The 72089-nt window shown below is 36.7% G+C and overlaps 4 protein-coding genes across 5 annotated transcripts; 3 read left to right on the forward strand and 1 right to left on the reverse strand.

The window, feature by feature from the left end:
* Positions 1-7469: 7469 nt before the first annotated feature.
* LOC142611565 (aspartic proteinase-like protein 1) lies at positions 7470-15264 on the forward strand. Of its 2 annotated transcripts, none has more exons than XM_075783629.1 (10): positions 7470-8096; positions 8197-8341; positions 10050-10291; positions 10447-10677; positions 10795-10933; positions 11010-11080; positions 11170-11269; positions 12045-12105; positions 12239-12310; positions 14789-15264. In XM_075783629.1, exons 1-10 carry the CDS (start codon positions 7771-7773, stop codon positions 15019-15021), a joined length of 1620 nt encoding a protein of 539 aa, XP_075639744.1. In that variant the 5' UTR covers positions 7470-7770; the 3' UTR covers positions 15022-15264. The 2 variants fall into 2 exon arrangements, with proteins under 2 accessions (XP_075639744.1, XP_075639745.1); XM_075783630.1 differs by having other exon boundaries at positions 7473-8096; positions 10450-10677.
* A 17277-nt stretch (positions 15265-32541) lies between these two features.
* On the reverse strand, positions 32542-33854 carry LOC142612405 (uncharacterized). The gene is made up of 2 exons (XM_075784502.1): positions 33457-33854; positions 32542-33109 (listed from the first exon to the last, which is right to left on the reverse strand). Exons 1-2 carry the CDS (start codon positions 33852-33854, stop codon positions 32542-32544), a joined length of 966 nt encoding a protein of 321 aa, XP_075640617.1.
* A 2250-nt stretch (positions 33855-36104) lies between these two features.
* On the forward strand, positions 36105-38033 carry LOC142613761 (heavy metal-associated isoprenylated plant protein 24). Its single transcript, XM_075786247.1, has 3 exons — positions 36105-36387; positions 37035-37249; positions 37565-38033. Exons 2-3 carry the CDS (start codon positions 37093-37095, stop codon positions 37858-37860), a joined length of 453 nt encoding a protein of 150 aa, XP_075642362.1. The 5' UTR covers positions 36105-36387; positions 37035-37092; the 3' UTR covers positions 37861-38033.
* A 9431-nt stretch (positions 38034-47464) lies between these two features.
* Positions 47465-52106, forward strand: LOC142612406 (agamous-like MADS-box protein AGL104). Its single transcript, XM_075784503.1, has 12 exons — positions 47465-47714; positions 48507-48560; positions 48670-48702; positions 48820-48838; positions 49083-49144; positions 49313-49340; positions 49486-49547; positions 49674-49773; positions 49885-49935; positions 50020-50126; positions 51067-51268; positions 51966-52106. Exons 1-12 carry the CDS (start codon positions 47530-47532, stop codon positions 52104-52106), a joined length of 1044 nt encoding a protein of 347 aa, XP_075640618.1. The 5' UTR covers positions 47465-47529.
* The last annotated feature ends 19983 nt before the right edge of the window (positions 52107-72089 follow it).

The following is a 72089-nucleotide window of genomic DNA, read 5'->3' on the forward strand; positions in this document are numbered from 1 at the left end:
TTACTTTCAGTTATCATCATTGTTGTTCCATGGACGAGTGTATGTATTTTTATTCAATTGCCTTTTAAGCAATGTTCCCCAGTGTTGGGTGATTGTTTACATGATGCCCTTATGGACGATTGTCTCAGGACGATCATATGCTCGCCGTTAGAACGCAGGTGTTAAGGCCTACTTCCCTTCTTAGACGAGTATGCCCTGGCGAAGGAAAACTTGGACGAGCATGTCTTAACATTGTTGCTTTATCCTCATTTTTTTTAAGGAAAGCTTGGACGAATATGCCTTGGCATTTTTGCTTTATCCTCATTTTTTAAGGAAAACTTGGACGAGCATGCCTTTTCATTTTTGCTTTATCCTCATTCTTTTTTAAGGAAAGCTTGGACGAGCATGCCTTAGCATTGTTGCTTTATCCTCATTCTTTTTTAAGGAAAGCTTGGACGAGCATGCCTTAAAGCTTAGACGAGTTTGTCTTCGTCCAGAGATTTTATTTGTCAAAGGCTTTTTCCTCGTCCATGGATATTATCAGGGAAAATGGAATTCAAGTACATAAGAAATCCAAACCATATTATTACATGAACATTGTTCACGAACTTGGCACACGCTTATAAGCTAGTGCCTTATTAAGATATCAAGTACATAGCATCGTCTTTCATAAACTAGTCTGCAAGTAGTGCAAAAGTTTAAGAACTAGTGCACTTTTATTCATAACACACCATAATAATAGTAAAAGCACAAGTAAATATAAGCAAACACGCAAATCACAATTGTAATTTTGCCACTGACTTCCTTCGTCCCTGCTCATCACTGGTAGTACTTTCGCAGATGTTCCACGTTCCAAGGATGTTCTAACTTCCGTCCATCCAGGGCTTCCAGGTAGTAGGACCCCTGCCTTTTGCAATTGACTACTTTGTAGGGTCCTTCCCAATTGGGTCCCAGTTTTCCATGAGCTGGGTTCCTGGTCGCCAAGGAGACCCTTTTGAGGACAAGGTCCCCAACACTGAACCGTCTGGGCCTTACCATGGCGTCATGCTGTCTGGCCATGAGATTTTTGTATCTTGCTGTCCTTTGCTCCGCATCCATTCTTATCTCATCAATAAGATCAAGGTCAAGGCGAAGTTGTTCCCCGTTGTCTTTCTCCTGGTACTTCATCACTCGGTGGCTTGCCATATGGACCTCTGCCGGTATAACAGCTTCACTCCCATAGGCTAGCTTAAAAGGGGTCTCTCCTGTCGGAGTTCGTGCAGTCGTCCTATAGGCCCACAGAACACCAGGTAGCTCGTCTGGCCATATCCCTTTTGCCCCCTCAAGCCGAGTCTTGATGATTTTCAGCAGGGATCGGTTTGCTACTTCCGCTTGCCCATTTGCCTGTGGATGGGAGGGTGAAGAATAGTGATTCTTGATTCCAAAATGATTGCAGAAATCCCTGAAGGGTGCGTTGTCAAATTGACGTCCGTTGTCAGATACTAATACCCTGGGTACTCCGAACCTGCATAGGATATTCTTCCATACAAAATTCTTCACGTTCTGCTGAGTGATTGCTGCAAGAGGCTCAGCTTCTACCCACTTGGTAAAGTAATCTATCCCTACCACCAAAAACTTCATTTGCCGGACTCTTATTGGAAAAGGACCCAGGATATCCAGTCCCCACTGTGCGAAGGGCCATGGGGCTGTCATTGGGGTCTGATACTCTGACGGTTGTCTGGGCACATTGCTATAACGCTGGCATTGGTCACATACCTTGACATAGGCTTTTGCGTCTGCCTGCATTGTTGGCCAGTAGTAGCCTGCACGGGCGATCTTATGGACGAGGGACCTTGCCCCTGAATGATTTCCACAGGATCCTTCATGAACCTCCCTTAGAACATAGTTTGACTCGTCAGGAGCCAGGCATCTTAAGTAGGGTTGAGAAAAGCCTCGCTTGTACAACACCTCATTTATGATGACATATTTGGCCGACCTGACCCTTAACTTTCTCGCTTCATCCTTGTCTTCTGGAAGCCTCCCATCTTTGAGATAGATTATTATCGGACTCATCCAATTTTCTCCTCCTCCTATCTGCTGTATGTCGGGGATGTCTATGCTTGGCATGTACTGGATGTCGTCGAACTCGTCTATGACTCCTGCCGAGGCGGCTTTTGCCAATGCGTCCGCGTCAGCGTTCTCCTCCCTAGGAAGTTGAATAAAACTTATGGCTGAAAATTTCCGGGCAAGGCGTTTCACTTTGTTAAGGTACTTCTTCATTCGATTTTCTTTAACATCGCACATCCCATTTACTTGGTTAATAACCAGTTGAGAGTCTCCTCTGATTGTTAACGACTCCGCCCCTAGGGACTTGGCCAATTCCAACCCCTTGAGTAGAGCCTCGTACTCAGCCTCGTTGTTGGTAGTTGGATATTGCAGACGGGCCGCATACTCCAGCTTGTCTCCCTCAGGGGACTTCAGTACAATTCCAATCCCTCCTGCATACAGTGTGGACGATCCGTCAACATTAACCACCCACATTTCATTTATCTCGTCCTTGTTCAGGTCGTCCTGACTGGGGGTGAATTCCGCAATGAAATCTACCAACGCCTGCGCTTTTATCGCGCTCCTTGGGAGGTACCTGACATCAAACTCGCTGAGCTCAACGGCCCACTGTACTAGCCGTCCAGCAGCTTCCAACTTGCTCATTGCCTTTTTTATGGGATGGTCCGTCAGGACGTTGATGACGTGTGCCTGAAAATAATGTCTTAGCTTCCTGGAAGCCGTGATTAGTGCGAAGGCTAGTTTCTCCATCATTGGGTATCGCCCTTCTGCCCCTCTCATCGCGTGGCTTATGTAATAGACTGGCTTCTGGACTTTCCCCTCTTCTCTGACTAACGCTGAGCTTACTGCGTGTGGGGACACTGCCAAGTACAAATACAACTCTTCCCCAGGCACAGACGGACTCAACAGTGGTGCCGTCATTAGATACGTCTTCAAGTCTTGGAAGGCCTTCTGACACTCGTCCGTCCATTCAAAAGCCTTCCTAAGGACTTTAAAGAAAGGTAAACATTTGTCCGTAGCTTTCGATACAAACCTGTTGAGGGCGGCGACTCGTCCAGTAAGAGACTGAACTTCCTTGATATTTTTTGGTGGCTCCATGTTCAGTATCGCCTGGATTTTATCTGGATTCGCCTCAATTCCTCTGTGTGACACCATAAACCCCAAGAATTTACCTGTTGAAACCCCGAAAGCACACTTGCTCGGATTTAATTTCATGCGGTAACGTCGCAATGTATCAAAAGTCTCTTGAAGGTCGTCAAGATGTTTATCCTCGTCCTGGCTCTTCACTAGCATGTCGTCCACATAAACCTCCACATTTCGCCCGATTTGAGGACGGAACATATGGTTAACCAGCCTTTGGTAGGTCGCTCCCGCATTCTTCAAACCGAAAGGCATAACATTGTAGCAATACAACCCTTGGCTCGTGACGAATGAGGTTTTCTCCTGATCCGCTTCGTTCATCTGAATCTGGTTATACCCTGAAAAAGCGTCCATGAAGCTAAGTATCCTGTGACCTGCTGTCGAGTCCACTAACTGGTCAATGTGCGGCAATGGGTAGCTATCTTTGGGGCATGCCTTGTTTAGATCAGTGAAGTCCACGCACATCCGCCACTTACCATTGGCTTTCTTGACCATGACTACGTTCGCCAACCAGTCTGGGTAATGAACTTCTCGGATAAACTTCGCGGCGACCAACTTCTGCACCTCTTCCTTAATGGCGTTGTCTCGCTCGGGAGCAAAAACTCTTCTCTTCTGACGCACTGGTTTCGAATAGGGACACACGTTCAGGCTATGGGTAATGACGCTCGGATCGATGCCAGGCATGTCCTCATGGCTCCATGCAAAGACATCGAGGTTTTTCTTCAGAAACCGAATCAAAGCGTGCTTTGCCCCCGTTTCCATGTTCGCCCCCACTCTGGTAGACTTCTCGGGCTGGTTATCGTCCAAAGGGACGTCCTCTAATGCTTCAGTGGGCTCAGCCACAACCCTCCTTCCATCTATACTCATTGCCTGCATATGCTCGTCCATGGCCAGCATAGCTAAGTAGCATTCTCTGGCAGCCAGCTGGTCTCCTTGTACCTGGCCTACTCCGTGCTCTGTCGGGAATTTGATGGACATGTGGTAGGTAGAGGTCACTGCTTTCCAGCTGTTCAATGTTGGCCTTCCAATAATCGCATTGTATGACGATGCACAGTCAACAACAAGGAAATTTACCTCCTTGGTTATCTGCTGCGGATATGTTCCGACGACCACTGGCAACGTGATGGTGCCGACAGGTTGCACCTTCATTCCCCCGAACCCTACCAACGGCGAGTTCACTGGTCGAAGCTGATCTCGTCCTAGTCTCATTTGTTGGAATGCGGGGTAGTAGAGAATGTCTGCGGAGCTGCCATTGTCTATCAGTACCCTCCTGGTCGTGTAATCAGAGATGAGTAGGGTGATGACTATCGCATCATCGTGGGGGTGGTGAACTCGTCCTGCCTCCTCGTCTGTGAAAGTAACAGCCTGTTGGTCTACCTCCCTCGTCCTGAGAGGTCGTCCAGACTGTTGGATGTTCTGCACCACCTTTAGGTATGTCTTCCTTGACTTGGACGACTGTGCCGTCGAGCTACCTCCTACAATTACCCTTATTTCTCCTAGTGGGGGGCGTGATGATTCTTCCACTTTGGCCTTCATTTTCTCATCTCTCTGGTCTCGTCCAAGGAAGTTCCTCAATTTTCCTTGTCTAATGAGATTTTCTATCTGTTGCTTCAAGTCAAAGCACTCGTCTGTATCATGTCCATGGTCCCTGTGAAAACGGCAGTACTTGCTCCTATTACGCTTGTTGGGGTCCCCCTTCAACTTGTCCGGCCACTTCAAGGACGGATCATCCTTGATCTGCATTAGAACCTGCTCTAACGGCATAGTCAAGGGCGTGTATTGCTGATTCCTTGCAGAGGAACTGACCTTCTTACCATCCTTATCTTTTCTCTCGTCTACTCGAACTTTCTTTGGACGAGGTCCCTAGTCCGGATAGCGATGGTGGCCCATTTCCGAGCGCTCTGCCCTTTTTCTTTTCTTGGCTATGATAGCGTCTTCAGCATTCATAAAATTCTGGGCTGAATGGATAAGCTCAGCCATAGTCTGTGGTTCCTGCTCGTAGAGCTTATGAATGAACAAGTCAGAATTGACCCCATTGTGGAAAGCGGCCAGCAATAACTTGTCATCCATCTCGTCCACTGTTAAGGCTTCTCTGTTAAACCGGGTGATAAAAGACCGCAAACTCTCATTGTCCCCTTGCTCTATGGTCAGAAGGCTGGAGGAGGAACGCTTGTGACGCTGTCCTCCAATGAAGTTGTTGACAAATAGTTTACTTAGTTCTTCAAATGATCCCACTGAGTTTGGGGGAATCTTGCTGAACCACACTCGCGCTGGTCCCTTGAGTGTGGTGGGAAAAGCTCTGCACATGATCTCGTCTGGGACCCCCTGTAGGTGCATGGTTGTCTTGAAAGTTGCAATGTGATCGCAAGGGTCGCGATTTCCATCGTACGAGTCTAGAGAAGGCATCTTGAACTTCGGGGGTAGAGGGTGACTGTTGATGGAAGCTGTGAAAGGGGAGTCCGTTCGGTGGACCATATCATCTACTGGGTTTGCTCGCCTCATATTTTCCCTCATTTCCTCCATGGCTTTTCTCATCTGGTCCATTTCTTTTTCCAAGTGCGGCACCCTCCTTAAAGCGGTACCCCTTGTTTGATCTTCGGACTCTACATTTTCCCCTCCTCCTTCCTGACTTGGGGCCCTTCCCCCCGTATGTCCTTGACGTTGCCTCCTGAGGTTGATCTCCTTATTCAACTCCTGGTTCTGACGCGTCAGTTCTGCCATAGCGGCAGCCATGGATTGAATGTGTTGAATAGAAGGCGGTTGCATTACAGGCGCTGATCTGCGATCGCGAAGGGGATTGCTGGAGGCATCCCTACTCTCCTGGTGGCCTGGGCTGGTAGCCCTTGATCTTGTTCGAACCATTTAGCCTTTTGTCTGGGATAGAATAACAAGTCTTTTCCCACAGACGGCGCCAACTGATGATGCGAAGAAAATCAGTAGGCTGGATGCTTCGGACTGGAAAGGACTACTGGATCTTTCTACGGCCTGAAAAAGAAAGAAAAGCGTATCAAAGGCGACCGGGGCTGTCGGCCAAAAGTCCTCCGATGGCAAAGTTAGTTTTTTCCTCTAAGTTATTTGAGTTCCAACTTTTTTGGAGTAAAAACTGAACATACCTTGGGTTTGTCTGAAACGACCTTTATATAGTGTTATCATAGGCGGTTACCAAAATTGGAACTTCTCCTGGCTTCAAGGAGAGATAGAAATCAAACGTAACTTGCATAACCGTCTGGAAGTTATGCTCTTGTTTCACAACGGATACCTGGCGGTTACGCGTGGGATAAGGGATTATCATATCTCATTTGGAGATTTTCCTAAGTGTGACACCCTCGTCCTTGAGTTCCTCAGTTGGGCGTGCTTTGTTTCACACGCGGGGGCTGCCTCGTCTAACGGGTGAATTAGCTCAAGACGAGTATGTCGACACTCTGGACGAGTGCATCACTCTGATGGTGCGTACCTCGTCTTGAGCTCTTCTTCCTTGGACGAGGCACTTGTAGGTAAGTTTCTGAGGGTGTTTATGGTAGTAGGTGGGCTATGGACGACCTTTATGGACGACTTGGAGATGGGCTATATTATTCCCCTATCAATACCAAATAAAAAATTTTCGTTCCCTGAGCTGGAAGACATAGGTTGCATCTTTGATTTTTCTCCAAAAATATAAAGATGCTTTATTTGCCATATATAATAAAAAAAATAATTATAAAAAATATCAACCCAAAAACCAAACCCACGATTATCAATATGAGTATTTTTTTTTAACAAAAATAATCTTATTTAAAAAAAATGATAACGATGAGCTTGAATTTAAATTGAATTTATTAAAAAGATAAAATTTCACTACTATTTAAATTTGAATTAAAATATAATATTTTTATTTAAATAATATGCAGACATATAAAATTATGAAAGCCCTCGAGCCTTCAGTTTTAAATATATATATATATATATATATATAAAACCTTTCACTCACGAGCAAGTTGCGACAAAAACAGTTTATTATATTGTAATTCTAGAAAACCTTTCACAGCCTCTCTCTTCCCCGAAAGTCCAAAAGCCAGAGCGCAATCCCGGAAATCGAAAAAGGCAAAAACACGGAGGCACAGCACAGCACAGCACACAGTTTGCAGACACGTAGTCATCGGATCCCATTGCGTGGCACTTTCTGGTTGCACCACCTTAATCCCAACATCATTACCCTTTTTTTTTTTCATCTTCACTGTCTTAATTAAAATAAAAAATACTTCCAAAATCAAAACAAACACAAAAACCCAAAAACCCACTCCACCCATACCATATATAAATAAACAAAAAAAAAAAACACAAATCATCACACACACACACAAAAACACTTCCATACTACTCTGCATGTGATGCGCACTGCGCCCACTCCCTTCTCGAAATTCCCACTACTCAACCCTCTGCTTTCTCTGCCACGTTCACGGGCACACACTGTGCGCACTACACCCCCATGCGCACCTTAGCATCATCGTTTTTCCTCTCCTCTCTTATTTCAAATTCTTACAAAAAGTCACACTGATCAAACACTTCACTCACTCACTCACTCTCAGTCAACTCTCTCTCTCTCTCTCTCTTACACTCTCAGCGTTTTCGATGGTGAATCGTGTGGTTGTGTTGGTTTTCTTGGCTTGTTACTTCGTTGTTGTGATTAATGGGTCGGGTGGGGCTTTGACGTTGTCGTCTTCGAAGCTGATACACCGGTACTCCGAGGAGGCGAAGGCGTTGTGGGTTTCGAGGAGTGGGAATGTGGATGTGAAGTGGCCAAAGAAGAACAGCTTGGAGTACTTGGAATTGCTCGTGAGAAACGACTTGATGAAGAAGAAGAAGAAGACGCAAAACATGAAGCTAGTAAACCACTACGACTTGCTTTTCCCTTCCCATGGCAGCCAGACCTTGTTCTTCGGCGATGACTTAGCTTGGTAAACTGTCTCTGTTATTTATTTATTTTTTTTGAAAATAATTTAAATGTCATTAAGATTAGTAAGAATATATATATTTTTGAAATGGTGGATGAGACAGGTTGCATTACACATGGATTGATATAGGAACACCGAATGTGTCGTTTATGGTAGCGTTGGACGCTGGAAGCGATTTGCTTTGGGTCCCATGTGATTGCATTAATTGCGCTCCCTTCTCTGCTACTTATTACAATAACACTATGTTGGTACGTTCTTTTATTTTACTGTTTTTTTGTTTTTGTTCTTCACTTTTTGTTCTACTTCTCTGACATTCATTTTATTAAAAATACTTGGTACTTTACTATGATTTCTTTGCTTATCTCTTACTAAGATTTATTATGTTTCTAAAACATATGCTAATAATGCAATTACGTTCTGAACAATGATGAAATTCTGAATCTTTTACTAGTTTTCTGATCCTCACATGATATTTGTTGTTAGAAATTATACTTGATAGTTTTGTTTAATGGATGAGTATTTATTATATATATCAAAAAAAAAGTAGGACAAGAAAATCTGTTGTGTCCCCAAGGTAGCATTATTGGGAGGGGACCACGTACCAGGAAGTTCGAATTCTATATTCCATTGAAGACGGTATCTCATACCCCTCGGTATATACATCATCCCTCTCTTCAAAAATTATCTAACAAGAAGATATGTTATTCTCTCTCTCTCAACATGTGGGTCCCACGCAACATTCAATCTTTTAAGGGTGCTTGCATCTATATATAAAAATGTGTTCATTTTTTGAATGGGTTGAAATGGGTCATGTTCACATGAATCCGATACATGTTTATTAATGATGTGACCTAACTTTTTGTTGGTTTTCATTCCACCGTTAAAATCACTTTTTCATTTACTAATAATTACTCACTACATTTTTGTAAAATAGTTTGTAGAGATAGTTTGTATCTCTAGTATTACTCCTGGTTGAAGTAATGCTACAAACATAAATTTTTTTACAATATTTTTATAAATTAATGTTGTGGCTAACTTCTTTGTTGGTTTTCATCTAGATCTACTATTAATATCACTTTTTCATTTATCAATAATCACTTACCACATTAACTGTTTGTAAATTTTTTTTGTAAAATGGTTTGTATCCTTAGCATTACTCTTAGGTTGAGGGGGTTTGACATATAATTATTAAATGAGTTGGGTTAGATTTAAGCTATGTATTTAAAGTAAGTGAATTCCCTTATCTCATCCCCTTCCCCTGTATATGTGTGTGTTTCTCAAAAAAAAAAAAAAAAAAAACCTATGTATATGAATGCCTTACCTCAATACAACACGAATTGCTACCCCTACTATGGGGTCTGCATGTTGTGAGTGAGAGAGAGGATATGTATGTCCAATACATAAGATAGTTATATATTGCTTTGCTCCCCTTGGAGCCAAAAATTTATATGTATAAAATAATTCTGTGTTGTGTTTAACTGCATCTCATTTAAATTCTCTCTCTCAAATGATATATTTTTCTTCCTTCCATTCTATACTTGTTGCTTATTCATGTCACTTGAACTAAGAGTGCTTTTGCTTCTATAGATTACATGTTCTTGTTCATCAATAAGACCAATGGATTGGTTACTTGTAAAGGATTTTAAATTGGCAAAAATCTTATGCTGTTAGATTATATTGGCAAAATATATTTGTTAAATTATATTTTTTTTTATTGTTTCTTATCCAAAAATATTAACTTTTTTATTGTTATTTCTTTATAAATCTTTCCATCTGCTCTCCCCCCCCCCCTTCTTTCTGGCCTTTTATTCTGCATTTTAATTCCTGAATAAATGTGGAATGTAATTGCTTTGCACTGGTGCACATAGTTGAGCTAAGAATTGTAAAAGGTTTAGCAGTTAATTCCAATGATTGATTGGCAGGTGCTCCCTCGTGTTTGGGGCATCAATTATGCAGGATAGGGACTTGAGTGAATATAACCCATCTTTATCAAACACCAGCAAGAATCTACCTTGCAGCCATCATTTATGCAAACTGGGTACCAATTGCAAAGGTCCTAAGGAGCCCTGTCCATATATTGTTGATTATAGCTCAGCAAATACATCAACTTCTGGATTTTTGGTTGAGGACAAATTGCATTTGGCATCGGTTAGCAATCATGCAACAAAAAATCATGTGCAGGCTTCAGTCATTTTAGGGTGTGTTTGTTTGTCTTCCTTTGTTTCTGCTGCTGTTATTATTATTATTATTACAATTTTCTTTTGGACTGGTATGCGTAGCAGATTTCTTTCTGATACTTGTTATGTTTCCTTCTTTTTTTGTTTTTGTTTTTGGGTATCCAATTTTATCAAAGCAGCTGTGGCAGGATACAAAGTGGTAGCTATTTGAATGGAGCTGCTCCTGATGGTGTTATGGGACTGGGACTTGGGGACATTTCAGTTCCAAGTTTGCTTGCAAAAGCAGGACTGATTCAAAATTCTTTTTCAATTTGCTTTGATGAGAATGATTCTGGGAGAATTCTTTTTGGGGATGAAGTGTTTGCCACCCAACAATCTACTCCATTCTTGCCTTCTGCAGGAAAATAGTATGCCTTCTATTTCTGACCGTTGTTAGCTAAGTGAATTCTCTTGGCAAGGTCTTTAGTCCTAGAGATGGTATTCTCGGCATGCCATTTTCTAAATAGTATGTTTTGCTGTTTCAGTGGTGACTATTATGTTGGACTAGAGCATTATTGTGTTGGGAGTTTCTGTCTCAAGCTAACCCAATTCCAAGCTTTGGTTGACAGTGGCACATCCTTCACATATCTTCCAACTGAAGTCTATGAAAAAATTGTTTTCGAGGTGCTTCCTGTTTTTAATTTTATAAAGCTTAAGTTCTTCCCTATCGTGGCCTGAAGATTGTTTTTTCTTAGTACAGTTTGACAAGCAAGTGAATGCTACCAGGATTCACCTTCAAGACAGTACCTTTGAGTACTGCTATAATGCCAGGTTGGATTCTAGATGAGGTCATTTTATTTTTTGGAAATCCTCTTACCAGTTCTTCAGAACTTATAGTCATCTGTTCATTTGTGTAACAGTTCACAAGAGTTGCATAGCATTCCTAGCATGAGACTCATGTTTACCACGAACCGAAGCTATCTAATCCATAATCCCTTATTAACTGACTCTGAGAATCAGGTAAGTCTATATTCTAGATTGTCTCCATTTTAACATAAACTAATGCTACTACTCTTCTCCAAGAACTGAGTTTGCAAGAAAGTGGACCGTGTGCCTAATATTGCACCGAGGAATGAAAATCCACATTAAAAACAAAATTTATTTTGTCTCTGTGTGGCACAAATGTTAAGTTTATTGTTTGTGTGTGTGTGCGCACCTCTGCGCGCAAGCGTTTGCAGCATAGTTGTCAATATCTAGTACTGCTTGGGTGGATCTACATGTCATTGCCACTATACTCGTCCACGTTTCCTCAGAGCCATCTGGTGATGTGAAATGATATGAAACACATCAGGAAAAGTAAAATAACTGGTTGCGTTCTGTAGTATATGTAATTTGTGTTTTTATGTGTGCCTTTTTTTCATTTTTTTTTTTTTTTTCCTTTGGGGGTTGAGGGGGTTGGTTATATTGAGTGCATAAACCTCTTTATCCCCTGATTGTCAACCATCCATGGATTTAAATCATTTCTTGTTCTTCCCATCTGCAAATAGATATTTGTTTCTTTCCTCTCAAATATATTCTGCATACTAACACTCAATTTAAAAAGTTGTCATGTCTATGGGATTTCCAGAAAGAACATAAAAAAATCATCTTTAATTACCAGGAAACATGACAAGCACACTACTTAACAAAAAAAGATTTTTCTAATAAGATCCTATAGTGATTTGATGCTGGGACTGCTCATATGATAGGATGCCGTTATAATGGATAGATATTAATTTTCTGAAATGCGGTGCAGGCATTTTCTAACTTTTGCTTAACTTTACTACAAACGGATGGTGAATATGGTATTATTGGACGTAAGTGTACCTCTCTGCTTCTTGTATTCCTAAGCAACTTGTCCTTCATCTTTACGTGTTTGTGTGTCACACAAACACATATTTTGTGTACATACGATGTATTCATTTCTCTGGGTTAACATATCTGTTGCAGAGAACTTCATGAAGGGTTATCGCTTGGTTTTTGATAGGGAAAATTTGAAGTTGGGCTGGTCAAAATCCAATTGTAAGTACTGATGGTTTTCTCACTCTGCTTATTTTAGATATTCATTGTTTAATCCTTTTGAAGGAAAACACTGTTTCTCATCTTCTTTAAATCTGGTTTCCACAAGCAGAGTTTGCAACTTTGGGTCAGAAAATGGTTTTCAGTTTAATTACACTGAATGTTAAAGCAAGTAATTGGCAGAATTTCTTTTTGGTGATCCTTTGAATTATTTCTTAGTTTTTTCTTCTCAGTTTCAAACTGCTTGTGAAGAATTGATATTATTTGAAGGATAGGTTTAGGTCTTTGCAAGACTTGTGAAACTTGGCAGAATTTTTCACCACTTTTTGTCATTCAAAGTTTGTCTCAGCTTTGACACAAGTTAGCCCTTACTAGACTTTTCATATCGTTCAATGTGATAGTCTGATCTGAAGTCCATATGAAATCTGATTATCCTAACAGCAAATCCATGTCTAGCCTCAGGTTTATTTTTGGGCTTGGATTTTTCATTCAAGTTAATCAGACTCGAGTAAATTATTTAGAAGAAATAATTTCAAGTAATTAAATAGATAGATGTGTAGGTCAATTTAAAATTTTTGAAGAGAGAAGAATAATATAAATCTATGGTACTTGTTGAGTACAACAATAATGAATGGGTCATACGGCAGTGAACGAACTGAGCTGAGCCAAGTATTGGAAGTTTAGGATTTGTTCATTTAAATTTATTTTGAACACGAGTTGAGCTGGAACACATTACCAAACAAGATTGCATGTTCAAGTTGGTTCATTTTCTTGTCAAACAAGCTTGAGTTTGTTCACGAGCTACTTGATTACAAGTAATAATATGATATCTTTTGAACTTGTTTACAAACCATGTAAGGGCTCCTATCTCAAAGTTAATTTTGATGGGGCCATGTTTAGGGAAGAAAATGAAGCGGGTGTAGGGAAGAAAATGCAGCGAATTAACTTTGAGATAGAAGCACATCGTTATGTAAGAGCTTGGCTTGTTTAATAATTGAGCCTAAATTTAGGCTTGAGCTTGGTGCATTTGTTAAATAAATGAACATAAACTAGTCTTTTTTTTTTAGCTGAGTTTGAGCTGTTCATTTACAGCCATGGCCTCCAGCCTCCACAGCTACTGTGGTCTCCTAGCTGTTCAATTTTACTTCCTTCTTATACCTTTCACAATAATCTCTCCCTTCACCAAAGGAAAGGAAAAAGGAAAAAGAAAAAGATGAAGAAAGACCACATCTTTTCAAAATCCCACAAGTATAATTGAGAACTTTTGAAATCTAAAAAGGTCAAGAAGTGTTTGGTGACTATTTGCAGGCACAAAGTTATCTCTACTAAAAAGCTTGACCCCAGGAGTTGTTTTAATCTGCTGATTGGACTGCATCTGTTCTAAGAGCACTGGTTTGTGCTTAGAGTGCGGAATGAAAGTGGCTACCCCTTGGACAGATTGGGTGTAGCTTGGTTGCATGCTTCTTCTATACCCACACCACATAGATTTCCATATAAATAATTAAATATTTGGGATTAATAGGTGGGCCATCAGTGTGTGCAACAATTTTTTCATTGAGCCCTTCAACCTTAAAAAATCAGGCTGCAATATTATTGGATACTGTGTTTTACTATTTTATGCTGCCTCTGTGTTTGGGGTGGAGGGGTTTTACATTTCTTGTCAGGGTTAATCTGTGTTGGTAGTCCAAACTGTTCTTGCTTGCATAGTTTTTAGGGTGGCTATTGACTGTTGTATTGTGTTTCTTTGAAAAGGTTCTTGAAGGTGTTGGTTATACCACTGCGTTACAAGTGAATATATTGCTAAAAATAAGTAATGTCCTTGATGATTCCACAATTTCATTGGGTTCTTGATTTAAAATTCTTATATATAAATATGAAGAACTTTCATATTATTATTATTATTATTATTGAGAGAAAGAAGTTTCATATTGAAATGTTGTTCATATACCTAGAAAGGAAATATTGGGAAGAGCTAGCGAATGTATAATGTACTTGTATATATGTTAAGGAAGAATACAGAAATTAAAGCCCTCTCAGCTGTGTCCTGCTGTAACATTATATTTAATCATTATCTTATGTAATGCCAAGTGGATTTTGTATGTTTAAATAAAACTTAATTTTTGCAGTTTGCCATCTTGTGAGTTGTTAAAAATTTTATTTTTGGGTTATTATTATTATTATTTTATTTGTTTCTCGGCTTTTGCCAACCAGTCCTCTATATTTAATCATTATCTTATGTATTGCCAAGTGGATGTTTTATGTTTAAATAAAACTTAATTTTTGCAGTTTTCCATTCTTTGAGTTAAGGATTTATTTTTGGGTTTGTTATTATTATTTTTTACTTGCTTTGTCAGCCAGTCTATATTTTTAGCTAAAAATACAATTTTGATCTGTCCTCAATACTTGCTGTCCAATCTGGGACTGAACTTGCTTTTACCATGTAATTCTCAGTCTTAACATTTACTCACCTTGAGTCTACAGGTCAAGATATAAATGGTAACCAAGCGCAGCTCAAACCTCCTTCAAATGATGGATCACCAAACCCATTGCCAACCACTGAGCAACAGAGCATCCCTAATACGCATGCAGTTCCACCTGCTGTTGCCAAAAGGGCTTCCTCCAATTCCTCTGTATCTGTGCCCCAGCAAATTCCCTCTTGGCTTGGTTTGATGATTTCATTAGTACTGCTAGTATTCTGTTTGCCAGTCACCTAATTAAATCCCATCTTGACTTGTAAATCCTATCTACTCCTTACAAGCTTCTAAACTCAATGAAATTTGCGTTTTCTTTAGGTTATTGTATTGATTGGGGGTTGATGTGATATAGTCATAGTCACCTGTTTTAGTTACCTACTTTCGGTTTATAGGTGTCTTTTGTTTTTGATTATTTAATGTTTAAATGTTGCTATTAGTACAAAGTTATTTTGAGATGCCTCAAATTTGATCATCCTATGCTTTTATCACTTATGTTTAAATTATTGTTAAACGTGACAGGTTTGTTGAAATATAAATTTATTTGAACTAGGGGTGCTCATGGGTTGGTCGAGCTTGGGTTAGGGGTGTAACCTGCCCACTCAACCTTATGATCTTTTGGACCTGCTATCGAACTGATGGATCTGGTGACATTTTTTGACTCAAAGTTTCAAACTTTTGGGTGGGAGATTGGGTCTAGGGTTGTAATTTTCTAAAGAGAAATGTTATGTTTACAATACTTATACAATAAATACTAAGTAATGTAAAATACTAAGTAATTATTGGCTATTACTAGTGATTAAACAAATATTCCAATTCTTGGTTCAAATTAGAACTATACACCAATGTTTAGTTCAAAAAATCTAGTACTCCTCTCTGACATCTAAATTCCCAAGAATATGAAGTCCAAAAATATAAGTATGCCTATATTTTGTTTGATTAGAAATTGATTAGATTCATAGAAATATGAAATATGAAATATTTGATTTATTTTAGGAATATTATAAGAATAATTTATTCTTCTTAAACTATCCTTACGTTTATAATACAATCTTAGGAGCATTATGCATAACTTTTATATGACTTCTTATAAATAAATGATAAGAAAAATAAAAGTTGTGCATTAAGTCAACTCTTCTAAAATAATAGTTCTAATATTTTTAAATAACACATATATTACCAAAATAATTATTTCAAATTTTTAAATGATTTATCAGGACATTGTACTTCGTGAATCAAAATTAATAAGTTTTAAAAAGACAACAATTTTTAAGTAGGAGATAAAATTAGTAATTAAAAAAAAAAAAGACATACAATTCTGAATAGGAGATAAAAATCAAATTCACTAATAACTCTTAACAAAATTTAACCATAAAATAAAGAATTTTGAATACAGAACATAAACATTTGATTAGAAAATGTTATATTTCATATTGTACAATTCTTTTCAATGTGCTCAAGTAACATAATGTTAAACACTAGTCATATTTGTACTATCCTAAAAGTTTGAGAAAGCTTGAAAGATTAGAGAAAGAGAGAAAAATAAGATGGAAACAATTTGAGAGAAAAAGCTTAATAGAATTGTGATTGTATTTCTATGTTACTAGGTTGAAAGATTAGAGAAAGAGTGAAAAATAAGATGGAAACAATTTGATGAGAGAAAAAGCTTAATAGAATTGTGATTGTATTTCTATGTTACTAGGTTGGAAAGCACTAGTCATATCTATACTATTCTAAAAGTTTGTAGTTTGAGAAAGCTTGAAAGCTCATAGAAAGAGAGAAAAATAAGATGGAAACAATTTTAGAGAAAAAGCTTAATAGAATTATGATTGTATTTGAGCTTAAGAGAAAAATCTATACACAAAGACTCTATTTATAGATCTCTATAATTGAACATGTGGGGATTCCAACCCTAACAAACTCTATAAATATCTTTGCTGTTACAACTAAAAATATCTAATTTAGCATTTTGGAAACTAAAGGTTGATGAAGAAGATGCAGAACCGTGGAAGATATCTTTCCAAGATGATGTTGTGTCTCTTGATTTAGAATCTCAATGCAACTAAAAAAAACGAGGGCATTTTCATTATAATATTGACATGCTTCACTTGATGTCATTTTCAACAACTTTAAAGCAACACCGTTTGAAAGTTACCATTAAATATTTGAATATCCTCCTCTTTCATCTCTTTTATTTTCAAGAAGGACTAGTAAGGTTACAATTGGTTAATCTTTTTAATGCATTCGAGTCACGGGGCATTACTAGGTTGAAAAGCACGGACCATATTTACACTTACACCCTAAAAAAATTAGTAAAGTTACAAATATTTTCCTTATCATCACTTATATAATTTGATTCCGTCTATAACACATCTGATATGGACTTAACATGCACATGTGAAATTGAGAATTTTTTACCAGTGGGCCAATAGGTAAAGATTTATATGTATTTTTTACTTTTCATAAAAATTGTAAGAATGAGGAAAGGATTTTTTAAAACCTAGGGGGGGGGGGGGGGGGGGGCTCCTCCTCCCTCAGCCAGTATGTATGCAAAAAGCACATATATCCAATCAAATCTATATAATCTAGGATATCATAATAAAAATATCAAACATAAAAATATGGGAAGTGTTACATTTACAAAACATTCGCAACAAATTTTAGGTGGTAAGTTATTATTTGTTTTAAATTGAACTCATCAATTATTGATATTATCTTTTGTCCACTAATAACAATATGTAAATATTTGATTTATTTTTGAATGTTGATATATATATTCACATGTCTTTTGAATTGTCTTAAAACAATTTGCCATCAAACTACTGGTAAGAAAGTAGTGACTTGCAGAATCAGTTTTCCACTTTTCCCCAAGAATCCTGCCAAATCTAAGGAGATTCAACTACCTAATTTCCGTAAGGACAGGTTTCGGTACATTCGGTCTAAACTGGGACAGGTTTATCAGTTACAATATAATATATATTTTTTAAAATCGAAATCTTTTACAAGATTCAAATGGGTAAAGATTCTTTAGGACATCATAGATAAGGTTACAAGATCTACTCAACTATAAAAATAATGATGTATATATTGTTGAATTTACTACATTATGGATATGGACTGTGTCCAAAAGCCCATGGCAGTTACCACTTTTTAAGGATTAGGCGGTGGTGGTTACATTAGATTACATAATGAACCTCTCACTCTTTAAGGTTTGGGCGGTGCTTACGCGTTAACGGTATATATATGTCGGTGCATTGGAAATAAGCTAATTAACATTTGACTGTTTTAATCTGCATGAGCATTACACGAAACTTTCAAAATAATAATACTAATTGGATAGATAATGATTCTTTGTCAAATGGTAGTCGGTTTCATTTCTATATTTTACAGATATGCTAATCTTTTTATCTGTAGGAGTATTTTATTTTGATATATAATTTGGGTAGATGATGAAAGTTCTTAGATGCTTGTCAAAACTATTACTGTAGTGAGTCGTTTTCTAATATTAACTAGTCTCTGAGAACTAGGTCTGTGGAAGACATGTGCCTTGATTTGTGTGTGTGTGTGTGTGTGTGTGTTGTTTTTAAAACATATAGAAGACTCATAACTCTAAAAGTCTCACAAATCCTGCATATAAAATGGGTTAATCCTAAAAGCAAGAAATGTATCACTAAGTTATAAGGTCATTGGTTATTATAGTGAAAAATGATGCTTTGGTCAAAGTGTAAGAAAGAAAAATGTATCATTTTGAAATAGGCACGAGGTTAATTTTTTACTTACAATATATATTGCGGTGAAGTTTTTGTATATAAAATCATTGTAGGGTTTTCAAGTCAGATACGTCAGGAAATTTGTCCAAATGCAGGATACTTGCGTGACAAGCTAGGCCACACAATTGTTGGTTTTTCCCTTCAATTTTTTTAAATCATTTAAATTCAAATTCTTAACGAGCCTTTATCAACTAAAAGTAACAAAAATTCACATGAGTTGAGACTTAATTTAATCAATCTATTTGAACAAAACAAATCATTTCGTGCAAAACTATAAGATCATTAGTATATATTATGAGAATTATGAAATTATATAATATCAATTATTTAATTAGTTATTGTCTTCATCAAAAGCTTATTGCTTAACTCGTACCTCCTAGCGTTTTTCAATAGAATCATCTAAAGGTCAAATTCTTACATCTCCAACTATCCATGTAACTAAAAAAAAAAGTTATTGTCAAAATATTTGTAATAAAATATCATATTATATAAACTTATGTCCATATCATATTCATATATTTAGTTGTGTTATTTTACTAATCTACCATACTTTTTTGTTTAAATATTAAAAATTGGATTGTACATATCATGCTTGCACTATGTAGCTCAATGTAAGTATAACTAGTTGTATAGCATAATTTCATCATGTGTCTCATTGCAAGTATGTTAAAATTATAAACATAGTTTACTTTAAAGTGTGAAACAATGTTATAAAAATACTACCCCAATTAAAACTCAATTATCAAAATTTCAAGATATTTAATTGGAGTTTCACTATTTATTTTAAAGCATTTTATAATCTATCATTCTATTTAATTTTTTTATTATAAAATTTGGATTTAAATTATGTGCACTTGTCAAGTAACATCAAATAAATTTATTCTATTATTGAATTTTAATAAGTTATTAAAATGTTTTATAATTTACATATAATTTTTTTAATGTGTTTCAAATGCTCCATAATTTGGAACAGGAATTTGACTGTAGGTCCGTTTGGCATAATATTAGTATATAATTAAGAACAACCTTGACATCTTTTCTATCTAATAGAAAAGATACTAATAAAATGATGGAGGGTATAAAGTCTTTAAAAATGAAAATTCATGATGAAATATATATTTTTTAAAAATGGAATATTTCCATTATAGAGCTAGCAGTCTTGAATTGATAAGAGCATCAGTAGTGGGATGGTCAAATGCCAAATGTAAGGTACATTTGGCATTCAGGCCCAAAATATGCTCAGCACAGGAATGGTTAAACTGGGAAAGGCCAAAATTTTTTTGGCATAGTGCTACAATACCATCTTAAATGTAAGATGGTACTGTAGCTGAACGGGATAAATTTTTTTTTTTAATACTCTTTCTCCCCTTTTTAACCAGGGAATTTCTCTCTCCTCTCTCATTATTTCTCTCTCTTCCTTCTCTCTTTCTCGTCTACTCTCTGCTCTCTTCAAACCCAAGACCTCGTGGGTTTTGACAACGGTGGAATCAGATGGTTCCGATGGGTTGGCGTGAGGGCTTTGATGAGTTTGAAACTCTTGAATGGGTTTTAAACTCCGATGGGTTTTGATGAATTGTGCATTCTATTTTGTGTGGTCAGTCATGGGTCTGTGTGTAATTTGTTGGCGGCGTTGATCTGGTGGCGTTGTGGGTCAAATGGTTTCGCTGATCTGGGTTTTGTGGTTTTGCCGATCTAGGTTTTGTGTGTGTTTTGTTGTGAGGCATGGATTGATTTTTATCTTTTGGGTTCAGATGGGTTGGATACTTGGATGTGGCAGTAATCTAGTGGTTTTTTTTTTTTTTTCTTAATTTGGGTTTTTGGTTCTAGTGGGATATTGGTGGGCAGTGGGCATGGTGGTGTGGTGATGATTGGATTGTTTGGATGTTGAGAAAGGGACAGAGACTTAGAGAGGCAAGGACAGAGACGAAGAGAGAGAAGTGATAGATAATCTTTTAATATTATTTTATTATATAATTTATATTATTTTATTGTGTAGTATTGTAAAATAAAAATTAAAATATTGAAAGTACTAAAAAATAGTATGATATAACGAGTAAAGTAACTTTTTAAAATAGTAAAATAAGATTGAATTAAAAAACAGTTGTGGATGCTCTAAGGACACGTATATGCATTGCACCATGCTATGTGCATTGATGTCCTATTAGTCTTTTTCAGTGCTAACAGAAGTAGGTTAATCAGACTGATAGTATAGACTACTAGTGCTTTGATTTTTTTGTAAACAATTATTTGAGTGCTTTGCACGTTGCAAATCGGTACATTGGCTTGGCGCCCCCCCCCCCCCAACATCGTCTCAATTGCCATTTGATCTGACATGACCTATAGTGAGGAGCTAGTTCTAGACATGCAAGTTACTGCAGATTTGATATATGCTTTGACCAAGTACTCTTGTCATTTCAATTCTGATGCATATCAAACCGAGATAGAGAAGAAGAAAAAAAATGTGATATGATATCCATAATTAAGTCAGTCTGAAGTTTAAATAAATGGTATGGCTTAAATAGGACCTAGCATGAATATTTGTACGAGCTTAACAAAGGAAAAAACGACTAGGTATGTTGGTAGCATAAGGCATATGTGTAGATAATATATATATATATATATATACACACACATACATTCAAGTGTTTCCTTCCCGAGGCCAAGTGTTTTTATTTTTTTTTTTTATTTTAATAAACCCTAGTCCAAGTGTTTGGAATATACAAACCTACAATACATTCATTATTAGCATGATGATTAGGGTAAGATACATTGACATGTAGACATAAATTACCCATAGTGTGTTGCTTTTTTTTTTTTGGGGGCTGAAAACCATAACCTGAGGCTGAGGCTGCAGGTTCTTGAGGTCCAAGAAAATTGTGATCTTAATTTCATATGGTGATGTGAATGGAAGTGATGATGGTGACACATCTATGTCACCAAGGCATGCATGTCATGCAGATTGCGAAATGATAGTAGACTGGGACCTTAGATATATGGTGGCCTGTGTCATATGATGGGCAATATTTTCTCGCCCAGTCAACACAAAGAAAGCTACTTCGTTTACAAAGAGATGGCTCCAATTGTTCCTTAAAAAATAAGCAATGGACTGATGGTATTGAATACAAGAAAGCAAATATATATGTGTGTGTGTGTGTGTCACCTCTACTTGTTCTTTTCCATGCAATAAGCTAATCTTATGTGAAAATTAGAAGATGTGCCAAATACATATTGTATGGGGTATAATCCCAGACTCATTGGATCTTAGGTCCTAACCTCATGGTATGGTGCGTGACCCCATGCCCATTGGGCCTTGGGCCTTGGTTCAGACACATTTTAAGGCCCAACCTCATCCCGAATACCATAATAGGTTTGCTCGGTCTTCAGCGTATTAGAAGCAAGCACATGCTGATCAATTTATATCTTGATCGGGAATGCGCTTGCTCAAGGCAGTTCATGTCCTCGGTAGCCCGATATTGCCTTGGGGAGAATCCCTACCGGATAGCCTTTTGGAGGCTAGAACTAGTTCCAATGCCATTATCACCGTTCCTAACAGAGCATATTCTTATCAGAAATGATAAGATTGGACCCTCTTCGCACGAGTGAGATCAGGAAGTAATCATAACACATCCACCCATCTCAAGTTATAAATAGGAGAATAGAATGTGAGGAGGGGGTTGGCATTTAAAAGGAGAAAATAGAGAGTAAAAGAGTGAGAGTATCAGTACCACTAGGAGGGAGAGCAATGCGCAAAGGAAAAAGAAAGGGAATTTGTGAGAGAGAGGGTGTCATTGAGTTGCTTGGTCAGGGACTATCCAAAGTAGGAAACTCTTAACCCACTATACAAATAAGTTGTGAACCCAATCCTAGGCCCAGCCCATCTAGGGAAGTTTGGGTACGCACACATATAAAATACATGAATGTTCATAATTTATACACGTCGTTGCATCTTGCAAATGCATGTATGCCTATCTTGTATATCAGAACAAAGCAATTGTGTACAACCTTTTCGTGTATATGATTATTTTCTCGAGTGTATGCAATTTTCATTTCACACTCACTAGGTTATTATAATGAGAAATCCCTTGAAACTGGCTCCAAGATGTTGTAGAGATGTTTTGAATTTAGGATCTTATGGATATCATGATGGCTTAAGAACCACTTACCTATCGGATATCATAATATTTATCTATGAATCTTGTGTTGGGAATATTACACAAAATAATAAAGAAAGAACAAAGTGAACACAGAACACAAACAAAAAATAGATAACTTGAAGGCACAAAATTGTTATTCTTAGACAATATTTGCCCTCACACTATTGTTGCTAAAGAGTTATCACAAACTTGTCCCTAAGATACAAACTAAATTGTTGGGTTCTGCAGATAACAATTAATTTTGAAGAATACCCATAAGATTTCTTTTGTTTCTTTTAAAACTAACTTTTGGGAGAGAAAAAATTGATATCAAGTGAACATAAACTACTATTTATACCCATAGGGTTATTTTCCTTCAAAAGACACGTACGAAGAGTTAAAATGTTTTATAAAACCATTCATTGAAGAAGACACAAGGCGTTGGAAAGTTGATATTGTTTGATCCCTCTTTCTGTCCTTCGAAGCACAAACCATCCTAAATATTCCTCTCAGCTTTAACTTACCCGATGACACTATTGGCTGGATTGGAAACAAGCGTGGGGTATTCTTTGTAAAGAGTGCGTATTATGTGGCTTTAGCCTTGGTGGATCAATTCGTGGAAGCTGAGAACTCAGCTGGGGACTATAGGACCCCTCTTTGGAAGAAGATGTGGCCACTGGAGCTACCTGCTAAAATCAGAATTTTCGCTTGGAGGGCTTGCATGAATGGACTGCCTACTTGTCTAAACTTGGAAAACAGAGGAGTTAGAATTGAAGGCTCATGCCCATTATGTAAGAAGGGTCCTGAAAGCCTCAAACATGCATTAATTCATTGTAGTAAGGCCTGAAAGGTATGGTGGAGTTGGCAGACTTGTCCAATAAATTTGGGAGAAGGAAACTTGGATATCACAGATATAGCTATGAGGATTATGGAAAAGGGGACAACTCTGGATATGGAGATTTTTTTCATCACAGCATGGTCAATTTGGTACAATAGAAACCAAGTGGTACACGAGCAGCCTTGCCTTGCACCCTCTTAGGTTTGGGATTATGCTCAAAGACTTCGGAGTGACTATAAAGGTGCCATAACAGAAAACCTTCTCAGGCAGCAGCCCCTTGGTGTTGGTTGGGCAGCTCCACCTCCAGACACGTTTAAGGTAAATGTAGATGGAGCTACAGCTGAGGATGGCAGATTGTCTAGTGTCGAGGTAGTGATACATGATTGTAGAGGTATGATGGTAGCTGCAAGAAGCAAATTGCTGAATGCTTCCTATGATGTGGAGAAAATTGAAGCTCTTGCACTTGAGTCTGGGATTCTTTTGGCCGGTGAATTAAAGCTTCCTCAGATAATTATAGAATCAGACTCCCTTGTTGCCATCCAAGTGGTGAATTCAAGATCCTGCCATTGAAATATGGGTCCTATTATCCAAGGTGCTCTTAATTTGCTTAATCAGTTTAGAAGCTGGAAAGTTCTCCATCTGAAAAGGGACTACAACAAAGTGGCACATGAGCTAGCTTAGTATGCTAGAAAGTCTAAGATGACTTAGACCTAGATAGGGATCGAGCCCCCTTTGCTCCATAGTCTGCTAATGTTAGATAGATCAAAATGCTAGAGTTGGTCCTTGTTATTGCCTTGTTGTATTTCAATCTCAGATATTAAAGAAAAGTTTGAGTTTCATTTCAAAAAAAGAAAAAGAAAAAAGAAATAAGGTCTTGGATTGACTGAGGTGAATTGGTTATGATCATCAAGACCATTACAGATTTAATGAAATTTGGTATGTATAATAATCACATTGGCCCACCTATCAGTAATGAAATCTAGGAATATTGTTGATCAAATCAGAGCTACAAGAACACCTCCTTGATATGTCTAAAGCGAACAATTGAAATGAAATGATGCATGCATACCAAAAAAAGACGAACATTTCTAACATTTCTTTATGAGTGGAATTGGTGATTTGGATAAAATTATTGGCAAAGGGTCCGTTTGGATAGAACTTATTGCTGAAAACTGAAAACTGAAAACTGAAAACACTGTAGCAAAATAATTTTAAAATGTGTGAATAGTACCGCGGGACCCATTTTTAATGAAAAAGTTGCTGAAAAGTGAAATTTGTGGGTCCATGAACAGTGCACGAATGCACTGTTCACAGAAAATTGGGTCAACACTTGCGGCTGGAGGAAAAAAAAAAAAAAAACAAAACAAAACGCTGACGCAGAAACGCCTATCCAAACTCCACCAAAGTCAAATAAATATTGTCAAGAGATTATGTATTCTAATATATGAGGTGTTGGATATAGTTTAATATTATTAGTGATATGGGAGATAACAAAACTTTTACATAATTTAGATACCATAAAATTCTAAGATTAAAGAATGTGGTAGTCCTTTTTTTATTATTTAAAAATGGTCATATATGATTGTCTCAAATAAAGCTGATCATCAAATGTTGGTAGTTGTAAGAGCACAAAATTTGGCCGCCCAAGCCCACCAAAAATAGTGAGATTGGAATTCCGAAACCCGACCCAAATTAATAGATATTTGTGTAGAGAGTGGGATGAACAAGTTTGAACTTCACCCGAGGACACAAATCGAGGAAGAAAGAACAGAGGCCTAAGGTTTAAATATATGAATGGACCTTTACAAGCTAGCCCGAGGATAATGTTCTTGATTGTTATAAATATTGTTCACTCTCTCTCAACTACTATTCTATCTGTGATTTCTGTTTCTCAATTCTCGCTGGATCCCCTTTATCTGAGAGTCTCTTTTCTTTATATACTCCATGGCATCTTGCATCCTAGCCCTCCATCTTTAATTTTTCCAAATCTCCTTAGGACACTTATCCCATTAGACTTCTGGTGAAGGTGGTGGAAGGAGCCGCTGAGTTGTGGATCAACTATTTAGGCCACTTCCTTAGTAATGCAGCTGATAAAGCTGTTGTCAACCATTTAATCTGGAGGAACATGTGAGACTTTTACAAGAAAATTTTCACAAAGATCCTATTCAACCTTTGAGGCACACACTTGCACCCATTATATCCCCCAAGGACGCTTCGTCACTTCCTATTTTATCCTCAGACCACCCCACTCTTCGGGCCGTGGACGCTCCTTCTAGAGGAACAATTGAAGGCTACAACGGTGCTTCCCATCTTTGGTCCTCGGGTCCCCACAATAGCCCCCTAAAACCTTGCTATTTTCACTGAGGTAAAAAGTAAGGTTTTAATAGTACCCCACAATCCATATGTGCCAGACGCGTTCCTACGTGGTAATGTCTCTTCACCTTTCATCACCACGCTCCTGATGCTTTGGTATCCACGATCTCACATTTATGGTGTCAGGTGGTTGCGTGTTACCCCACATTCTACGGTACGATGCTAATCCTACGGTCCTGGCCTACTCTCATTTATGAGCGGGAACTTTACCGCTCATTTTTCACCTCTATATAAGGAAAGGCTGGAAGTACCTTTGCCCCATTTATTCACTTCGCAATTCTTCATTGAAACAGTAGTCCGAGGAGAGATTCTTCCATTGCGAGTAGGTGCGTCCAAATTCTTTTATATTTTTTGCTTAGATTACTTATTACCTTCTCCATAAATTGCCATGGGTAGATTTGCTAAGTTAGTAGATACCCCCGAAGGCATGGCTGCCTTTAGGACCAAATATAGGATCCCAGATGGTGTTGAACTCCAATACTGTAAGTTAGGAGAGTGGTTAGTTAAAAATAGAGACCCAGGGTCAGTGGTAATCTCGATGATCGCCTTCATAGAAGGAGGGATGGAAATTTCCATAGGTAGGGTCACAAGGGATTTTCTTATGAACTATAGGTTGACCTCTACCTAATGTACCTCGAATGTCTTTAGAGTCCTCAGCAGTGTAGATATGATAAATCAAAAAATGAGGACCAACCTCATATGGCATGACGTAAATTAGGTGTACAACTATCAAAGAGGGGAAAAAGGGAAAGGGACCAACTATTACATCAAATGTTGGGTTCATTCCGTTAGGTTAATTTCATGCATGCTAGAATCAAATAAGGGTATGGATGAGGACTTCCTCATCGTCTCGGGAGACTAGCATGATGGATTGCACCGTTCCACCAAAGAGGGGGAACTAGGTAGGGTTCCCATAGACAATAGACGCACATAGGATTTTTTACACATAAGAAAGAATTTTTATAAGAATTTTTCCATAGCTTATGTTGTATGTTTTCTAGTAGACGAACATCACACCGCCCTGAGCAAGCACCTTGTGAACTTTCCCGATCTAAACCGAATCCTCAGATTAGAGATATTTCTTCACAAGGATGGTCAGCTTCGAGTAGTGCACGTGATCCTCGGGGTTTACCCTATCTCCAAACGCTTCCAAAGTCCAATGAATGTAATCAAAGCTAAGGACCCTAGACTAGCTTTGATTGACGTTGCAGTTCACTGCTTCTTGATAATAGGCCCTCCCCCTACTGGAATTTAGGATGCTCAACTTCCAGCCCCGCTCGTAACCAAAATACTATACTCTCGGGAGAACCCCTACTTTCGTACGAAGAAGCTAAAGAGCCCAATCTTGAACCTGTCCAAGAAGTGACAGACAAAGACTTTGAGGTTTTTTTACCAATAAGACACACCTAGTACCTCACATCACCCTTCACGTCCTGCCCAAGCTAGCTCCAGCCAAGAAGAAGCTAACATTCCAGAAGGGATGGTGTTCGAAGAAAAAACTCCAGAACTTATAGCCTTACTCAAGGCCTATGCTGGGGATTCTTCCCCAGTAATTCGAGTGATGCCAGTGGTGCCCTGACCACCAACTCCTGTTCTCGGGCGAGCATCCTTTGGTGATGCCGCAGAGAAAAAGAGGAAGATGGTCCAAGGAGGCAAGGGCCATGAAGGTACTGAGGAAGGAGAAATCATTTGCTCTTCTCAGTAGCCCCCACCCAAAGAGGCCCAAACAACCAGGGCCCAATTGAAGAAGGGTACCTCCTCTGGTGCCTCAAAAGAATTCGAAGGGGAGCAGCTACCCAAACCTTCTGTCTGGAGACCTTCTTTTACGATGAGTTCAAGGGGCCTAGTTATGGATGACGCCAACTTAAGAGACCAATAGAAAGGCAGGTCAGGCCTTGTGACGTAGCTCGAGCCTTTTGCCTCAAGGTATGGGGTTAGGCCCTCACTGCAGCTGAGGTTGATACTGAATCGGAGCTTAGGGCTCCTGACAGAGTATATTACTCCCCAGCCTTGCGCTTGGTCCCCAGTCCCCCTCAGCCCTCAGTGGACTTTGGCTCTGCCCCCACCTCTTCCTCGACTCAACCTACACTTACTTTGTCTACTACACCAGCTACTGAGAAAAGGCGAAAACAGCCAAACCTTGTGGATGTGGAGACAGAAGAGGTAGATGGCACGACTCAGTTGAAGAGGAAGAAGAAGGAGAAAGAGCCAGAAAAGAAAAGAGAGAAGGAGAAAGAGACATCAATGTAACTTAGCTCTAGACTTAGAGGCAACTACCCAACCATGTAAATGGGCTTAAGTTTAGTTGATGCCCCCTTTTCCTTCTAATGTAATCCAATTCTCAAAATTTAATGAAAACGATTAGACTTTACTTTATAATCTCTCATTTATCTAAGATTTACTTGTCTGATTGTATTTCCAGCTATTTTCTTTTCCTCATAACATTTGCAATGTTTTAACCTTTGATTAACTAAATCAACTCCCTTTACTTTACTATCTACTTTGGCATGACATTTAAGAAAGTTACTAGACTAACTCTTAAGGAAATGTTTTGGCACTTAGTAGAAATTTCTAACAATACTTACCTTAATTTGGACTTGGAATCTCAAAAGGCCCATCTGCATTGTGCCTGTAACTTGAGAAGGCAAGCAAGCTCCATAACTTTACTCTTTACTTAGAAAACTTCACATATAGGTTAATTTACCCAAGGTTTGTGACCTGAGGAGTCAAACAAGTTCGAGATTCTGTTTAACACTTAGAAAATTTTCATACAAAGGTTAATTTACTCAAGGTTTGTGACTCGAGGAGTCGAACAAGACCGAGAATCTGTTTAACACTTAGAAACATTTAGTACAAAGGTTAATTTACCCAAGGTTTGTGACTGAGGAGTGGAATAAGATCGAGGTTCAGTTTAACACTTAGAAACATTTAGTATTTACCTAAAAGTATCTCATGAATATTCTTGCAAATGCTTTAAGTGATGCTCATGGGCATTTTTCCGATTAGGTTATTATGACAAGGGTCTTAGTCCTCCACTGTAAATAGATCAAGCACTAATTTACCCAAGGCATGAGGTTTGAGGGACCAGACATAATCGAGGTTCTGTTTAGTACTTAGAATAGTAGAAAATCATTATTTTACCTAAGGTACGTGCTCCGAGGAACCAGGCGTGACCAAGGTTCTGTTTAATGCTGAGAGAAATAGAAAAACATTAATTTATCCAAGGTACATGGTCCAAGGAACCAGACATGACCAATGTTTTGTTTAACACTTAGAAACTTTTACACCAAGTAGTTAGGAATTGAGCCACGGCTACAATAATACAGAAATAAACCAATATTGAATAAAGAGAAGATCATATTATTAATAAAATAACAACATAAATTATTTATATTCCAAGGACATGAAACCACATTCTCGTCCAAATCTTCTAGGTAATAAGCCACAATCCCTACCACTGACGTTATTCGATAAGGGTCTTCCTAGTTGGGGCCTAACTTCCCTTAGGATGGATTCTTCACCGTTCCTACAACCTTCCTCAGGACTAAGTCTCCTAGGGTTAGTGGCTTCAGTTTTGTTTCCTTATCATATCCTCGCTTGAGTCTTTGTTGATAATGTGCCATCTTTACTGCAGCCATCTCTCTTCTTTCATCAACCACATCCAAGCTGTCCGAGAGCAAACGATTATTTTCATCAATGTTGAACTGATTAGTTCTTAGGTTCGGGAACCCTAACTCTAGAGGGATTACTACTTTTGCCCCTTAGGTCATTGAAAAAGGACTCTCTCCAATTGATCTTTGGGGCATGGTACGATAAGTCCACAGCACGTGGGGCAACTTATACATCCACTTTCCCTTTGTATTATCCAACATTTTCTTCAATCCAGATAGTATGACCTTATTAGTAGCCTCAGCTTGACCATTCCCATGAGGATAAGTAGGAGTGGAATACTTGTTTTTGATCCCCAACTCCCCATAATATCTTTAGAAAGCTTTGCTATCAAATTGAAGTTCATTGTCTAAAATCAATGTGTGAGGGACTCCAAATCTGGTGATGATGTTCTTCCATGTAAACCTTTTAGCATCTACATCCCTGATGTTAGCCAATGGCTCAGCTTCTACCCACTTGGTAAAATAGTCTGTCCCAACAAGGAGCCACCTTTGGTTTTTTATAGCTCAGGGAAATGGTCCCACTATGTCCAAGCTCCATTGAGCAAATGGCCAAGGGCTGGAAAGTGGATTTAGAACTCCCTCAGGTTGATGACTATTTGGGGCATATCTTTGACATTGATCACACTTTCTCATATAATCCTGAGAAGCTTTTTGCATGCTTGGCCACCAATATCCATGGGTAAGGGCCCTATGGGCCAAAGACTTCCCTCCTGTATGACTCCCACATATCCCCTCATGCAATTCTTCCAACAAGGGCTCTATTGCCTCAAGATGCACACACAATAAGTATGGTCCCGTATAAGAACATTTGTACAACTTCTGTTCATAACCAATAACGGGGAGCCTTCATTCGTACCTTCTCCGCCTCACCTTTGTCCTCAGGTAACAATCATCGCTTCAAAAAAGTCACTAAGGGGTCCATCTAGCTCGGCCCAACTTGAATGCTATGTGTCTCGGCCAAGGGCTTATTTGCAAGACTGGAACTAGCCATATCTTCAATCATAATGACCTTAGGTAAGTTTGGGCCCAAAGAAGTTGCCAACACAGCTAAAGAATCTGCATGAGAGTTCTGTCTTCTCGGGATCTACTTTAGAATAAAGCTCTTAAAATGGACCTGAGCTAATCTAACTTTAGAAAGATATCCTTGCGTTCGCTCATCCCAAGCTTCAAACTCCCCATTGGCATGGCCCACCACCAACCGAGAATCTGAATACAGCTCTACGACCTTGCCTCTCAATTGTGCAACCCTTGTCATCCCAGCTAACAAAGCCTCATATTCAGCCTCGTTGTTAATAGCTAGAAAACCCAATTGCAGTGACTTCTCCATTACCAATTTCTTAGGGGTTACCAACACAATCCCTACCCTTGCTCTTTTTCGGTTAGCTGCACCATTAATGTACACTTCCTAAGGGGGGAGTATTGGAGGCTGAAGTGGTCATAACACCAATTGCTTCTCCCCCCTCACCTTTTACCCCGTCAGCGAACTCTGCCATAAAATTTGCTAGTACTTGCCCCTTTACAACAATATGAGGCATATACTTGACATCATAAGCACCTAGCATGGTTCCCCACTTAGCAATTCTGCCTGTGTAGGTTTGATTTCCGTAAAAGGGCTTGCAAGGGAAGCTGAGTGAGCACCACCACAGCATGTGCCTGGAAATAATGAGGAAGTGGCGTGTACAATGGCCAATATTGCCTTCTCCAGGGGTAAATAACGTGTCTCAGCTTCTTGCAAGGATTTGATAACATAGTATACAGGTCTTTATACCCCACTCTCGTTCCTGACCAAAACTAGATTAAGGTATTATCCATGACGGCCAAGTACGCATATAGCACTTCCTCTTTCTCGGGCCTAGGAAGGATTGGGGGGTGTGACAAATATTGCTTGAGCTCCTCAAAGGCCAATACACACTCCTCGGTCCATTGAAAGTCCTTCCATTTGTGGAGAAGCTAGAAAAATGGATGACACCTATTTGTTAATCGAGAGATAAACCTATTGAGAGCTGTTGCCATTCCTGTTAATTTCTGTACCTCCTTAGGGTTCTGAGGAGGATGCAAGCTATTAATGGCCTTAATTTGATTGAGATTGACCTCAATTCCTCGGTGGATTATCATGTAACCTAGAAACTTTCCCCAACTGACCCCAAAAGAACACTTAGACGCATTTAAGCACAACCCATGTTCCCTCAACACCGAGAACACCTCCCCCAAATCTGTTAAGTGCTCTGCAACTTGCTTACTCTTTATTACCATATCATCAATGCACACCTCCATGTTCCCTCCCATTTGTGACCCAAACATTTGTGTCACCATTCTTTGATATGTGGATTCAGCATTCTTAATACCAAATGGCATCATGATCGTGGTAATTTCCGGTAGGAGCGCGGAAAGTAGTTTTTTCCTGGTTGAACAATGCTAAAGGTATTTGATGATACCCCTGGAATGCATCCAAGAAACTCATTTGAGGATGTCCAATCGTGGCATTTATCAGTTGATCAATTCGAGGAACGGGGAAGGGATCCTTCAGACAAACCTAATTCAGATTCGTGAAGTCCACACACATACGCCACTTTCTATTCTTCTTCTTTACCACCACGGTGTTAGCCAGCCATTCGAGGTAAAAAATTTCTTTAATCGCCCCCACCTGCTTAAGTTTGTTCACTTCTACCCTTACTGCTTTACATGCTCCTTTGATGACCGTTGAAAAGGTTGCTTTCTTGGGGTTGCCTCTAGATTTATGTTTAACTGGTGACATATAAACTCGTGATCTATCCCGGGTACGTCATAAGTGTTCTAAGCAAACATATCAATATTGCCTGACTACCAACCAACTCCCCTACTCTCCCCTGTGTGGGGTACTTGACTTTCAGATGCAAAGTTAAATACACCGCACCTATAGCATGAAGCTAGGGTCTGGCCAAGATAGCGGTGTAAGGAGAATAAGCTTCTACCACAATGAAGTTGACCTGCACCTCCCATCAAAACCTTAGTGAGTCATAGCTTTCTAAGTGCTCGGGTTTTAGATTCAACCCTTTATACAAATCAAGGTACATGATCTCTGTCTTGCTCCCCTGGTCAACCGACACTCTTTTTACATCATATCCATTGATCCTTATAGTGACTACTAAAGCATCATCATGCAGCTGGAGTGTTCCCATTTTATCCTCTTCTAAAAAACCTAAGGTAGGGGTAGTCATCATCTTAGCTTTTTTAGGAGCCCTATTCCTGTCCTCTAAATTAGAGCCCTTAACCACAGACATAACCCCCGAACAGGCACCAACATCACCTCTTGGCCTGGCAAAGATCACGTTAATAGTGCCCAATGTAGGCCGAGGAGCTCCATCCTTCTGAAACCTAACTCTTGAGTGCCCATATTGGCTCGTAGGCTGATACAAGAACTGACCGAGTTTCCCTGCCTTCACCAACTGATTTAGGTGATCTCGTAGAGTGCTGCAATCCTTTGTTGTGTACCCTTTGTCCTGATGATAATTGCAATAAAGGCTTTGGTTCCTCCTAGATGGGTCCCCACCCTTCTTATTAGGCCACCTGAAAGATGATATATATATTTTTATCTTATTTAGTATTTGATAGACTGGTTCCTTAAATAATGAATTAATCACTTGAGCCCCCGTAGATGACGTTTGATTGGGGAAATCCCTTCTGGGACGATTATTATTATATCCTCCTCCTTGAGGATCTCTCTTCTCTAGGAACATCTTAGCTTTACCCATTCCCTATATCTGATCATCCTCCACTCGTTTATATTTATCTATGCGACCCATAAGCTGACACATATTCAGAGCAGACTTCATTGTTAATGACTTCCTCAACTTATGCTTCGTCGAGAGCCCACCCTTGAAAGTTTCTCAAATTCTCCATCTATTTTGTTATACGTTTCCCAATATTTGTCCGAGTAAGTCTTGAGAGTCTCTCCCTCCCTCATCGTCATGGACAATAAAGAATCTACTAGTTTGGAGACTCTACTACATGTTATGAATTTAGTGCCAAAAGCTCTTGTCAGCTCTTCAAAGGACATTATTGACTCCTCTTCCAAGGCATCAAACCATCGCATGGCTATTGGCCAGAGGCTGGAAGGGAAAACCTTGCACATAAGGGCTTTATTACTAGAATGAACTGCCATCTTTTGAGTGAAGTGGCTCACATGCTCCACAGGGTCAGTCCTCCTATTGTAAACGGTGAAAGTTAGCTGTGAAAATTGCTGAGGAAGCTTTGCCTTGTTAATTCTCCTAACAAAGGGTGGCTTAGAAATTTGTTGAAGTGCCTTGTTCATCGCATATTCCCCATGCTCTGGTGAGATGACCCTTGCCTGCGTTTGTACTTGCCTTTTTCCAGCTTATCCTGATGAGATGAGGTTGAGAAGGACTCGCTGGATGGAGTTCTTGACCTGTGGCGATATGAGCGGTCCTTACTTCCCCCTGATCCATCACTTGATGGGGGTGATGGACTACTTCTGTCACACTTTCTTCGCCGCAATTTCTTGGGCAGGTGATCTATCTCACACCACAACTTTTGTGTCTCAGGGTTGTGTGAGACCTGGCTCCTTGACCTTGAATGACTCTGCTCAGTGTGCTCAGTATGGTATGACTCTACCATAACACTTGGTGTATGGTGCCTGCCTCTCCTCTGTTCCAGAATAACAAAGAGATTCTCCCTTTGTGAAGTAATATATTCTTCCCTATTCTGCTCTAGGTTGGCCATGACTTATCAGACAAAGTTTCAAACTCCCCATAGACGGCGCCAATTGTAAGAGCATGAAATTTGGCAGCCCAAGTCCACCAAAAATAGTGAGATTGGAATTCTGAAACCCAGCCCAAATCAATTGATGTTTGTATAGAGAGTGGGATGAACAAGTTTGAGCTTCGCCCAAGGACACAGATCGAGAAAGAAAGACCAAAGGCCTAAGGTTTAAATATATGAATGGATCTTTACAAGCTTGTCCAAGGACATAGTTCTTGATTGGTACAAATACTGTTCACTCTCTCTCAGCTACTATTCTATCTGTGATTTCTCTTTTTCATTTCTCGCTGGATCCCCTTTATCTGAGAGTCTATTTTGTTCATATACTCAATGACATCTTGCATCCTAGCCCTCCATCTTTAATTTTTCCAAATCACCTTAGGACACTTGTCCCATTAAACTTCTGGTGAAGGTGGTGGAAGGAGCTGCTGAGCTGTGGATCCACTGTTCAGGTCACTTCCTCATTAATACAGCTGATAAAGGTGTTGCCAACTATTTAATGCAGAGGAACATGTGAGACTTTTACAAGAAACTTCCCACAAAGATCCCATTTAACTCCTGAGGCACCCACTTGCACCCATTATATCCCCCAAGGACGCTTCGTCACTTCCCATTCTATCCTTGGACCACCTCACTCCTCGGGTCGTTAACGCTCCTTCCAGAGGAATAATTGAAGGCTACAATAGTGCTTCCCATCTTCAGTCCTCGGGTCCCCACAACAGTATATCCTCCACTCTCACTTATATAATGATAAGAAAGGAAGAAAATTTAGTTTTCATGGGAGGCTTTAAATTTAATTTTTGAAAGACAGTATTAAAGAAATAATTAGAATTATTATGAGTTTTATTATAAAATTTCTATAAATTGATATAATAATAAATGTAATCAACACCATTTGAATAACATAATAAATATTTTCTATAAAAAAAACCATAATAAATAAATTATTATTATCATTTTTACTAATGTCGACCCACATAAATTTTATATAACAATGCTATCATTACTCATTTTAAGAATATGTTTGGCATCAGTTTTAACTTGTAGCCGTGGGTTTCAGTTATTTTAACTAGTAAAGTCTCTAATGATTATATAAGAGATTTGTGATTCAATTTCTGCTTACACCAAAAATTGATTAGTGTTTTAGTTTGATGATAAATAGCTATTATCAAGAGCAGACGCCATAGATTGAAACTTTTTAAAGAAAAAAAAATTGTAGTTTTAAGCTTTTCCGTACAATTTTATAAAATCTCAAAATTTTCACTTTTTAAAATATTTTCAAGTTACACCAAATTTTCAATACAAAGTTAAATGAGTTCTCATACAGGCACTCTATATTTTTTTCAACTTTAAGCCACCTGGCACAGCTGCCAACACCATTTGTGGCTTTTGCTTATTCTACTATTTTTCTTAGTCCCACCGCCCAATTAATCACACCCCCAATCAAAAACACAGTTCACAAATAGACAAATATTGCTAGTGATTGTGAACGCTGAACAAGACCCTTTTCAAACAGGTTGACGGCTTGAAGCAACTACCGGCTCCATTGAATTGTTTGTTGCCACGTGCCTCCGATCTCAATCGTCGATATATCTACGTGGAACTCATCCAAGTACTCCATGTTGCACCCATTATATTATGATTATCATCATGCATTGATTTATAAACTTTTGTTGGGATTTTATTTTTTTATTTATTTATTTTTTCAAACTTTTGAGTGACAAGTTTTTCCACGAGCATAGCAATCAAACTTAAATCATTGTTGTTTACTTTCACATTTCGTGTGCCCAAAGAATTAAACTCTCTCTATAAGCACAACAAATTTGGACTTTGGAGGCAAAACCAAAGTCTACTTAAATTAAAGCTACCTTTGATGCTGATTATTACTATTAAGGTCTCAACAGCTTTTCTTTATGTACGTACGTAATGAAACGCCTATATAATAAGTGCGAGTAGCAAACGAAGGTGTACTCATATATTAAGAGCTAACAAAGCTTAAAGGGATAAAGAGCAAAACTTTGAAGCATTTTTCTTTTGGGTTTGTTGATTTGTTCTCTCTTTTGAAGGTAAGAAGGAATCCCCAGATCTAGAGCGAAGTTTCGTACAGATTCCAGGAAATCCAACTTTTTATATATATATATATATATATATATATATATTTATTTGCTCATTTATTTTGTGTTTGAATAATACTGAGGACAAAACAACTTTCACAAATTGCTGATATATTTAACTTGTTACGATTAAAATAATATTGCTTTTTATCTAGTTTAATTATTGATAATTTGATATTGCTTTTTAATCATTCAATCACATTAAAATAGGTTAACAATTTTGAAAATATTGTGAAAAATGTTGTGTCATCTATATTTTTTTGTTTTTTTAATGTCTTTCGTACACACACCATGGATGTTTTTCATTGATTCATCCGTTACTGTTAGACCACCAGCTATATATTAATCTATACAAGCCATCAGGACCCATGATAAGAACCACTACTAGTCCTTCATTAATTTCTCTTCTCCTGCATTTTTTTTCCTGATCATTCAAACAACAAGTTCAAGTTTAGACTTGTCCTTGTCTACTGCTTAGAGTGTTCTCTCTTTGTCATGTTTGCTTTCCTTTAAATTTAACCTTTTCAACTCTCAAGCTTATCTTTAAGCTTTTGCATTTCTGGCCCATCTGCTTTTTATTAATACAAAAAGTCTTGCAGAAACTTCTCTTAAGAATAAAATCATCCTGAAGCTAGAGATTTGAAGAAAAAAAAAAAAATGGGAGTAGAAGGCACTTTGGAATACTTATCCACTTTATTAAGCAGTGCTAAAAAACGCAAGAAGAAGAAGCAAATTCAAACTGTAGCGCTCAAAGTCAGGATGGACTGTGAAGGGTGTGAGCGTAAGGTCAAGAATGTTCTCTCCGGAGTAAAGGGTATGTTTCATTTCCTATTTTTTTCTTTTATCTCTATTGTTTTTTAAGTTTCATGTCAGTGATTGATATCAAGGCTACAGACAAATCAAAGGTTTATTGTGTCATTAGACTTACTGGTGTTCAAAAATAAGTCAAGAGTCACAAAATTTTCTACAAAAGAATGTAAGTGATGTGAACAAATTATAAAAACTTAGTATCTTTATTATTATGAAAATTGTTATGTCGGTAGCATTACTCAGTGAGCAATTGCTTTATCATCATGGGCTATACCTAGAGATAACACTGATTTTATTATTATTATTATTTTTTTGGCAGGGGCTAAATCTGTGGACGTGGACAGGAAACAGCAGAAGGTGACTGTTACAGGCTATGTTGAGCCAAAGAAGGTGTTGAAGGCAGCTCAATCAACCAAGAAAAAGGTGGAGATGTGGCCTTATGTTCCATACACACTGGTGGCTCATCCTTACGTTGCTCAGGCTTATGACAAGAAGGCACCTCCTAATATGGTCAGGAGCATTCCCAATACTGTCACAATTAATGAGACCACCGTGGATGACCGCTACACCACCATGTTCAGCGATGAAAACCCAAATGCCTGCTCCATCATGTAGATCAAATATTAAAAATTCGATCTGCTTGTATAGAAACATTAATCGTAGGCTAAGCTACTAGCTATATATCTAGCTGCAGCAGGGGTTTGTGTTTTGTTGATAGGGTTTGATGATTGTAAGTCCGCTAAGTCGCTAACATTTCACTTTTTATTTATTATTATTATTATTATTATTATTATTATACATGAAATGAATTAAAACCTAGGCTTCATGGGTAAGATTGTAAAGGAGCGTAATTAAGCCGAGTTGGGTATTAAAAGTAGAGATTTGTTCATTTTAAATATAAATTGAATTTGAGTTCATCATTAAAGAAGATTACATGTTAAAACTTAGTTCATTTTCTTATCAAATAAGTGCGAGTTTGTTCATGAGTTACTTGATAAACTTAGTCTTTTTTTTATATATAGTCAAACCATGACTAAATTTTTTTTACTCATTCAAAAATCTATATTAATAATTAATAACTAAATTAAGGTTGAAACTATATTAATTGAGTTAACTAGATAGATTTTCATACATGAATTTGAAAAAACAAGGTTGACTAACTTTGTGTCGTTAAAATTTATATATAATTTGTACTATGAATGGACTATGTGTGTGTGTATATATATATATATATATATATATATATATATATATATATATATATATATTATCAATAAATTACAAATAATAACTTGATATCATACAAACTCATTTATAAAATTATAAAATCTAATATCAATTAAGTTTGTATAATAGTTGTACTATTAAATAAGTATACATAAACATATAATATTATATTATATACATTGAAATTGAGTCTCATGTTCATGAAATTGCTCAAGAACATTATTATGTTTGAGCTTAATTAACTTGTTTAATAACCAAGCCTAGATTGGACTTTCTTAACTTATTTACTAAACAAATAAACATAAACAAGTCATTTTTCGAGCAAAGCTTCAACTAAACCTTGTTAATTTATAGCACTATTCAGGGCTCATTAGTGTTCGCACTTTGTAAGTTACTTTGAACATAAACAGCGCCCCTTGTATATGCATTTGATGATATAGATTTTGTCATTGATGAGTATAGCTAAGGAGAAGTGGTCCTGGCCGACTGGCGTCTGCATTATTCGCAAGAAAATTTAGAAAGAAGGTAGGACTGGGAATTAATCCAAAGGAATATTCACCTTAGCCAACTATATATTCACCAACCAATACCAAAACTCGCTTACACCAGAAGTATTTGAAAACCTACTTTTTGAAAATTAGCATATATAAGAAGATGCAGCAGTACCTAATAATTAGCTGCCTCCTAGACAAAATGCACCTTTCATAAATTTATCATCTCAAATTTTATTGTAATATCTTGCATCAACTATTGTAATGACTCTAATGTTATCATAACGATTTTTGTTGTTGTAATAAACATATATATTTTTTCTTGTAGTGAATGAGTGATTGTCATTTTCTAAGAGCCAATGATTTTTATTTTTATATAAGATTAGAAAAGGGCCAAGGTTAATTCAAGGGAGTAGTTTAAGCCAAGAATCACAAATTCACAATTTAGAGTATTAAATACAAATTCCAAAATCCAATTGTAAAGATGACAATGGAAACCTATGCGTGGTGAGGTTACATAGGCCCATGGAGTAAGCATCCTTTAGGGCCTATTCGTTTGGATAAGTTTTGTCCTTATTCTGGGCTCATTAGAATTTAGCTGGTGGGCCGAATTGTTCAAAGACAAGGGTCATTCCTAATTATAATCTGGTTTGAGCTTGGGCTCAGAACAGCCCAAATTTCTGGTTAAATTGAATTCATCCATTATTAAGTCTTTGAATTGACTAAACGTGTTCATTAATATTTGTATCTAAAAAAATGTTCATTGACATTAGTTTGTAGTTTTTTTTAAATAAAATTTATAATAATTTTAGCATTATATATATATATATATATAATGCTAAAATTATTATAAATAATATTACTATATATATAGAACATCAAAGAATTCTGAATCTCGAGAATTTAGTTTTTAAAAAATAACCCGAAACAATGCCGACATTGGTCATAATATATGCCTCCCATGTTCTGATCCATTACAAAGTTTGCGGCCGCAAAGTTACTAATTAGCAATAAGGAATGTTCGACAAATCCAAAAGACTCAATCTCACCATGCGTTCTCTATTGAGAAAGAAGTTTCTGGTTGAAAGAGAGATCTTTTGAGAGAAAAGAGATTTCTTATTCCAGAAAGTAAAATGTACAAAAGTAACTAATTAAATAAGCTCTGTTTCTTTATATATAGCAACAGAGGTGTTAATATCTAAAACAGAAAATTAACTAATTTCCTAATCTAACGGAAATACATATCCATCGTTGGATGCGTGACAGCTGGACATCTCAAACAACTAATTGGGACTTAATTCACTCACATGCTGTGCACATGCTTTCACTAAACTACACACTGCCCTTTTTCTTCTTCAGCTTGCTTTGTTCTTTTAATCTCACGCGTGTTGTTTTGCCTTGCACTTGACAACTTGCTTTGACGTTTGTATTTAACTCAGTTCCAGGTTCAACACTCCCCATCAAGTCCTGAACTTTGAGTTCTGAGACTTGACTTTCTTGATCTGTGACTTGTGCCTTTACACCCCTAGGAACAAAAATGTCATTTAAACCCAATTTTCCAAAAAGTCTTGTAAAGGCTGAAAAACCCAATGCTTTGGTAAATATATCTGCCACTTGTGAATTAGTAGCAATATGGAATGTCTTAATCATTCCCTCCATGATCTTATCCCTTATCAAGTGACAATCGACCTCGATATGCTTTGTCCTCTCATGAAAAACCAGATTTGCAGCTATATGCAAGGCTGCTTGATTGTCACAAAACAACATAGCTGGCCTTGCATGATTCACCTTTAAATCCTTAAGTATCTGCAACACCCAAGTGATCTCACAAGCCACACTTGCTATTGCTCTGTACTTAGCTTCAGCTGAGGACCTTGAAACTACACTTTGCTTCTTAGACCTCCAAGAAATCAATGGTTCCCCTAAGAAAACAGCATAACTAGTTAAAGATCTCCTAGTGTCAGGGCATCCAGCCCAATCTGCATCACAAAAGAATTTAATATGCAGATCAGATTGGCTTGGAAAGAAGATGCCTCTCCTTGGTGACCCTTTTATATATTGAAGTACTCCGTTGGCAGCTAGCAAATGAGGCTTTCTTGGCTGTGATACAAATTGACTCAACCTATGCACAACATAGGTGATGTCTGGTCTTGTCAAAGTGAGGTATAAGAGCCCAATAAGCCTTCTAAATCGAGCAGGATCTGTCAATGACTTTCCCTCATATTTGGACAACCTTAAATTTTGCTCCATGGGAAATTTAACTGGTTTGGAATCTAGAAAACCCGTATCCTTCAAAATTTCCAAGGCATACTTTCGTTGGTTCAAGCTTATACTTGCATCTGTTCTAGCCACTTCAAGTCCTAAGAAGTACCTTAAAGACCCTAGGTCCTTTAATCCAAATCTGTCATCAAGAACCTTCTTCAAATGTTGAACACAAGCTGGATTATTACCAGTCAACAATATATCATCTACATAGACCAAAAGCACTGTGAAAGAAGATCCTTGTGTATGTGCAAACAAAGAATAATCTGACTTGGATTGAATGAAGCCCATTTGTAGAATGGTGGATGAAAACTTCTCAAACCATTTTCTAGAAGCTTGTTTCAATCCATAAAGGCTCTTATTCAATTTGCATACCAAATTCTCCCCCTTGCTGTGAAAACCAGGTGGTAAACACATGTAAATATCCTCAACCAACTCACCATGTAGGAAGGCATTGTTGACATCCATTTGGTGAAGGAACCACCCATTCACAACAGCCAAAGACAACACAATCAGGATTGAAACTGACTTAGCAACAGGACTAAAAGTCTCTAAATAATTCAAACCAAGTTGTTGGGTAAAACCCTTAGCAACCAAACGAGCTTTGTATCTCTCTATAGAACCATCTGAGTGATACTTAACCCTATATACTTATTTACAACCAACGGAAGATTTGCTTGCAGGTAAAGGGGTTAGTGTCCAAGTATTATTAAGCTCCAAAGCCTCAATTTCCTTGTCCATGGCAGCCCTTCACTCAGGAAATTGAACTGCCTGAGAAAAGCAAACAGGTTCTGATGGGACATAATTGACAACCATGATAAAGGATGAAAATTGGAGTTCAAGATGTGAGTAGCTGATAACATTGGAAATGTCATAAGGCAAGCCAAAAGCAGGCTTGGTACAAACTGCTTTACAAGAATAATCAGAAAGGTAAGCAGGTGGGTGATGAGGCCTGGTTGATCTCCTTAAGGCAGGTAAAGAAGAAGATGATGAAATAGGCAAAGAGTGATCAATGGAAGATGGTGAAGGTAAAGGCTCATTAGATAAAATTGGTTCTAAGGATGCAGCAAGCTAAGAATTAGATTGGGAAGGAAGAGGAACAGATGGAGGAGTTGGAGTTGGAATGGTGGAATCAAGTTAGGAAGAAGCCAAGGTAGAGTCAAACAAAGAAGAAGCAGGATGATCAGAAACAAATGATGCATCAGAAACACAATGTGGAAACACAAAGGAATCAAGATAAGAAGTGGAAGGGTGAGCTGATGAGGTAAAAGGAAAAATATGCTCATAAAAGATGACAACCTTAGAGATATGAATGGAATTTGATTCAAGATCAAGGACCTTGTAACCTTCAATGCCATGAGGATAGCCCAAGAAAACACATTTTCTAGCCCTAGGTGCAAATTTGTGCCTATTATGTGATAAAGTGGATATGAAACACAAACAACCAACACATTTTAAATGATTATAAGGTGGAGAAGATTTAAAAAGCAGTTCATAGGGACTTTTGTTGTGGAGAGATTTAGAAGACAATCTATTAATAAGATAAACAGCAGTAAGAATGCAATCACCCCATAAGCACAAAGGTACATTGGATTGAAATTTTAGTGCTCTAGCAACATTGAGAATGTGCTGATGCTTTCTCTCAACAACGGCATTTTGTTGAGGAGTATCAACACAAGACAGTTGATGCAAGATGCCTTTGGAATGGAAAAAATCCCTTAAGAAAAATTATGTACCATTGTCACTCTTAATAGTCTTAATAGAAACATGAAATTGAGTATGAACCATGTTAACAAAATTAGGAATGAAAAATTGAGTATCAGATTTATTCTTGAGAAGATAAACCCAAGTACAACGAGAGAAATCATCAACAATTGTTAAAAAAATACCTAAAACCTCCAGCAATACAAGTGAAAAAGGGACCCCACAAGTCACAGTGAACAAGTTCAAAAGGTTGAACAGAGACATGACTGCTAGAAAGAAAAGGTAATCTCTTTTGTTTAGAAAAATGACAAACTTCACAACAATCTGACTTATTGAATACTTCGGAATCTACAAGCTTATTCAACAAAGAAAGCTTTGAAAAAGAAGGATGTCCCAATCTGCTGTGCCATAAAGTGGAAGAAGAATGGTTAGCAGAAGCTACCAAAGCAGTAGGAGTAGTCTAAGAAGCAAGAGCTTGTAGTAGATACAGCCCTTGACACTCTTTACCCAGACCAATCATGCTTCATTGAGCAAGGTCTTGGATAAAACACCAATGTCCAAGAAAAGTAAGGCAACAAGAAGAAAGCTGTGTAAGTTTGCTTATGGAAATGAGATTAAAGCTATAAATAGGAACACACAAAACATTGGTAAGTGTTAAAGTGGGTGAAATCTGCACAATGCCTATATGTGTTACTAAGGCCTGATCCCCATTTGGCAAGTAAACATAAGTATGAACAATAGAAGTGAAAGTAGTGAGTTGTGATACTGAGTGGACCATATGATTAGTAGCACCAATATCCAAGATCCAATTATTAGACTTAAAACTTGGCTTGTCAACACAATGGGCAGAAAAGACAGAATGTGTGAAATTTGGGGGAATCCAAAATAGATTATCTGAAAAATTGGAAAAATCAGTAGAAGCTGAAGCTGATGTAGGTGTTAGGGCAGGTTGAATAATGGGAGCAGATGCCATGACAGTAGCAACTTGATGAGTAGTAGAAGTACTAATGCCTGAATTAGCCGCTGTGACTATTTTCAAATAGTTAAGAAGCTGCTCACATTGAACCCGGGAGATGGGACACAAAGGCAAAGAACCTTGGACAGAAGCTTGTGGAGAAGCCAATGCAGCACCAAAAGAAGGCTGTGAAGGAGTAACAACTTCAAATTGAAAGCTATGATTATTATGGATCAAATTAGGATTGGCCAAGGCAAAAGCATCCATATTGCCAAAATTTCCAAAAGGCGAAATTGCTGAAACGTGATTAGCCATAGCTTGATTACTTCCCTTGTGCTTGTAGCCTGGAGGATACCTATGTAACTTATAACACTTGTCTGTAATATGACCACTAAGGCCACAGTAAGTACAAATGGGTATATCCTTGCCATTAAAACCCTTAGCATGAGTAACAAACATAACAGTAGCCTCAGTAGGATAAACTACATTAACTTCATGTCCAAAACTCCTTCTCTTTTCCTCTTGTAAAATCAAAGAGCAAACTTTGCTAATAGATGGAAAAGGTTCAAGCAACAAAATCTGCCCTATAATATTCCCATAACTATCATTCAATCCCATTAGAAAACGAAAAACATGCTCCTTATGTTGTGCTTCCAATTGAGAAGCCTTAGAACCACAAGTGCAAGCACAATTGTAGATAGTAAAAGGTGAATTAACAAACTCATCCCACAGTGTTTTAAACTTAGTGAAGTATGAACTTATTGTGAGTGAACCTTGAGAAAGACGAGCTATTTCCTTTTGTAGCTCAAATTGCCTTGGAGTATTACCCTGTGAAAGCCTATCTCTGAGATCAATCCATAAATCCCTTGCAGTGTTGATATACATCACACTGGCCTTGAGATCCAAGCTGAGAGAGTTGGTCAGCCACGAAAGCACAGTGGTATTACACCTACTCCAAGAATTGTACAAAGGAGAGGTAGCATCTGGTTGAGGAATCGAACCATTCACAAAATCAAACTTGTTTCATGAACTTAAAGCCAAGAACATTGATCTTGCCCAACTCAAGTAGTTCTCTGGACCAGTTAAAGGCTGTGAAGTGAGAATTATTCTTGGACTCTCAGTGTCTGGAAGAAAATAAGGATTGTTAGCAGATTCATCTGCCATTGTTGCGCTTGAAGATGGCATAGATTGTGTGGAAGATTGTGCTTGATTGGCTATTGAATCGGAAGCCATGAAATACTAGAACTTTAAGCAAAACACGAAGGAAAAGAAGAAAAGACTAGATCTTTAAGCAACACAAGAAGGAAAAGAAGAAAATCGAAGACTAAAAACCGTTTGGCAAGAAGGAAAATGAAAGAAACTCAAAGAAGTTTCTGGAGGTTGGAAGAGAGACCTTTTGAGAGAAAAGAGATTTCTTATTCATCCAGAAAGTAAAATGTACAAAAGTAACTAATTAAATAAGCTATGTTTCTTTATATACAGCAACAGAGGTGTTAATATCTAAAACAGAAAATTAACTAATTTCCTAATCTAACGGAAATACATATCCATCGTTGGATGCGTGACAGCTGGACATCTCAAACAACTAATTGGGCCTTAATTCACTCACATGCTGTGCATGTGCTTTCACTAAACTATACATTGCCATTTTTCTTCTTCAGCTTGCTTTGTTCTTTTAATCTCACACGTGTCATTTTGCCTTGCACTTGACAACTTGCTTTGCGGTTTGTATTTAACTCAGTTCCAGGTTCAACATTTTCTCAGTTCATAATTGGTGTTAATCCATAGAATAGATGCTGGAGATAATATGTATTTTGCACTTGTCCGGACAAAAATGGTTCAGGACATATAACATTGAGTTATGTTAACAATTTGGCACATAGTTGTATATTTTTATGAATTATCAAAAATTGGGAACCTTGTACCTATCTGGTGAGCCCATTGTAAGGATCCCAAGGAAGATCCAAAGGTACTAAATTGGCTTGCTTAGTAGGGAGGCAAAGAGAAGCAGAAGAAGACACATTAGGCTTGGAAGATGGAACTCATGGACTATTTGAGAAATTCAAATGCTTCTGCATTTTAATAAATAAACACTATGAGACAAAAGTAAGAAAGGAAATCATATAAATCTTTATCTATGCTAAAAAATTGAAGTGAAGGTTCAACAAAAGATTAAATTCACTATAATTTAGTTTATCTTAAGTGCCTTAATTTATATTTCAAATCCATTTTAACCAATCGAAATTAATTCAAAATTTATCTTAAAATTTCAAAATTTATGATAAACTCAAATAATTGCAATGTAAAATTTATTAACACGTTTCAATAATCTAAAGATGCTTGTTTCATATACTTTTATAATGATTAACTTTCAACAATTTCTTTAAAAGGTGTAATAAATACTAACAAAATTTATTGTATTATAATAAGTAGGGTTATCCAACATCCAACCAAACCCAATAAGCTCACTTGACCTAAAGCCATCCGACCAAAAATCTGTTTGATCCTAGTGGTGGTTAAGTCGACGGGGCTTCCAATCCAATCAACATCGGGTTGAGAGGCGGTTTTTCGGTTGTCAATGAGTTTGTGATCCTGAAATCCAATACAATTGGGTCAGGTGATGTTTGATGGGCAATTTGACCCAACTTGACTTGTGAACACCTCTAATACAAAGAACAATTAACTATGTTAAAGAGAGTAAAACAAAGTTTCTAGATAAATAGGTGAACAAGTTATCTCTTTTTTTTTTCTTCTTCTTATTTATAAAATGGAAAAATTCCGGATTAACAATTTGGATATTCTCTCAAATTATTGACAAAAAAATTAAATGATTTCAAATATTGAAATGATTTATCATGGTAATTATAATTTATAAAACGAAATTTGAAATATTTTATTCACATATAGGCTAGAGCAATATTCATTTAGTCATAAACTTTGCAATTTTTTTATATGCAACTCACTTTCTAGGATAATTATTGTGTGTAAGTAGATTGTGTATGCACAAATTATTTTTTCAACAGATGTATGTACAAATTATAAGTTAGTTTCTTTCAAGGGAGAAAAAGAAAAGAAAAAAGGAGGACTAGGAAGCATAAGTTTGTTAAAATTTAATGAATGGCAGCACCATTTGAGGCAATTCGTACGGTCAAAATTATCTCTTTGTGTTGACCAGGCTTCGATGATTTTACTCAAATTTATGTTGCAAACCAAATTAAAAAAAAAAAAAAAATTATACTGATATATCGACTGAAAGAAAAAAGAAAAAAGAAAAAGCTGAATAGTGCATATTATCACCAAATTATGGTCTCCTGGAAATCAACAGTGAAGACACAAAGGGGCTGAGTCAAAATAACCAAACCAATTAACGGTAATGCTTAGTATTATACTATCAACCATCAAAACACCCAAAACCCTGTGATCCTTTCTTTTTGTTTTTACATCCTAAAATCTCTCTTCCCTATCTCTTCTCCCACCCATTTATAACCATCTCTCTCTCTCAACAACCCATCCCTTAACCTTCATGTCCATGCATTGTTTATTATAGGCCATTATAACTATTTTTTCTTCCAAAAAAAAGTTGTTTGACTTTCTCGAAAAAATTTCAGTTTCATTCTTTTGCCCAGATATAGGTGACAGATCAAGATGGGTCGTGTTAAACTGGAGATAAAGAGAATAGAAAACAACACAAATCGACAAGTTACATTCTCAAAGCGTAGAAATGGGCTCATTAAGAAAGCCTATGAGCTTTCTATCCTTTGTGACATTGATATTGCTCTCATCATGTTCTCTCCCTCTGGTCGTCTCAGCCATTTCTCGGGCAGAAGAAGGTGGTATAATATTAATACCACGTTTCTTATATTATCATACAACTATCTGACTTTTTTGCGTTCTTTTTGTTTTGTTTATATACATATTTGCTTCAATATTTGTATTGTGGTTTATTAACTTGCAAACACTAATTCATGCAATCGATTTATAATTGTTTATGCTGCTCAATCCGATGATTTTCCAATTATTAATGAATTTGTTTTGAGGGCCAAAATGGTGGTTGTCATGGAAAAGTTGTGCGCTTATGAAGCAATTCTTATGAAAAGAATATGATTTTTCTTCTAATAATTAGCTATTTGATCTGTTTTGGTGTACTCGGTATTGCCTTTTAGAATAAGTCTTCTCTGCCAAGAGTCTTTTCTTCCCTCTCACCCCAACTATCAAATTATAATAAATAAAAAAGGCTCCCTTCAATGAATATTGTTGTTTTATGTTGCCCCTCAACGTGGGCTTCTTGCACCATGCAAAAGAATGTAAAAGTGGCGGAAAATGATGGAATTAGTTTGAGGTTGTAACAGGTGGCGTGCATAGAAATTGGTAAACTAGAAATGAAAATTACTTTTGGTTTATGATAATAGGCTTGAACAAATTATGGAATTAGATGTCATGTTATGGTTGCACTTCTTTTACTTTTTTATATGTTTGATTTTCATCTTATTGATTGATAATTTTCTAAACACGATTTTATTCTTCGAGTGTACTTGTATATAATGTGTATGCATATGTGTGTTTTTTACACCGAAATAAAATTTAAAACTCACTATGATAAATTTTATTATCTTGAAAATCAGGATTGAGGATGTGTTCACTCGTTTCATCAATCTCCCTGATCAAGAAAGAGAACAGTACGTATGATGTTATTGTTTTTCTTATTTAGTTTAGAATTAACTTACAATTCTTCATTACTATATTGGCTTGTTAATTTGATTAGCTTCATTGGTTTATCTGTTGCAGATCTTTACATCCTACAGAGAAGGGCAGGCATTTGTATGCACTCAAACTATTTCTTCTCCTTTAGCACATATCCATAACCCTTTCATTTTATTTATTTATATTTTTTGTGGGTACAATTGATTTATATAATAATTCGTTTCTCTTTGGCAGTGATATTCAAAACAAAGAGGTAAGACGACATTATTTTGATGTTCAATTTTCTTTTAGCTAAGGGGTGCCACCACTCCATCTTAAAATTTTAATTCAGCCATTAAAAAAAGAAAAAAGAAAAAAAAAAAAAAAGAGAGAACAAAATGAGAAAAAAAAAATGTAAAAGGAAGGAAGAAAGAAAAAAGAGAGTGAAAAAAAGTGTACTGCTCTCTTATGAAAAATTCAAGATAACTCTTCTTGAAATTATAGTGTTGTTCATGCAGCATTTGCTTAGGACCTTACAGCAACTAAGGAGTGAAAATGACATTGCTCTTCAAATTGCCAAGTTTGTCTTCCTCTCTCCCCCCTCATACATATCAAATTTTCTTTAAAGTTTCTTTTATATTAATGTGAGTTGTTTACATATTTATTTTCAAAATTAGACTTGAATAATCTAATGGTGCTAATTTTTCTCTCCCGCCGATGTATTAATATTATCAATGCATCAAAAAAGTCCGACGGCTGTTAACTCTGATATCGAGGTAAGAAAACTTAGTCTTAGAGTTGGAGTTTTCTTTGTCACCTTATTGAAATTTGATATATATATATATATATATATATATATATACACACACATATTTTATTTTTTTCCTTCAGATTTTTAATTTGTTTAATCTCTGTCATTAGGAACTTCAACAGGAAATTGGTAGATTACAGCAACAACTACAAATGGCTGAAGAACAGATAAGGTCATTAAAAAATTTCAGGGAAAAAAAATGCTTTTGTTCCTGTCTTATTTGTTTAGTTACATAATTTTCTTTACGATATATTAGTTCATGGAGACCTAAGTAATTTAAATGCTTCTCTAAACACAGGGTATATGAGCCTGAACCAGCAAAAATCACATCTATTGAAGAGCTCGAATCCTGTGAGAAAAATCTTGTTGATACCATGACACGTGTTATGCAGAGAAAGGTTGTCAAACTTTGTTTGTTCATTAAAAAAAAAAAAAAAAAAAAAACAGAAGTCTGTAATATTAATCTAAACTTCCATTTTTATGACAACTTTTTTAAAAAATGTTTGTAGGAGTATTTGCTGAGCAACCATCTATCAACTTATGATCCTTCCAGTTTACAGGTAATTAAACTACAGAAAGTGCAATAACAAATAATTTAGTTATGAAATTAGCATGAGTATTATTTTTTTCTTTTGGATCAATAGCAAGGGATCACAGCCTCTTTCGATAATGAAGTCGTCAATTGGATGCCGGATGGTGGACACAATCATGGACATATTTTTGATGCATCTACTTCTCTTAGTCAACTAAGGTAAGTTTTCACCAAAAGTTTTGTAACTCAATTAATTGATATATATTTTTTTTTATGTTTATATTAGAGACCTCTACAGTTCAAATTTCTTTACCTCAAAGCATCAAATTAATAATTTTTTTTTTATAAAACTTTTGCCACATGCCCTCTAAAACGCACTCTTAATGTGGTATAACTTGTAAATATTAGATTTATATATGTTAACGGCTCTTTAAATCTATTATTAGTTTTCTCTCAAAAAGAATTATATCTGTTTTTATGGGTCTATTTGGATAGAACTTATTGCTGAAAACTGAAAACTGAAAACACTGTAGCAAAATAATTTTAAAATGTGTGAATAGTACCGCGAGACCCATTTTTAATGAAAAAGTTGTTGAAAAGTGAAATTTGTGGGTCCGTGAACAGTGCACGAATGAACTGTTCACAGAAGACTGGGTCAACAACTGCAGCTGGAAAAAAAAAAAAAAAAAAAAACTGAAAACGCAAACGCAGCATTTTTCAGTGGAATCCAAACACCCTCTATATATTGATTAAACTAGTTCTATGAGAATGGACACCAACTTGATTTCTCCTCCAATACTTAATAACTAGGGTTTTTCTTTAAAAAAAAGGTTCTTAATTAGTATTTATGTATAGAGACAGGAGTAAGTAACCAAGAGTCTTAAAACTTAACTAATTATAAATATTTAGTTTTTTAACGAAGACATATTACAAATGAAGAAAAGGAAAAAAAAAAAAATATAGTGGAAGGAAATTTTGAATTCTAGTTTTCCTAACAAAGAAGACCAACTAATGCTATTAAACTACAAGATTCTTAGCAATTTAACACAAACACAAGGCTCCTGGGAAATTTAACATATGTTGAAGCAAATTTAATTGGGTTTTGCTTCATCATTTAGATTCAATTTACTAATGAGTTTAGAGCAACATGTATTTGCAGGGAGCTATCATCCACAGTGTATGATCCCTTTTCGCAAGGAACAAGCTCAAACACAGACCCACGCAGCATGGGCACAAACCCAAGTGAAGGAAACTTCACATCTTGGTCTCAGGCCTACAACTCAACAGGGCACCAGCACCAGCAACAGCACCAGCACCACTCCACCGCTCTCCTGTCACCAACTTTATTCCCTCACATTCAGGTTTTCCTTCTAGTACATACTATACTCACTTCGAAAAATAGGAATTTCTTTTACTATGATTTATGAATCATCATCATTTTGCAATTTATACACATGGTTGCCGTAAGAACTTTGGAATGGTCCACATGCCATTTGTGCCCAAGATTGGTTGGATTGGGGGTAGCCCATCTTAGAATGCATTTTTTGTGTTGGGCTTTTGATCTTAATATCAAGACCAAAATGATTAAGCTGGCCCAACCTGGTTCTTTTTATCTATTTTTAATATTAAATAGATAGTGGAGGAGGGAGGAGATAGAGCTTGAACCACATATATTAGGCATTTATAGAAGTATAATTATGAGGCTAACTGGGTTATCACTTGAATTCTTGATAGCTTAAAAGTTCCTAATGTGTGTATTTATAATAATATAATTATGGGTTCAAGTGATAGTTCAATAATAATGACATCTTTGAATGCTTTATGATGTTTAATGTCTATGTTTTGAAACTCACTTCCTTTTCTCCGCCTCCTTATTTACAACTATTTAAAAAAAAAAAAAAAAAAAAAAAAAAAAAATATATATATATATATATATATATATATATATATATATATAAAATACATTTTAGTTTGTGGTGTTCTTAATCTAAATTTGTATGTTTTATTTATTTTTATTTTTTTGATTCCATCTAAAATCCTATATGATGTTATTACCAGCATGGAATGGTGGGACCAGATATATCTGAGATGATGCGACATGAGCAAGTGGAGATCCCGTTAAACAGCTCGCATGTTCAAGTGGATAATGAAGTTGCAAATTATGACTCCAAAGTTCATCAGCTTAATAATATGCAATGACACCAAGATTTGGAAAAATGTTAGGATTATAACAAAGTTTACACATCTACCACTCACAACTTACCACATGGTGAATTTTGGCAAAATTTGTAAACTTTGCTGTAATCCTAGCATTTTTTCCAAGATTTGAAAGACTCGTTATTATGCACGGCTTTGTTGCAGGGGTTATTGTATTTGTATGATTAAAAAACTGTGCATAAAGAGGTATAAATACGCTAGTGCTTATGAGGATCATATATGACAGTGTAGCAGAATTTTGGCTTTATTTTCAATTTGTCCCAAGAATTTTCAACTTTATTCAATTCATTTTGATATTGGAATCCCTACCACTATTCAACTTCAAATTATAATGAAAGGTAGGAAATTAATTAAGTATATGTAAGAATGTCACTTTTTTTTTTTTTTGAGAAGAGTATGAATGTCACTTGGATCTAAGTATATACTATATATACTCACCAAGGCACTCATAAGTCATAAGGGAGGCTGTCATAAACCTATACCATTGGCGTCTCCATGACTTATCGTGCGTTAAAACCTTTTGTTTTTAGATGTTTGTGTCATCACTGATGCACTATTTTGCCAACCTTGAATTTTATTATTTTATTATTATTATTATATATTTTTGTAGATCTATGTAAAAGTGATAAACTACTCATAATTTGTCACATCAAAATTGTGACACAAAAGTTATGATTCTAGAAGAAGTAGAGTAATTCTTAAATATTTCTAAAGTATAGTGAATGGTGCTCTCTCTTCTCACATATATGGCAGGTCCATCATGAATGTGAGAGAAATTAATACTGTTTTACTATGTTCCGAAAGTACTTAAGAATTTTCCAAAAGAGTATATATCTACACGGTTTTAGAGAACTAACTAGACAACAATAGAGCTTATCTACAAGCGTTACACTCTATGACTTGAGCATGATATTTGTTTAATTCCAAATGACATGCTAAAATCAAAATTCATATTCATTGGATGTTCAAAGTTTCAAACAGCATTTTACTCCTTAATTATTTTGAAATTTTGATTTGCCCTTATGGATTCGTCAATTACAAAATGGGATGTCTACACATGATGCCATCATAATGGAACATAATTGATAACTTTGTTCTCCTACGTGAGTCCCTATCCTTAAGTTAGATTAATTAAGTGGTCAATGTCATATTGGGTATAATTTGTTGACTTAATTAAGTCAACAAATTATAAGCAAATGTTTGAATTCTCACACACACACACACGAAATAGTCTTGGGTATGGTATTTATAAATTTGGTCACTCTTAGCCCCTTCCCTCCTTTGTAATAGTTATCTCATGTCTTTGGCATATGCATTATCTCTTACACACCACCTACCCTAACACCCCCCCCACCCCACATAATTGTACTTTTTGTTGTTGTTGCTGCTTTTGCCTTACAACTGCGATTGGGTATTGTTGTTGATCATACTGTACTTAGCTATAAACATAAAACATTAAAGAATGAGTAATGTCATAGACATAATATTTTTCACATTAATTGAGTTGGAAATTTTTTACATTTGGGGCTATTACTGACATCAATTTTTTATGTACTAATAACAACGTTAACTTGTCATATTGATAGTTGTGAAATTTATTGTGATTCTAAACTTATTGTTAAATTGAGCTTAACATTAAGATGACGGTTGTGGAAGGTTATCTTCGTTTCATGTTTTTTGGTTTACAGTGTGATTTATGGCACTATATATGAAGAGTGGTGTGAAGAAAGAAAAGACTAAAGAGACCTGCTAGGATGCATGGTAGGGGAAAAAAAAAAAAAATCCTTTATCCTATTTTTGTGTGTTCCATTTTATGCTTCACTAGCTATGATATGCAATATGTTAATTTTTTTCCATTTTAAAATTTGATTATTTTTCTAAGAAAAGTAAAAATAATACATAATAAGTTATGACTGGTGAAGTATCTAATATTATATATAAAAGCAGAAGCCTTTTGTTACAATTAAGAAGGTGTTGACACGTAAGAAAAAAAAAATGCCGTACGGTGTGATAAATTATATTACTTCATAACGTTAACACACTGTTTGATAGCCTCTAACTCTCTCAGTATAAAAAGAAAAATAACCGGTTAAATATCTTCCAATACTCCAAAAAAAAAAAAAAAAAAAAAGTGACATAGAGGATTTGTATTCCATATATCCCCCATCCCATTTTCTTAGGATTGGTTAAAAAATCCAACTTTTTAAGCAATATCATAAGAAAAGGTACAAGTTTTCCTATTAAAGAAAGTACAAGTTTTGAAAACTATCCTCCTTAATTTTAACCTTAGTGAAAGACTGGTATTGAGTTTTTAAAGAAAGTGAGGGGTATGTTAATAGGAAATTTTAATTATTGACCTCTCAAAGAGGACATCATTTTGGGACATTCTAAAATGGAATAGAGGTCAAATAATTTGGAATGGAATGAATAGTATTTGTGTACTTTAGGCTTCGTTTGGGAGTTCATAAGGGAATGGATTAGATTGGAATGGAATGGAATGATCATAAGGGAATGGAAAAAAAATGGAATGGAATGGAGTTAAGTATCCTTGATTGGATGTTTTAAAATAAAGGAATGAAAATGAATGGAATGTAAGTAATTTTGTTTGGGAGTAACATGAAGGGAATGTAATGAAATCGTTTTATGACAATATTACTATTAGACCCTTATTTTAAAATAAAGAGTTGAATATATAGGGGTATTTTGGGAGTTTTAGTAAAAAATTCATTAAATCTAATTTCATTCCCTCCCATTCCTCCCAATTTCGAGGGGAATGAAAATTTGATGTTTTAAGGGAATAGAGAGGAATGAGTGTTCCTTTTTACCAATTCCATTCCCTCCGACTTAAACTCTCAAATAAGGGAATGAACTTTCCATTCCCTCCATTAAAACTCCCAAATAAGGGAATGAAAGAATATTCTAAAATTATTCTTTGCATTTCTTTCCATTTCATTCTATTCCCTCCTCCCAAACGAGGCCTTAGAGTGGAATAATGATGCGCTTATAGGTGCCTAAATTTGTCTTTTTATATATTTATTATTTTTATTTTTATAATAAACAATTTGGACAGAGTCTTGCACTTGAAATTTAGCATTATCATTCTTCATAAAAGTGTATTTGTTGTGAAATTAATTTCAGTATACAAAAAAGTAATTTCAGTGGTGAGTTCAAATTATAATCAGTAACAACGTAGTACATAGGATTTATTATAAAAGTGTTGTAAAAATGTTGTAGACGTAGTTCTTCTCATATTATGATAATTATTAATTATGCATTTATTATAATTGTGTTTGTGTGTGTGTGTCTATATATATATATATAATGATATATTATACCATTTAAATAAATATATGATATGTTATGATTCTAATGTAGGGTTTAAATGTAGAATAGAATTTAAATTTATTTTAAAAAATATATTAGAATTGTGATATGTAAAATTGTAAGGCATCTATTTTGGCTACAATAGTGCTCTGAAGTATAGGATTATCGTGAAGTGATAACTTGGTCACTTGATGAGTCTAAGATCAAATCCACAGGAAAGATAATTTATTAGCAATCCAAAAGATAAAATAAAATTAGAATTATAAAATTTATTTAAGAGAAATTATGTTTTGTTTGTTGAATTAAATTAAGAGAAACAATAATATTTTAAACTATTAAGGTTTAGGGACCCATACACAACACATCTATTGATAGTTCTAACGTTTTGATTTTACAACTCAACTAAGTTTCATAAAAAAGATGATTTTAGTTGGATGATTTTTTAATAAGGAAACAAGAGTTAATTTTCTAACGGTAGTTCTATTAATTTAATCGATTTTAGGCTAGACAAAACTAATGATTTAATTCACACAGAGTCCTAAGCGTTCAATGTGTTTATAATCTATGTTAAATCAGAGAATTATACATAATTAAACACTAATCTAAGTAGGTCAATTAATTAAAATAAAATATAATTTAAGCATTAAAATCCTAAAAATATTATTAAGAATATATTAATAGAAGGTTGGATTCCACCCATTGCTTTAGCAATGCTTATAACAAGCCATTACACCAAAGGAAAATCTAAAAATTTTATAGAAAAAATCTATAAGAAAAATATAATTTCTTTTTTAAGATTGCTCTCCCTTTATTTTAACTTAAGGAGCTTTTAAGTATCTTGAGTAATTTTATTATAAGTTGAATTTTTATTTAGAAATATTCTTTGATTTTCAGGCTCCACTTAACTGCCTTTTTTGACTACCTAAATGTCAGAATTTGTACTTTTTAATAATTAACAAGGTGTAGCCATTTTAATTACCTTTCCAGCTCAGCTTAAATCATCACAATCTAAAATTTGAGCCAAAATTTATGCCTAAAATAACTACTTATGCACTAACTGGAATCCTAATATGAGTTTGACTTAAATTTAGTGTGAATTTTCTTTGATTTCTTACTCTATTTGGAGTACTACTTTTCTTGTATCCATCTGTCTTTTATAAATATATATATATATATATATATATATATATATATATATATATATATATATATATATAGACTAGTCAACAACTCACTCATGTAATGCATGAAAAAATTTGACAAAAAGAAAATACTAATTTTTTCTTTTTTATATATATAAATATAATATTTGATATTATAAAAATTACTGTACTTTATTTATTTTTGGATTGTGTTTGTAGACAAAACTAATGTACCATATCACATGCAAATGACAAAATTTAAATACACTATTTTAGGTATTGTTCCTTAAGTTTCTTTCTTAAAATTCAGTTACATGATTACTTAACTAAAAAAATATACTTTCATCCTATAAAAAAAAAGCCACATAACAAAATTTTAAAAAACAAATCTAAAAAATAGTAACTAAATATTGTCCTCAAGACTTGTCCACGTGCAAATATGCAATGTCTTTAAGATAGCATTGCCAACAGGCTCTTAGCTGGCATAATTAGATCTTCTTATCTCAATTAAAAATCCAACTCACGTTTATACTGAACTTCTCCTTCATTCCTCCAACACCACCACCTCGATTCATGAGCTGGATCTTTAACCGATCCTGGAATAGAGAGCCAAAATAAAGAAAATTCGATTTGACTTTTGGAGCCTAAGTAAAGGATAAGACAAATGCCAATCTCAGATTGTTTTCTAGAAAAATCAATTTTTGCTTTTGTTGTATTTTACTATTTATTGTGGTGTCGATGGTTATGAAAAGAGGAAGGGGGACTTGTTACTCGATGTGGGTCACTGTGTATTTTGTTTTTGTGACTTCTATGTTTTACTACCTTACACCTAAAAAAAAATTATAACATCTCTAATAATAATTGAGTTGATAAGTTTTTACTGATTCTTATATTAACTTATCACTGATATTAGTTGTTTACCATTTATTAACAATCTACCACGTTAATAGTGTGTGAAATTTTGTATGTCTAGAGACTTTTTCTTCGCTTCCAAAGATCTGGGTCACTCCTGCTATCTGTTGCACTTAGATCTATAGGACTTTGGTGCCATGGACTTTCTAGAGGGCTAAAACCAATAGAAGTTATAGAGACCGAGATAGGTAACAGTGAGGATGATAGGTTTTCGTGCTTTTGTTAGTACAAGTTCAAGCTAGAAACTTCAAAGAGAAAGACTGACCTTTAGACAAAAAGATGAACTAAATTCCCACTTGCATAACAAACATATATAAACTAAGCAACTTTACATTATACAAATACCATGATGGTTCCATGTACCACTTTGGAAAGAAATAAATAATGTTTATTCTTAATTGATTATTACTTCAAACATGACTATTTCTCGTCATAGTATATTTAACTCCCTACGTCTTCCTCACCCCTTTCTTGCTTCTTCTTCTTCTTCCTTCACATTTCTCATTCACACTTTTCTTTGTTTCTCTGTTTCTCTCTCTCTCTCTCTCTTCACCATGGTTCTCCCCAACACCTTTTCAAAGTCCGATGACTCCATTCACTCAACCTTTGCTTCCCGCTATGTTAGGACCGCCCTTCCTAGGTAATGAATCTCATTCCTAAGCTTTCTGATACATTAAATTGTTCATTCTATAAATATATATATATATATATATATATATTTTTTTTTTTTCTTTCCCCCCCTTTGATTGAATGAGATTTAGTAATTGAAAGCAGGTTTTAGTGATAACCTGTTGATATAATTGTTTTGTTTCATATCATCAGATGCAATGATGTTAGAGAACTCTATGTATCTCTAAGATGTTAGCATACTGCATACCAGATCACATATATACAAATAAATAAAAATAGTGAAAAAATACACTACTATATGCATTTTAAGGTTTTGATTTTATGTATAATTAGTCGTTAACTAGTGCTATGCACGGGAACCAACTTATTTCTGAGGTAGACTAAAATAATTTTATAAAAAATTTAAGAAACTATATCATTGCATGATTTGTTATTGTATGACTTCAATTTGTGTTACAATTTGATGAAGAAACCATTACTTGAGCGTGCAATGATTTACAAAAAATTTGTTAGACAATTTCAGATACTACAAAAAAATAACTCAAAAATTCAAATATTAAAACTTTTGAAAGACCAAAAAATATAAAAGAATCAGATGATTCACTATTTAAAAATTATTGAAACAAAACAAAATATATATGACTAAACAATAGAGAAATATAAGAGAAAGATGAGTTACATTCGAAAGAATAATTTTAATTATTGCAAGTTTTTTTATCTTGTAAAAAAGGGCTAGAGAGAGTTTGATGGTTCATGTATGAAAATTACTTTTAAAAAATACATGAAAAACCATAATTTTTTTTAACAGTAGCGGAGAAGAAAATAATATAAGAAGAGCTCATATCTCTACTCGGCTTTAAAAAAAATATTGGGGTTTACTTTACTTTTATAGCGTTCATGATTAATCTTGCAAATTTGGAGATAAATTATCAAATTTTGAGTTTGAGTTTAAGTTAGACTTGTTAGAGAGAAATAGTTTCACTCATTGTTAAGTTTGGATTATACAAAAATAATTTTGTTTTAAAAAAATGATAATGATGAGTTTAAGTTTAAGTTGAACTTGTTAGAGAGATAGAGTTTCACTCCTTATTAAGTTTGGACTAAACAAAAATAGTTTTATTTAAATATAATGATAATTTTGTTTAAATAAAATGATAATTTTATTTAAATATTTTGCTGACGTGAAAAATTGTGAGAGCTTCAAAGACTTCGGATTTATATACATACTAGTATTATGCCTGTGTGATGCATGGTTTAGTAAAAAAAAAAAAAAAATCATATGTAAATTAAATTATTTAGATAAAAAATCATATATAAATTAAAAAATATATTTTGATGTTAAATATAGATTAAAAAAAATGAAAAATTATTTTAATTAGGATTGAATGTAAAAAAAGGGGTTTATTTATGAAATATTATACTAATTAAGTAGTGAGAAACTTGAAGCTCTAAACTAATTATCCTAATACATAATGTATTTAGTGTGTTTGAATAAAATATATTGTACATCATTACGTAACCACCACAATATATATATGAGAATTATTCATCAAAAGAGAATAACTCATGATTTAGAAAGCAAGCCAACATATGAATCTACCTTTCTTAAAAGAGTTTAAAAATTTGTCCTTCCAAATTCATAAAATGCAAGTTCTAGGCTTCTAGCTTATAATAAGAAGAAGACACACAAAGTATAGAAAGCAAAAGGTCCTATAAACAATATAAGACGCAATATATATGTATATGCATACCAAAGACATACACTCATAGAAATAACACTTACAGATTTAACTAAAAGCGCTATTTATTATTATCATTGAATTTATTGCTCCTTACTCGTAAATTAGAATGCAGCTTTGTGAAAAAAAAGATGGAAAAGAAAAGAAAAGAAATACATACCTGTGTAGTTCGAGGAAGAGACATTTTCTTGGGAATTCGGAGATTCACAATCCAGTGTGATTTTTATTCCACAAAGAAGATATATTATAGAAGAAGATGATGTATTATAGAAGGAGAAGATAAGAACAAAGAAAAACCATTACATATAAAACACTATTTATATAATTACATATTTTTTTCCTAATAAAATTATATTTTTTGGTAGTAGTGTTATATATTTGTGGTAGTAGTGTTCCTTAATTATTCTAAAAAAATTTCCTCTCCACAATTAAGCTTTTGTATTTATCTAAAAAACTAATAAAGCTGTAAGGCCATAATTCGCACCTAAACCCAACAGTGTGACGGGAACATGCCCAAAAAGCCCAATACAATGAAATTTGTAGAGCGTGGGCTTGAAACCTAAGTTTTATGCATACTAGATAACAAAGATGACGGGCTATACCTGCAATTCACATGCAATGAACTGTTTATGCCAAAGAAGCTCTCCTCGGACGTAAGCCAATGATGACTTGTATTGCCGTTCCTTGATCTGAACACAAAATACAATTGTAGGTGATGTATACAGTATATTTCTCTTTCTTTTTCTATCCCCCCCTCTTAGAATGCCTTTCTTTTCCTTTTATATCATTCTCCTTCTTCCCTCCATCTTCCACGTATGGATTAGATCAATGACTTAGATACTTGTCCCATCCACCGCCCTCTGGAAGTCTTTAAACTATAGTTGTAAGGTTGATCACCACTGTTCAGATGTTATTTCCCCATTAATGCGGTCAGAGAGGTAGGTACAGAGTCTTTAATGCGGTGATAACAACTTTTTCTAAGATATTTCTCATTTGTTCTTCCCCTCTGTGCCCTTGTGGAACACATTTTCATCCACCAGACCTTCTAGAATTTCCTTCCATACATCATGGCGTATCATATGACCTTCACTTGACTTAGCCAAGGAGATGCCCCTCCTCGGACCATTCCCATCAACCTCATTAGCAATAGTAGGCTTGTGGGCTTTTAATTTCAACATAGTTACTACCATTAAACCCTCATCGGGCAGATTAATACCTTCGGATCTAGCCCAAGACCCAAGAACATATTCTGACCCTTCTACCCCCACAATAGCCCCTCAAAAATTCATTCTTTCTCCTATCCGAAGAGAAAAATGAAGTTTTGACTCAGCACCACAACCTTTACACGCTTATAAAACTGTTACACGTGAGAATGTCATCTTACTTCTTTTGAAATTGCTTCTAACGCCTCAAAAGTCATAACGCCCCCATTAATTGCTCCAAGTAACGCCCTGTCCTCCACGTCGAACGGTGAGATGCATATCCAACGGTTCAGGTTTTTCATTAAAATTTGGGTGAGATAACTCCTATTCAATGCCGCCTCCCAGACATAAAAATTCCTAGGAAATTGCAACTCAACTCATTACGCCAGAAATCAATCAAATCTCTTAACTTCCTCTTTCTCTCCCTCACCAAGAAGCTTGCGAAGAATTGTCTACTCATTTTCCCGTAAGTTTTTACTCTTTTAACTTCTTTTTCTCCTCGGTTATAGTCATCGGCCATTAATTGTATTCTTTCCCTTTCTAAATCTCCATTTTCATTCCAACCAAATAGGTAGATTCAAGTGTCTAGTAGATATCGACGCTGGTATGGAGGATTTTTGGGCCAAATACCACATCCCTCAAGAAGTGGGTTTAAGATATTGCCCCCCAGAAGCCATAGCTAACGATAGGAAAGAAGGGGAAGTCGTCATTCTCATAATTACCTTTTTAGAGGGTGGGATGACATTTTCCATGAAGAATGTAACTAGTGAATACTTACGTAACCATAGATTATGACCAGACCAGTGTATACCTAACATGTTTAGAATTTTAGGTTGTGTCGATGCCTTCAATGAGCAAATGGGTTTAAGTCTCACATGGCATGATGTCGCCCGCATGTATGAGTGTCACAAACTTAAGGGTATAGGATACTATCTCAAGTCTAGGTCTAGCATTGTTAGACTTATATCGTGCATTCCCAAATCTAACAAAGGCATGAAGAACGACTATTTAATCGCCTCTAGGGAGTGGTACAACGGTCCCCATTGTCCAGTTGAAGAGGGAAAACTAGGTGTGATTCCATAGGATTTAGGTCCCCTGGCCTGGGGTTCATTTCTTCTAACTTTATCATTTAGATCGATTTTGTATTTTATTTTCCTATTTATTTGACGTTTACTGTTGACCTGACCATATTTGGTTCCTTGAACATTCTTGTAGACAAAAAACACGTATCTCCCCGTTTAAGCTTATCCAGCATCACGGACCTTAATAGAGTTTTAAGATTCGAGGTGTTCGTGAGTGAAGACCTACAAATGAAGGCAGCCCATCTCATCTTGGGATATGAACCATTATCAGCGACTTTCCAAGATATCGACAACATGATCATCGCGTGAGACAGGAGACATAGAAGGATAGACGTCTCGAAACTAGATTTCCTTGCTCCACACGATTTACCGGACGACCCTTCCATCATCCTATACGTTCGCCCACTAAAAGCAGTCCCTCCACGAGTGCAACGTGAGACAACAGCCATTCAAGAAGAGCCCACATCTCCTCGCTTGTCCCTTGAAGAGAAAATTGATCAATTCCGACTCGAAGAAGTGGAGAAACCTTCAAAGAACCTAGTTGTCAACCTCTCGGATGAAGAAAACAAATCCACCAAGGGCTCGGGTATTCAGGGTTTCATAGTTGCACGGGTTGATAGTAGTGATGAGGAGGAAGAAGAAGAAATGTCTCAAAAAACAGGAACAAGTTTGAAGGATCTTCTAGGTAGGAGGAATAAGCAAGCCATTATGAAGGGTGCCTCGGGGTCTCAACCTCCTGCCAATCTCCCACCCCCTCCCCTTCCTCTTGGTCCTTTTCTTCCTGCGCCCAACCTCAAGAAGAAAAGAGTGAATGAGGTCAAAGAAGAGAAAATGGCCCAGAAGAAGAAGCAAAAACAACAAAAAGCAGGAAAAGGCCAAGTTCGAGCCTCTTCAGTGGAGAGTAGGGATAGCCATGAATTGGCTAAGGTGCGCCAAGCTCAATCCCACTGGTCACCTTCATTGGAATTGGATGGGGTTCCCATTTCCTACAGCTCTTCTATAAGAGAATTTCAAAAAGGGCATGCTCACTACCTAGCTGAAGTCCTGGAATAGCCCCTCCTTCTACCAAAGGACATGGAAGCCCTAGAGAACATGAGGCAACCTCAACTCTTCCTTTCCCTAAAAAGTGATTTGGCCCTGGTATATGTTACTCAATTATCTCCACTTTGTTATTTTCATTGTTCACTTTATATAGACTTTTTCATATATACTTTCCTATTATTCCCATCATAATGTATTTGTTCACCACCTCCTCACAGGCTATTCAGGAGGTGTTTGTGCTCGAGAAATGGGTAGAAGATGCTCGAAACAAGACTGATGCCGAGATCAAGGTCAAGATTGAGACTGATCGAGCTCTGGGTTGAGCCGAATAGGAGAAGAAAGAAGCCACTAACAAGCTGACAATAGAGGGGCATTTAAGGAGGAGTGCTGAGGCTGGGCTTAAAACAGCCGAGGTGCAGGCGGAGGAGCAGTGCAAACAGCTTCTTGACAAAGGACAAGAGCTAGCCATTGCCCAAAAAGACATTCTGCACTTGAAGGGTGACCTAGCTCAGGCCCAGGAAGCAGCCTGCACTATCAAGGAGACTGTGGATGCTGCCTCACTAGCTTCCTACAATAAGGGGGTAGAAGAGACTGAGACTTGGTTGGCCGAAGAACTCGCTGAGGTGTGCAAGGAATATTGTTAACAGGTATGGGTAGAAGCCCTTAATGTTGCTGGGGTCCCTACTACCTCAGAATGGAGACAAGCCAAAAACATGTGGATTTCCCCAGACATCCGTGTGTTTGAAGCCCTACCTCCTCCTTCCACTGCCTCTGAGTCAGTGCCTCTTACCCAACCCTCAATTGTCCAAAGCTCACTTCCACCCACCAAAGCGTCTACAGCGTTTGTAGCCTAGGGTGAGGAGACTGACAAAGGTTTGAATAAGAAGGCTGACCAGGTTGATTCGCACTTAAGGCGAAAGACAAAGGAAAGCAAATTATGACCTTGTTTGAGATCAAGCCTTCAAACGCTCCCCTCATCATCAAAGAAGTGGCCCCCAAATCCCAAGAGACTAGGCCCAAACAAAAAGGGGAGGGAGACAAAACAAAGGCAGCTGAAGTAAAGTCCCCAGAAGACCCTCCAATTAAATCCAAGACATAAACAACTCAGGACTCCTTCTCCATTTTTTGTTCTGACTTCAAGATAATTTTGTTTTTATAAATTCACTGTTACCCTTTATCCTATGTTTTTATTTCCAATGTAACCACATACATTTGTAATGACAAGTTCGATTTTGAACTTTAATTTCTTACTGATTTCACCTACTGGCAATGTTCTACTCTTTATTTTAATATAATTTGTCTATGCAACATGAATAACTTGGTGCATAAATGAACAGTGTAAGTCACAATAATACATTAGGTAATAGCAACAATCTGTCATGGAGATAATTTTATTTTATGGACTTATGCCTTCAATAAATAATTTGTGTGTTGGAATTATACTGTTTATCGTGCAATAGAAAGTAGTTAAGGTACATAAAAATATACATGAACCCGAAACGAGAGGAACATGGCCTGAAACAAGACCTTATGTAAAACTCAAGCACAAAATAAATCATCAATTTTACCAAAGTATGTGGTCCAAGAGCTAAATGTAGCCAAAACTCTGTTTAATCTTTGGAAAGATGGACAAAGATATTAATTTCCCCAAAGTAGATGATTCGAGGACCAGACGTAACTAAGATTCTGTTTAACACTTAATAAAATATCAATTTCCACAAGGTATGTAGTCCGAGGAGACAGACATGACTAAGTTTCTGTTTGATACTTATAAAAATGAACTGAAGTGTTAATTTCCCTAAAGTAGATGGTCCGAGGACCAGACGTAACTAAGGTTCTGTTTAACACTTAATAAAATATCAATTTTCACAAAGTATGTGGTCCAAGGAGCCAGACATAACTAAGTTTCTGTTTAATACTTATAAAAATGAACTGAAGTGTTAATTTCTCCAAAGTAGATGGTCCGAGGACCAGACGTAACTAAAATTCTGTTTAACACTTAATAAAATATCAATTTTCACAAGGTACGTGATTCGAGGAGTCAGGCATAACCAAGTTTCTGTTTAATACTTAGAAAAATGAACCGAAGTGTTAATTTCCCCAAAATAGATGGTTCGAGGACCAGATGTAACTAAGGTTCTGTTTAACACTTAATAAAATATCAATTTTCACAAGGTATGTGGTTCGAGGAGTTAGGCATAACCAAGTTTCTGTTTGATACTTAAAAAAAAAAAAATCAACGCAACACAATGATAAACAAACTAAGATGGCAGAGGTGCCTTTCATTAATAATAGTACATTCTTAAGTTATTTACATTCCAGGGACGTTGTACAACCCTTTCATCTAAGTCTGCAAGATAATATGCCCCTATGCCAGCTACTGAAGTGATACGATATGGTTCTTCCCAGTTAGGTCCCAATTTTCCCTATGCTGGATTCTTGGCAGTTCCCAGGACCTTTCTTAGCACCAAATCACCAGGGGCTAGCGGCCTTAACTTCACATGGGAATCATATCCCTGTTTAAGTTTTTGTTGATAATAAGCGAACTAAACTATAGCATTCTCTCACCGTTCCTCAACTAGGTCTAAGCTTCTTTCCATTAAATTGTCATTATTACTTGGGATGAAAGAACTTATTCTCAATGTCAGGAACCCAATTTCTAGAGGGATTATTTCTTCGGCTCCATAAGTCATAGAGAAAGACGTCTCTCTAGTGGATCTTCGAGGTGTAGTCCGATACATCCACAAAACATGTGGCAATTCTTCCACCCATCTACCCTTGGCATCATCCAACCTTTTCTTGAGCCCACTGACTATAACTTTGTTTACTGCCTCGGCCTACCCATTCTTTTGCGGATAAGTTGGAGTGGAATATCTATTTGTGGTGCCCAGATCATAACAATACCTTCTGAAGGCCTTACTATCAAATTGTAGGCCGTTATCTGAAATAAGAGTATGAGGGATTCCAAACCTGGAGACAATGTTTTTCCAGACAAATTTCTTCATATCCACGTCCCTAATGTTTGATGATGGCTCCGCTTTAACCCATTTAGTAAAATAATTCGTTCCAACAAGCAGCCACCTCCTATTCCCTGCTGCCTTTGGGAAAGGCCCTACAATATCCAAGCCCCATTGAGCAAAAGGCAATGGACTAGATAGAGGGTTAAGGACACCCCCTGGTTGATGAATGTTGGGAGCATACCTCTAACACTAATCACATTTTCTTGCATAATCTTGTGCTTTTCTCTGTATATTGGGCCACCAATATCCCTAGGTAAGAGCTCTGTGAGCTAAAGACCTTCGTCCTGTGTGACTTCCACAAATCCCTTCATGCAACTCCTCCAAAAGTAATTTCGTTACTTCAGGATGTATACACAGCAGATATGGTCCTAAGAAGGAGCGTTTGTACAACTTCTGGTCCTCGGATAGCCAAAATCAAGGTGCTTTCCTATGTACTTTATCTGCTTCAGATTTCTCCTTGGGCAAGACATCACTTTTAAGGAAGGACACTATAAGATCCATCCAACAAGATCCTACCCTTACTTGGTGAACCCGAATGGCATTGTGATTCATTCTGGAAGGCTTACACAAGTCTTCAACAAGGATAACTTGAGGTAGGTTTTGTGCTGAGGATGTTGCAAGGGTGGCTAGGGAATTAGCATGGATAGTCATACTCCTAGAAACATGCAACAAAGTAAAAGATTCAAATTTTGACTGTAAATACCTGACTTAAGCTAGATATTCTTGCATTCTTGGATCTCTAGCCTCTAACTTCCCTTCCATGTGGCCAACTATTAATTGCGAATCCGAGAACATCTGCACTATTTTCCCACCCATTTTCTGAACCATATCCATCCCTATTAGAAGGGCCTCATACTCTACCTCATTGTTGGTGGCTGAGAACTCCAGTCTCAAGGATTTCTCGAAAACAAATCCTTCAGGCGACACCAGGACTAGCACCACACCGAATCCCCTTTGGTTTGCTGCCCCATCGACATACACTCGCCAAATCAAAGGTTCTTTGAATGAGATCATGCCAACTGATTTTTCATTTATGGCCAAGCCTTTAACATTCTCCTCTAATGAGGGCTCAGCAAATTCTATCACCAAATTAGCAAGGACCTGGCCCTTCACGGAAGTACGAGGCATGTACTTGATATTAAAAGCCCCCAAAATAGTACCCCACTTGGCAATTCTTCCCGTGTAGTTAGCACTTTGAAGTACGGACTTAAGAGGAAGCTGAGTCAAAACAACAACTGTATGAGATTGGAAGTAATGAGGAAGCTTACGTGTTGCATGTACTACCGCTAGGATTGCTTTTTCCAACGAAAAATAATGCATCTCAGCCTCGTGTAAAGATTTTCTTACATAATAAACTAGTCGCTGTATATTATTATCAACTCGTATCAAAACCAAGCTAACGACATGATTAGTCACAGCAATATACGCAAATAAAACTTCATCGAGCTCTAGCCGAGACATAATGGGTGGTCATAAAAGGTAATCTCTAAGCTGTTGAAAAGCTAAGACACACCCCTCTGTCCACTCAAATCCTTCCACTTATACAACAATAGGAAGAAAGGTCTGCACCTATCTGCTAACTGAAAGATGAATCAGTTGAGGGCAACAGTCATACCTATCAACCTTTGAACTTCTTTTAGATTCCGACGTGGCTGTTGGCTATTAATGGCCTTAACCTGCGTAGGGTTGACCTCAATTCTCTGATGAGTTACCATATAGCCTAAAAATTTACCTGATCCCACACCAAAAGAACACTTTGAAGCATTAAGATGCAAGTTGTACTTCCTTAGCGTTTGAAAAGCATCATTAAGATCTTCTACATGCATGAAAACCATTTTAATTTTCACCACCATGTCATCCATGTATACTTCAATTGTTTTTCCCAACTATGACTCAAACAACCTGGTCATCATCCTCTGATAGGTAGCCCCTTCGTTTTTCAAACCAAAAGGCATTACCTTATAATGATAATTTCCTGTAGGAGTAATGAAGGTTGTCTTCTCCTGATCATCCAAAGCCAAAGGTATTTGGTGATAACCTTGGAATGCATCTAAGAAACTCATCCAAGGATGCCTAACCGTAGCATCTACCAACTGATCTATATGAGGCATTGGAAATGAATCTTTAGGACAAGCCTTATTCAAATCTGTGAAGTCCACACATACTCTTCACTTCCCATTCTTCTTCTTCACTACCACTGTATGAGCCAACCACTCTGGGTAAAACACCTCTTTGATCGCACCAGCCTTCTTGAGCTTGAGCACTTCTTCCTTGACAGCCTCAGAATGCTTTAGAGGAACGCTAAGGTGGTTGTCTCCTCAGAACAGAAGATGAATTGATGTTCAGGTGATGACAAATGAAATTCGGATTAACCCTAGGGGCTTTGTAAGCATCCCATGCAAATACATCTACATTCTTTCTTAAAAACATAACCAACTCCATCTTCTCCTGAAGTGGCAGCTGAACTCCTACCTGAAAGAACTTTTCTGGGTCATCATCTATAAGGACCTTCTCTAACTCCTCACATGTAACTTCCTCTGCTGCCGCCGCATTGGGCATAGTCAGGGACATTAATTGGTTTGAGTCTCCCATAGCCGAGGTTGAGGACCCTGGCACAAACTGATGCAGAATTGCAGCTGATATACACTGTCTTGCTACAGATTGGCTCCCAATAATTTCCTTAATTAGTTCCCTAGACGGGTACTTCACCTTGACATGTAGAGTTGAGGAAATAACACTTAAAGCATGCAGCCAAGGCCTTGCCACAATGGCCATGTAAGGAGAATAAGCATCTACCACAATGAAATCTACATCTACAACCTCTGGACCTGATTGCACAAGTAACCAAATTTGCCATTTTGGTATGACAGCTTTTCCCTCGAAACTTATTAGTGGTGAATCATAAGCCATAAGATCTTCAAGTTTTAAGTTGAGCCCCCTGAACAAGTCAGGGTACATAATATCTACACCGCTACCCTGGTCGACCATTACCTTTCTCACATCATAGCCCCCTATCCTAAGCATGACTACCAATTCTTCGTCATGCATTTGGATAGTCCTGATCTCGTCTTCTTCCGAGAAACCTAAAATAGGTGGAGTATTTCCTTGAAGCCTCTTCGGCCTAGAGTTAGACTCCTCGGCAAGAGTTTATGACACAGACATCACCCTGGTAGGACCAGAACTAGTTCTGCCAAGAGCAGCAAAAATAACATTGATCGTTCCCAGAAGAGGCCTTGATGAATTATTCCTTTGGCTCATCGAACTTGAATGGCTTCCTTACCCATTGGGATGATTCAAAAACTACTTCAACTTACCCTTCTTAACCAACTGCTCCAAATGATTCCATAGAGTCCTGCAATTTTCAGTGGTGTGACCTACGTCCTGATGATAGTGGCAATGGAGATTCTGATTTCGCCTCGTATGATCCCCAGCCATCTTGTTGAGCCATTTGAAGTATGGTTCATTCCGGATTTTCTCTAACAACTGATGCATCGGTTCTCGAAATACAGTGTTAACCACATGTGGAACAATAGGACCGAATTGCCCTGCGAAATCTCTTCGGGGCCTGTTATTGTTGTATCTATCTGACTTGAAATCCCTCCTCTCCTGAGGGATAACCTTCGTCTTTCCCTGCCCCTGCTGTTGATCTTCCTTAACCCGTTTTTATTCGTCAATTTGATCCATGAGCCGACATACACTCCTTACAGGCTTTTTGGTCAGAGATATCCTTAAGTCATGCTCGGTTGGCAAACCAACCTTAAAAGTATTGATCGCCACCCTGTCAAAGTCACCATCGATCTCATTAAACATCTCCTAATATCTGTCAGAGCATGTCTTCAGGGTTTCCTCTTCCCTCATGGCCATGGACAATAATGAATTCAGAGGCCGAGGAACTCTATTGCAGGTGATGAAGTGGGACCCAAATGCCCTAGTGAGTTCCATGAAGGAATCAATAGAACTTGCCTTCAGGCCATTAAACCATCTCATCGCAATAGGTCCCAAGCTAGAAGAGAAGACTTTGCACATCAAAGTTTCATTTTTAGAGTGTACCGCCATCCTTTGATTAAAATGACTCACATGTTCGACAGGATCTATTCGACCATTATAGATAGTGAAATTTGGTTGGGTGAAGCACCGTGGAAACTTTCCTTTCTCCACCCTGCGTGTGAAAGGTGACTTAAAAATTTGGTGCAACGTTCTACTCATAGCATCATTTCCCAAGCCCTTGGAGGATGACTTCTTGTCCTTACGACCATGAAGGTCATCCTCCTCATACGAGAAAGATTCACTAGAAGGAGTTCTTAACTAGGGCCTATAACTACAACCTTGAGTTTCTTCGGAAGAAGGGTCAGAAAACAAAGGTGTTTGTCTCTGTCTCGTACGGCGTAACTTCTTTTTCAAATGGTCAATCTCCTTCTGTATGGCCTTAATATTGTCCTCTTGAGGAATTCTACTTCCACCCTGTGAATGACTCCTAGTGGTGTGCCCTGTATTCACTCTACCCTCCTGATCTCTTTCCCGCTCAAGATGTTGGAAGTGGTCTTCATGTTGGGAACCCAAAGACTCTGCATGGTGTGCACTCGAGCCTGCCATCATGTTACCCTTCCTTCAACACTATATTTCCCATAGATGACGCCAATTGTAAGGCTACAATTCGCACCCAACCCCAACAGTGTGACGGGAACAAGCCCAAAAAGCCCAATACAATGAAATTTGTAGAGCGTGGGCTTGGAACCTAGGTTTTATGGATACTGGATAACAAAGATGATGGGCTATACCATGCAACGAATTGTTTATGCCAAAGAAACTCTCCTCGGACGTAAGCCGAGGATAACTTGTATTGTCTTTCCTTGTTCTCAAGACAAAATACAATTGTAGGTGATGTATACAGTATATTTCTCTTTCTTTTTCGATCCCCCCTCTTAGAATGCCTTTCTTTTTCTTTTATATCATTCTCCTTCTTCCCTTCATCTTCCATGTATGGATTAGATCAATGACCCATATACTTGTCCCATCCATCGCCTTCTGGAAGTCTTCAAACAATAGTTGTAAGGCTGATCACCACTGTTTAGATGTCATTTCCCCATTAATGCAGCCAGAAAGGTAGGTGCAGAGACTTTAATGTGGTGGTAACAACTTTTTTTTAAGATATTTCTCATTCATTCTTCCTCTCTGTGCCCTTATGGAACACATCTTCATCCATCAGACCTTCAAGAATTTCCTTCCATACATTATGGTGTATCATATGACCTTCACTTGACTTAGCCGAGGAGATGCCCCTCCTCAGACCATTCCCATCAACCTCATTAGCAATAGTAGGCTTGTGGGCTTTTAAGTTCAACATAGTTATTACCATTAAACCCTCCTCAGATAGATTAATACCTTCAGATTTAGCCCAAGGCCCAAGAACATATTCTGAACTTTTTGCCCCCACAAAAGCAATAAAGAAAAAGTTGATAAGAATAACTATATAATTTTTTTGAGAAAGTTGAAAAGAGTAATGAGGTTGTGTTGTTTCTATTTAAAAAAAAATTATTGCAATTTTTTTGTTGATAGAGTTTAACTCAAACTTTAATTTTTAAAAATTTTTTATGTAGAATTTATACACTTGAAAAGAGGGAAAAAATTTTGATATCTAGAATTTCGATTATAATCAAATTAAGATTAAAAAAAAAAAATTATGTAGTTTTTTTTTAGGGTTTCTTATAATTTAGTTTAGTTCCTTTAGGATAGTTACAAAGCTATTCCATAAAAAAATGAACTATATTTATACACATGAAAAGAGGGAAAAATTTTGATTTCTAGAAATTTCGATTGTAATCAAATTAAGATTTATGAAAAAAAAATTATGTAGTTTTTTTTAGGGGTTTTTT

The sequence above is a fragment of the Castanea sativa genome, chromosome 10 (assembly GCF_040712315.1).
Source record: "Castanea sativa cultivar Marrone di Chiusa Pesio chromosome 10, ASM4071231v1".
In the NCBI taxonomy this organism is placed as follows: domain Eukaryota; kingdom Viridiplantae; phylum Streptophyta; class Magnoliopsida; order Fagales; family Fagaceae; genus Castanea; species Castanea sativa.

Excerpts from the sequence above, each read along its gene's own strand:
- LOC142611565 (XM_075783629.1), top strand. The coding sequence starts at position 7,771 with ATGGTGAATCGTGTGGTTGTGTTGGTTTTCTTGGCTTGTTACTTCGTT. Across the intron at positions 8,097-8,196 it reads TTCGGCGATGACTTAGCTTG|GTTGCATTACACATGGATTG; the intron begins GTAAACTGTCTC and ends TGGATGAGACAG. Across the intron at positions 11,081-11,169 it reads GAGTACTGCTATAATGCCAG|TTCACAAGAGTTGCATAGCA; the intron begins GTTGGATTCTAG and ends TTTGTGTAACAG.
- LOC142612405 (XM_075784502.1), bottom strand. The coding sequence starts at position 33,854 with ATGAACAAGGCACTTCAACAAATTTCTAAGCCACCCTTTGTTAGGAGA. Across the intron at positions 33,110-33,456 it reads TCGGACAAATATTGGGAAAC|GTGGCCTAATAAGAAGGGTG; the intron begins GTATAACAAAAT and ends ATCATCTTTCAG.
- LOC142613761 (XM_075786247.1), top strand. The coding sequence starts at position 37,093 with ATGGGAGTAGAAGGCACTTTGGAATACTTATCCACTTTATTAAGCAGT. Across the intron at positions 37,250-37,564 it reads TGTTCTCTCCGGAGTAAAGG|GGGCTAAATCTGTGGACGTG; the intron begins GTATGTTTCATT and ends TTTTTTTGGCAG.
- LOC142612406 (XM_075784503.1), top strand. The coding sequence starts at position 47,530 with ATGGGTCGTGTTAAACTGGAGATAAAGAGAATAGAAAACAACACAAAT. Across the intron at positions 49,341-49,485 it reads CTGTTAACTCTGATATCGAG|GAACTTCAACAGGAAATTGG; the intron begins GTAAGAAAACTT and ends CTCTGTCATTAG. Across the intron at positions 50,127-51,066 it reads ACTTCTCTTAGTCAACTAAG|GGAGCTATCATCCACAGTGT; the intron begins GTAAGTTTTCAC and ends ATGTATTTGCAG.